This window comes from Macaca thibetana, chromosome 6 (assembly GCF_024542745.1).
Source record: "Macaca thibetana thibetana isolate TM-01 chromosome 6, ASM2454274v1, whole genome shotgun sequence".
Lineage (NCBI taxonomy): Eukaryota > Metazoa > Chordata > Mammalia > Primates > Cercopithecidae > Macaca > Macaca thibetana.
This window is the reverse complement of record NC_065583.1, coordinates 147834819-147906907: the sequence shown is the minus strand read 5'-3', so window position 1 is coordinate 147906907 and position 72089 is coordinate 147834819.

The window sequence follows — 72089 nt, the reverse complement described above, 5'->3', positions numbered from 1 at the left end:
GGAGTTCGAGATTAGTCTGGCCAATACAGTTCACCCTCTTTCAACTCCCTCTCTACTAAAAATGCAAAAACCAGCCAGGCATGGTGGCGCACACCTGTAATCCCAGCTACTCAGGAGGCTGAGGCATGAGAATTGCTTGAACCTGGGAAGCGGAGGTTTCAGTTAGCCAAGATCGTGCCACTGCACTCCAGCCTGGGCAACAGAGCAAGCCTCTGTCTCAAAAGGAAAGAAAGAGAGAAAGAGAGAAAGAGAGAAAGAGAGGGAGGGAGGGAGGGAGGGAGGGAGGGAGGAGGAGGAAGGAAGGAAGGAAGGAAGGAAGGAAGGAAGGAAGGAAGGAAGGAAGGAAGGAAGGAAGGAAGGAAGGAAGGAAGGAAAAGAGGAAAGGAGGAAGGAAAAGAGAGAGGAAGGAAAGAAGGAAAGGGAAGGAAGGAAGGAAGAAAGGAAGGCAAAAAAAGGAAGGAAGGAAGGAAGGAAGGAAGGAAGGAAGGAAGGAAGGAAGGAAGGAAGGAAGGAAGGAAGGAAGGAAGGAAAAGAAAGAAAAGCAAGAAAGGAACAAAGGAATAAAAAGTTTGTGTCCAAAAGGTAGTTTTAATACATTCTTTTATGTTAAAATATAATGAATAAATTGCTATAGTTAATTTACATTTTATATACAAATCCAAAGTTATTAATTTAATCTATTTAGTAGCCATTAGATTTTCGGTGTCTCTTACTTTAAAGCTTTCAGCAGCATATATTAGTTTCAGAACAGGGAATAGTATCTGTTTGCAAAACTATAAACCAAAAAAATTGTTAGCAATATAGAGAAAAATATTCATGAAAATAGAATAGATCACACTGGGGAAAAGAAATGGTGATAAAATTAATTAAATATAATCTTCCATAGATGCGCACTGGTTATCTCTAAAGATGAAGATTCTACACATGCACATCATTGGCATGGTGTATGTGGAGTGTAATTGATTCTGCATATTTAGGAGTATATTAAAAAGTGATATATTTCTGAACAGGAGTGTACCCGTAACCGGTGATTCTTAAGAATACCTAACATACCATTTTTTCTCTTAGGTAATCTGTATCATCTAGTACAAATATAGTGGTTGATAAACAAGGGATTATATTGTCAAATGGACTTACACCAATCACTGATCTCACCTAATTCTGAAATATACAAATGATTTGTGTATTACTTTCCTACTGCTTCAGTAATAAACTACCACAGACTCAGGAGCATAAAAAAGAACAAATGTGTTATCTTATACTCTTGCTGTGAGAAATCCAAAATGGGTTTAGCAGGGATAAAATCAAGGTGTCAGCAGAGCTGCATTCCTTCTTGAGGCTCTAGGAGAATCCTTTTTATTTTTTCCTTTTCTCCTGTATTCTTCAACTTGTGGCTGCATCATTCTGACCTCTTTTTCTATCATGATATACTTTTCTCCAACTCTGACCCTCCTGGCACTTTCTTATAAAGATCTTGTGATTCCATTGAGTTCACCTGGATATTCAGAATAATCTTAGGAACCAAAAAAAAAAAAACTGCCCATCTCAAGATATTAGAGTGGTGCAAAAGTAATTGCTGTTCTTACCATTCAAAGTAATGGTAATATCTTAAATGAAACACATCTTTAAAGCCATCTGTACTGGCTATGGGAATTCAAACATGAACATTGTTGAGGGGCCATTATTCTACTTACAACAATTTGTAACCAACTAAACAAAAAAGAATCAAGAGAGAACTGTCACTCTAAAGTTTATCTGGAGAGGTAAAAGACCCAGAAGAGCTACCACAATATTGAAAAATAAGAACAAAATTTCAGGACTGATTTCCTACTGCCAGACTTAATATAAAGCCACAGTAATCAAAAAAGTGTGATGTTGGCAAAGTAGTAGACAAATAAATAAATGAAACACAATAGATAGCCTAGAAATAGCTTCACATAAATATAGTCAACTGATCTTTAACGAAAAAAAAATTAAGGTAATACAATAGAAAAAAAAGTCTTTTCAACAACTGTTGCTGAAACATTACATAAACAGAAAATGCATCTAAAATAAATGAGATAAATGAGTGAAAACATAAACAACAAATGGTGCTGGAACTCCTGGACATCTATATGCAAGAAAGTAAGTTTAAACACAGACTTTATACCCTTCACAAAAATTGTCCCAAAATGGTTCACAAGCCTAAATGCAAAATGCAAAACTACAAACTCCTAAAAGAGAGCATAAGAGAAAATCTAGTTGATCTTGGTTATGGGGATGATTTTTTAAATACAAGACCAAAGGCATGATATCCGAGAAAAAGTAACTGATAATCTGGAGAAGGGAAGCCATAGACCGGGATAAAATATTTGCAAAACAACATGCCTGATAAAGGTTATCACCTGAAATATTTTTTTTAAAAAAAAAAAAAAAAATATATATATATATATATATATATATATAAAGCCACTCAAAGCTCAATAAGAAGAAAACACACAATCTAATTAAGGAATAGGTGAAAGATCTCAACAGACGTTTCACTAAAGAACATATGACAATGACAAATGAGAACACAAAAAGGTGCTCTGTGTCATATGCCATTAGGGAAATAAAAAATAAAACAAAAATAAAATACCTTTACCGGCCTATTATAAGAGTGAGAACACCAAGAACACCAAATGCTGGCAAAGATGTGGAACATAGGAACTCTCATTGCCGGTGTCAATGTAAAATGGTATAGCTACTTGGGAAGACAATTTATCACTTTCTTACAAAATTAAGCACACTCTTACCATTCAGTCCAGCAATCATGCTCCATAGTATTTATCCAAATGAGTTGAAAACTTACATACACACAAAAAGCTGCACACAGATGTTTATAGCGGCTTTACTCCAAACTTTCCAAAACTTAGAAGCAACTAATAAGCCTTTCTCAATCAGAGAATGGAATTAAATGTATCTATTTAGTAAAATATTATTTAGCACTGAAAAAAAACTGAGCATCAAGCCATGAAAAGACATGGAGGAACCTTAAATGGATACTACTTAGTAAAAGAAGAAAGTTCATTTCCATATGACTCCAACTATATGGCATGACAGAAAAGGTAACTATGGAGACACTAAAAATATCAGTGGTTTGAAGTCATTATGAAGAAGGGAAGGATGAATAAGGAGAACACAAAGGATTTTTAAGCAGTGAAACTATTTTGTCTGATACTATAATGGTGAATATATTCCATTGGAAATATGTCTAAACTTATAAAATGTGTAATACCAAGAGTGAACCCTAATGTAAGCTATAGACAGTGTGACAATAATGTGTCAGTGTAGGTTCATCAATTGTAACAACAAATGTACCACTCTGGTGTGAGCAATTGATAATGTGGGAGGCTATGCTTGTGTGAGAGAAGGGGTTATATTGGAAATCCCTCTACCTTCTGCTTCATTTTTTATGAACCCAAAGCTGCTCTAAAAACTAATGTCTTATACAATGAACAAACAAAAAAGATAAAGCATTGTTGCAAGATTTTAATAAATGGCTATACAGATGCTCTGTGACTTACAATGTGGTTACATCCTGATAAATCCAATATAAGTCAAAAAGTAGTATATGTTAAAAATGCAATAAATACCTTGATAAGCTATCATAAAGTTGAAAATTGTAAGTTAAAGCATTGAAAGTAGCAACCATCTAGATGTGGGAAAATAAATAAATAAGAGAACAACCCAACATCAGTCTCTGGGAAGCTTTGAAATTCTAGATGCTGTCAGTCAGTGAGTGCAAGCCTAGCTGCTTCAGCTACAAAGCCAAAATACAAAAAGCAAAGTTTGATGAAAGGAAAGCAACTTTATGCAAATGCTAGCAGATTGGAAATGTTCAAACTCATGGCTCCAAAAGATTATCTCAAATTTTGGGACTGACTGAGAGGGGTTAAAAAGGGAGACTTGGAATGGGAAACATGAGGGAGTGATGCAGGGTGCAGGTCTACATGTCTTTTTTCTGATGGTTATATTGAATAGTTCTCCACCTGCTGTCCCAGCTGGCATCATCTGGACTGTGGTTGGATTGTAGAATTTCCACTTTGAGGTAATCTCTAAGTGGGTAAGAGTTCCATAGCTGGGTCACCATGTCTGGTTTGCTTTAGGATGAGCCCCTGAAGGTTCTAACTAAACATGCCATTAGATAAATATGCATGGTGCAAGGGAGTGCCTCCTGGGAAAATGAGAGAAACAAAGAGGATGAAAGTACATTCCAAGGCTATATTCTGAGTTTAGAAAAAAAAGCTTCAAGATTAATTTTATACCTAAAATGCTTGATTACAATTCCCCAACTGACAAATTTTATTTCAGTTCAAATCTGGCTATTTTCTGGTATAAAGGGATGTAGTTGCAGAGCAATGGAACAGAATCTGTCTACCTATCATTGATTATATTCTTGAGTCCCTGGGCTTATAGAAGAGAACTGTTGAGCATCACAGTGAGTATGTAACAGCAATACAGTTCACAACAGAAGAATAAACTTATTCCCATAATCATGGCTAAAACTCCAAGTAATTTTCTTTCTGTCATCACAAGGGATCTAATCCACATTATGTGGAGAGCCGTTGACTTAAAGAAATTGTGGAATCAGACATATTACTATTTTGCTTTTGTGTGTCTTGTAGGACTGAGGATATATTTCCAGAGTTATATGGAATGTACAGACAGCATTTAGTTTTAGTTATTGTACACATTTCCCACTGTCAATTGTACCAAGAGTTTCTGTGGGGATCTGAAAATAGATTGGTGAAACAAACATATTTAGGTTATAGTAATAAAGTGGGAAAATCTTTAAAAAAATTAAAGTTACTATATAAAGTTAGGCTAAAATAAGAATAAAAAGCCCCCATTTGAAATAAAAGTTAAAAAAAAATTAACTGTCTTTCTGTAAAATTTGTAAAGCATTAACCGTATCTCTCTCCTACATATATTATAAGTTCTATAAGTTCCTGTTTTTCTTACTGTACAGCTGCAAAGTCACAAAATTAATAAGCATGAGTTACAAAACACATTTTCACAAGATATAACTAAATCTTAAAAATGTCACCTAATAATTAACTACTTTTAATCTCGCTTCTGTAAGCCTGCTTCCTGCATCACGTAATCACCATCTTAAGATACACAAAATACATTTGTTTTCTTTGTTTGCTGCTCAGACTTTCAGGATGCATGTCCGCTGAGCTAGTGTACACCTAAAATAAATCCTCCTGAACCCCAGTTGATCTCTCTGGTTCTCTGATTTTGAGCTATGAATATTTATAAAGGTGGTGCTAGCACATGTTTCTTGAACAAATATGCGTGTAACATATGTCCCATGTTCATTTTGGGGTGGAGACTCAATATTAAAGTGTATTATAATTTTACCCTATACATTAGAACGTCTGTTCAGGACACAAAGGCATGTAAGTGTGCAATTTTTGCAGAACTAGTTCATATTTGGTGATCTTTTTGTCAGGAGAAAGTTACCAAAATCAGTCTTTTGTCTAATTAAATCTGTAGTTATGGCTGTTAGAACGGGCTGGTAGTCAGACGGCCTATTTCAAGGTTAGTTCTTGTCTGGCTGCTAGAGAAAAAGAAAAACCTTGTGTGGCAATTTGAGCATAGTTTACTTTTTAAGTTTAGAAGGATGTGACTTAACGCTTGCTTAGCATGGTCTTAGAAAGTGTTTATAATGTAGTACGTTCTTATTATAAAGAGCCTGTCAGTCCTGCAACCTCTATGTTACTGTTAATGCTGGTCAGTTGTGATTAAATTCCTAAGGAGAGAGGGTATGATGAGGTATGTCTGACCCACAGCCCAACCCACAATTTTCTGTCATTTCTTGAATTCATTGTTGTTTCTTTGTGGATCCTCTTTGGCCAACAGGAGGTCCATTCAGTCTGTTGAGGGGCTTATAGTTCTGTTTTATTTTGTTTAGTTTATATTCCCCCTTTTTGGTCAAGATATGCCAGAGGCAGTATTGATAGTCAAGCTTTTATTTTAGTTTTTCCATATTGATGCTGGGGTGGTGTACTACATGCTCTGGGTCCATCACGTGGGCAGACATTTATTGACCCTTGAAACTCCTTTTAGGCAATACAACCACCAAAAACCAAAAGCCAAAAATTTAGGTTATAAAATTGATTTGTCTGTAAGTTTTATATGTTGAGTCATCAGCTATTTAAGCATATGTCTGTTTATCTTTGACTTGGAGGGTATGACTTAATTTTATTCCTTCAAATCAGCTCTTACAATATTATGCACTCTCTTTTTCCATGATAGTCTCAGGGCCTGGAGACTTAATTAAGTGGTCTTAAATCCTAGAAGTAAAACAAAGCATAAAGAACTAGCAATATTTTAAAGAAAAAGGTTAGAAGTGCTGCCTTGTTCTGAGAATGGCAGGAAAAGAAGCTCACAGGTAGCTAAACAGTTAAATTACTTAGCATCCAGGCATATAATAAATTATAGTACGTTAAATAGAGGCAAAATCATTAAATGAGTTTGTATGCCATTGTATACAGGCCTGGTCCAGTGTCAACTGCAGGTAGTTTATCTTGATAGTCATCTTCTCCCAGATCTAAGGATGAGGATTTGATGAACTGGAATTTCGTGTCAGATATTCACAGAAGTCATTGTCTTATTTAGATGAGATACATGCAACCAGGAGTCAAAGCTCCAAAACTTCGTAGTACAAAGATTAGTTAATAGCACCTTATAAGGACCTTTTTAAGGGGCTAAAGGTAGTGATACTGGAGTCCATGACCTAACTGGAAGTTGTAAAATGATTTTATAAACTTGCAGTGATGAATTTTTATAGTTTGATAAACTGCAGCAATAAGCCATAGACAACTTACAATTCAGTTTTGAAGATTTGTGTCAAAGATGTTAAAAGACTCAAAACATTTGATCAAAACAGATTTCTTATATGAATTTTCTTTATAAACATTTTTACAACTTACATAGACTATCTATGACATGCTTTGACTTTCTGTTTTGTCCTGAATTTTCTTTTCTTAAATCATTAATCATTTTGCTTAATCACATAAGATTCTTTCTCATACTAAATTGCTTTTTAAAGTTTTTAGCAAAAAATGCCTCTATAACCTTTTTTTGCACCTCTCTTTATTACTGGTTTCTTTTATTTTGTTACATAAATAACTTTTGAATTAGACAAAATTTATTTTTATTAAGAATATGTTATGTTATTTTAAAATAATTTTTTCTTTATCTAAAACACATCTTACTTTGGAAAACATTATATGCAGAATTATATATTACCTAGTTTTTTTCTGTTAATTTTTTTTTTTTTTTTTTTTTTTTTTTTTTTTTTTTTTTTTTTTTTTTGAGATGGAGGCTTGCTCTGTTGCCAGGCTGGAGTGCAGTGGTGCGATCTCAGCTCACTGCAACCTCCATCTCCTGGGTTCAAGTGATTCTCCTGACTCTGCCTCCCGAATACCTGGGACTACAGATGTGTGCCATCATGCCCAGTTAATTTTTGTACTTTTAGTAGAGACGGGGTTTCATCATATTGTCCAGTATGGTCTTGATCTCTTGACCTTGTGATCCACCCACCTCGGCCTCCCAAAGGCTGGCTGTTAGTAATTTTTAAAGTCTGTGAAGATCAGGTGTTCATTTAAGTAAGAACTTTAAACACCTAGGCATTTTGCCAATAACATAAAATTTAACTGTTTTATTAAAAATTAACAATATTAAATTAGTCTTATTTTTCAAAAAATTACACAAAGTTTATTCTCCTTTTAGCTGGATTTATTGTCTTATAAATTTGATGCCACACCTTAAACCTTATAATATCTACCATAGATAAATATAAGTCTTATTTAACCAACAAAAATGTAGCTGACAATTCGGAAGATGCTTCTATTTTTATTTTATTAATAGTTTTGAAATCACTTCTATTTATCTAAAATTGCTAAACTTATATGAACTTGAAAAAGATTTGGATTTAATTTATCAGTGTTTATTTACTTCTACATCAATTTGATAGTATTTTAGACATCACATATGACATAATACATGTACATAATGTATAAACATATCTAAATATACATACACGCAAATAAAGATCCAATAGCTTTTACCTCAGAAATTTTGCCAAATATAGCAATATAAACTCACCATTTTTAAAAATATAGCTGGATCTAAATTATTTTTCTGAACAAATTGAAACATTAACTAGGCTAAATTTTACTTTCCCTGATAGCTAATCCAGGGAAAGCTGTAGAGCAAAATTTTGGGTAAAGCAGACAATTTGATTTTTTTAAAAGCCTCTTTTATTTTCTTGAGTTTCAAATGAGTTTCCAATTTTACCTTTTAGCAAGATTTGGCTAAAATGTATAAGAAAAACAAAATCTCCATGGAGCCTTAAAATAGTGAATTTTATCTGAACACCAATAGCTGAAAAATGGCATTCAAAGAACGAAGAAAAAAAAAAAGGGAAATATGTAGAGTTTAGAAGGTTCTAGTTAACTCTATAGTTTCAGGTTAACCATTTGAGCTCTCAATTTGTCCTACTGTAATTTGCCCATCAGTTTAAAATGTGCACGAGAACAGACTATAACATATGACCATCTTGAGTCTCAGTCTAGAAAAGAGTTCACATGCTTTCTTCACCCACAGAGCTTGACAAGACATATGAAATATTCTAGAGTCCCAAAGAGAATGGCAAAATCAGGGGCCAGGAAGCTGGAAATTGTTACTTCTCTAGTGCCGAGAGGTGCAGCCTATGTTGCTGCTTTCTGACAATCATGTGAACTTGGTATTGTCTGGTAGAACCCCACTTTACAGATGGAATACAGACCATGTGAAACACTTGCAATGCAAAGAATAACAGTAATCACAGACACAAACACAAATGGTTCTAATACAGAAAGAGCATTCCAAACTGGTCCCCAAAAGGAGAGACTGAAGAAAAAGTCTTAGATCGTGTCTCAAATACAGACAGCACCACAAAATTAGCATAGGATGCTAAACCCAGATGGCACTAAGACTCAGAGAGTAGAGATGGAGGAGTCCCTAGAGTACTATAGTCAACTTACCCAGCTCTGAAGCCTGTCAACTTCCTCAGGGCCACTTTCTTGTGTTAGCAAAGTGTTGTAGGCCACTGATGGTGTTGTGGGAAGCCAGGGACCCTGAACGGAGGGAATGGCTGAAGCCATGGCAGAAGAACATAAATTTTGAAAATTTCATGGACATTTATTAGTTTCCCAAATTACTACTTTTATAATTTCTTATGCCTGCCTTTACTGCAATCTCTGAACATAAATTGTGTAGAGTTCATGGACACTTATCAGTTCCCCAATCAATACCCTTTTGATTTCCTATGCCTGTCTTTACTCTGAACTCTTAATTCATCATCTTTGTAAGCTGAGGAGGATGTATGTCACCTCAGGACCCTATGATGATTGCATTAACTGCACAAATAGTTTATAGAGCATATGTGCTTGAACAATATGAAATCTGGGCACCTTGAAAAAAGAACAGGATAGCAGCAATGTTTAGGGAACAAGGGAGATAACCTTAAACTCTGACGCCGGTAAGCTGGGCAGAACAGAGCCATATTTCTCTTCTTTCAAAAGCAAATAGGAGAAATATCGCTGAATTCTTTTTCTCAGCAAGGAACATCCCTGAGAAAGGGAATGTGCCCCTGAGGGTAGGCCTCTAAAATGGTCACTTTAGAGGTGGCTGTCTCTTATGGTCATAGACAAAAGGATGAAATAAGCCCCAGTCTCCTGTAGCGCTCCCAGGCTTATTAGGAGGAGGAAATTCCCACCTAATACATTTTGGTCAGACAGGTTGTCTGCTCTCAAACCCTGTCTCCTGACAAGATGTTATCAATGACAATGCATGCCCGAAACTTCATTAGCAATTTTAATTTTGCCCCATCCTGTGGTCCTGTGATCTCGCCCTGCCTCCATTTGCTTTGTGATATTTTATTACCTTGTGAAATATGTGATCTCTGTGATCCACACCCTCCTCGTGCGCTCCCTCCCCTTTTGAAAATAAAAACTTGCTGGTTTTATGGCTCGGGAGCATCACAGAACCTGCCGATATATGATGTCTCCCTGGACACCCAGCTCTAAAATTTCTCTCTTTTGTACTCTTTCCCTTTATTTCTCAGACCAGCCGATGCTTAGGGAAATAGAAAAGAACCCACGTTGGACATAAAGGAAATCCCTGGGACAAAAACATCCTCAGCAGCTGCTGAGAGGTCTCTGGAATCCCCAGCTACAGGGTCTACTATCCACAAGTAAATGACATTTATGAACAGCAATTACTCCACATGGTAATGTGAACAGATAAATCCTGGCACACTGCTGCCACCAATTGCTCCACTTGTTGGAAACTAGGCAGAGACAAGCAGGCTAAGCTACTCGAATCACACAGTTCCTCACATAGGGCACCAAATGTCTAAGCGAACATAAGTCTGGCCACTTGCTGCTTGACAGCAAAAATAAAAGAAGCAAAGTGAGGTGAGGAAACCAACTTTGTTCAAATGCTAGCAGTTGGGAAATGGCCAGAATTATGCTTCAAAAAGATCATTTAAAATTTTAGGGTTGGTCAAGGAGGTTTATAAAAGGAAACTTGGTATGGGAAACATATGGGAGTGGTGTATGGTGCAGATCTGAATGTTTTGTCCTGATGGCTATCCTGAATTATTATCTACCTGTAATCCTAGCTGGAATCATCTGGATTGTGGACAGGTTGTAAATTACTTACTTTGAGATAATATCTAGGTAGGGAAGAGTTCCACAGTTGGGTCTCCATGTCTGCTTGGCTTAAAATAGGCCTCAGGAGCTTCTGAACAAGCATGATATTAGGTAAGGTACAAGGGATTGTCTGATAGGAAAGGGAGAAAAATAAAAAAAAAAATGTAGTACATCTGAAGACTATATTTTGAGTTTAGAGAAAATAAGTTTTAAGATGCACTTCATAGCTAAGATACTTATTTACAGTGCAATCTCCTAAAAGTCCCATTTTGCATAGTGAGATGCATGATAAACAAGTCCTTGCATATTAGTCTTTATTTACTCTTCATTTTAGACAAGTATATGTTACATTAGAATATCCCTCCAAGTATGTTTTGAGTACATTTATAAATTTTAATCTGTAATTTTTTCATTAATTTTCATTTATAATTTTTCTTTTACCAAATAATGATTTAAAATATTTTTCTGTTAATTTTGTGAGATATATATATATCTCAATAGACAGGTATACATAATTATACTATTGTTATACATTTCTATTTCTATAATAATGTAGGTTAGTGGTGGAATGATTTTTACAAAAGCAAACAAAGTCAAGTACTGAAATCAATCTGATTTCAATACTCTAAAACTACAATAATAGGAACGGTATGGTTGGTGTTGGTGTTAATACAAAAATTAAAAATTGAGATTCCAATTTTGTGTATGCCCACACTTTCATGGCAATACAATTGTGAACAGATATTATTTTCAACAATGAATAACTAACAAAGGTGTTTAGCCAAATTAAAAGAAAGAATTAATCCCTTACAACTATTACTTTAGGTTTATACCCTTAAGCATAAAAGCTAAATGCACAAAATGACTAGAGGACATTCCTAGGAGAAAGTTCTTGACTAAAATATATGACTAAAAGTCAATGCTCTGAGATTCGGGGCTGTGGGTATTGCTACATCGCTTCATTGAGCTACCTGTTTACTACTGTAGTTATATTAGCCTTTTCCGAAAAACAAGGTGAGGAGGTAGGCAGGCATTTCAACTATTAAGTCAGTAGCACTGATAACTCAAACAGGCTTAAGAGGTAGTAGTGTGTTTCAGAAGTAATTAGATGCTTTGTAAACTTTATGACACCTCAAACTTGAAACACTAAATTCAGAGGGCAAGAAAGAAAATAAGGTAATAAGGGTGAAAACATTATTTTAATAAGAGAAGTTATCTAAACTACAAGTATATTATTTGAAGATTATATAAAGTAATACATTTTTAGCTTCTCTTTTATAAATATCAACATTTCAAAACAGGATACATAGCTTTAAACCAACGATGGATAAGAGTTTTGTGGTATTACCACAATTATTTTTTTCAAACTAATTACAGATTAAAGTGAACCAAATTTAAATTGAATAATTCATCTAATAAGAAATTAACTTGCTAAGTAACACGTGAAAACCTATTCTCTTCATAAGTAATCAAAGAAACGAAAATTAAAACTTTAGATATATCTGTCTATCATGCTGGCAAACAAAAAAATAGTAAAGAATGCCCATAAAGAGTCAGTAAAGTTTTAATTGCATAGGTTGCATAATCTATGAACCTCATTGCTATGGTTCCATTTTTAATTGATGCATAGTTCTTCTTTGTACAATTAAGCTAGCTAGTTATTTTATTGTGGTAATTACTTTTAAACAGTCAATCTTTATTTACTTTGTGGAAATTATTTTTATATACCATGATTTCCACGTCTTTGGTCTTTTGAGTTGATTTTTTGGAGGGGTTTCATATAATTGATGTTATTATTTTCCAAGTAAATAGATATGGTAAGTATAGCATAATATGTATATTTACTCAATTTTAATATGCATATTTACCCCTTTTCATATTATTGGCCTTAAATACAAATTGCTAGTCTTCCTCTTTCATGTTAGAATTATCTTTGTTTTTCTGATTATTTGTGTTCTTTTTTGTTAGGCTTATATAAATTTCTATAAACATTATTATTGAGTTTTGTTTTATATTTCAGTCCAGGAATACTTGTCTGCAATAGGGTCTCATTTTTCTTGATAGGTCAGGTACATACAGCACAGCTGAAAATTTGGCCTAATTTACTTACTTTGCTTCATATGCATTCTCTTCTGCCACTGTACCAATCTGTAGGTTCACACTATTCTATAGGCCATTGCACTTATGTAACATGCTGTGTTGTGCTTCCTCTCCTCACAATTTATTTATTTTCTCCCTATGCTATTATAGTCACTATCCCACTTTGAAGTTCAACTGAATATAAATCATTCCTAAATTCTATCTCTAGCCAGTCCTTTCTCAGAAATCTGAGATTCTCCTTGAAAACAGTTTTCTTTTGTTCATTCATATTTAAGTCATGACTTAGTCTTGACCAGTTTAATTCATAAGTGTAACCTGTATCTGCATCTCCATTGCCTCCTTGGTTGTTAAATGTATAATCACTTCATACCTCATGGCAGTATTTCTCTTTTTCCATGATACTTCAGCTGTATTCACACCTATTTGCTATATGTTGAGATCAAAGTGATCTTTCCAAAATATTTATATGATCTAACCACTCACATTGTCATAAATGCTTATAACATGCTTTACATTGCTGATAATTAAGTTAAAAATTATTATCCTTGCCAACCATGACATACTCACCTCAATAGATTACTTTATACTACACTTTACTTTCCTCTCAAGCCTGTATTATGGGCCTTTTTCAGTTTCTGCAACATCCTACTTCTCTCTCCCATGAGACTTTTCTCACTTTCTTCTCATAATTAACTTCTCACTGTATTTTATTTTTCAGTCTAATTCTAACTCATTCTTTAGAATTAATTGCTAAATTAGGGGCCCCTGATTTAATGCCATCTATGACTAGGGTAGGCCATCTAGTCAAAATTGTCCAATAACAACATATATTTCTCACTTGTAGCATTTGTGAGTAATATATTTACTCAGTCAATCCTTCATTGGTAGTCATTCACCATAGTGATTTTTTATTTTTTCTCGGAACAACAATCACATTTAACATATATTGCTTCTTATGTATATATCTATATTTATATCTGTCTATCTAATTGTATGGCCAAAACAAACGAATGAGATTGTTAATGTGAAGAGTATGTGTATTTTATATTTAATTTACATTGCAGGATTACCTGAGAAAGCTGGAACAAATTACATGGATGCAAAGTTTATGTATATGCTTTTACCTGAATCTCTGAGAAGACTAACCATTATAGCTTTGTAAAATTGCTACCAGCTTTGTAAAAATATACCAATCTGATGTGTATGTAATGACATCTCATTTCTACTGTTTTTGCATTTCTTTGACTGTTTGGCTTGCACTTACTTTTCATCTTTACTTAAATATAAAATATATTCATTGTTTATTCTATCTAAAATTATACCCCTTCAACTTCCTATAGTTGTTTACAGTTTTATTTTCTTCCTTTGAGCTTACCTATATAAAAATGCTATATATTTCTCTTATTTATCCCATTTGTTACCTCTCTTTTTCTGAGAACATAAGCTCTGAAAACAGGAGTTTCCATAGTTTTGCTTATAGATACAACCCCAGCATGAGCAGATTGCCAGGCATATAGTAGGTATTCAATAAACGTTTTTAATGAATTAAAAAATAATGAAGCCACTTTAACAACAAAAAGAATTCTCTGTATATCCAAAACGTCACTTCAAAGCATTTTGTTACTGGGGTCCCAGGAATGATGGAATCTGACCAAGGATTTACACTCAATTTATAAAATTTACGGGACATTGGCAATGCTGGAAATGTACTGGTAACATTGGCAACATCTTTATTCTTAGGTCAGGATGGAGAGAACAAAATCATAACAAATACAAATGTCTAAAGGTACTGATTGCATTAGGTCACAACTCATTTTAGGCATAAACTTTCATCTTAAATAAGGCACAAGTTCATTGATAAGCATTTTCAATATTTTCAACAAGATTAATTACTATGTCCAAAATATAGGGTCAATTGGGTTATTGGAACCTAATGTTGAGTGGACAATCAATAACTAGTCCCTCTAGGTGCCAAATTAGTCCTGGGATTGTTATCCTAAAGGATGTGCTTTCTGTGGAAACCACTGCCTACCCAAGAGCCACATAAAACAAGGCCTAGGGGATAGTAGCCCCAAGCAAAAACAAATCAACACATTTGTTTCTGGCAGCTGGAGCCTTTGTTCTACATGGTACAATGTTTACTACTTGACCTCTATTACTCTGGACTTTGCAACAAAACTTTGACCAAAGAAAACAATTTTATAAAAAGCAGATATTTCTGCATTGTATGAATATAAAACACAAGATATTCAGCCCAACTTCATTTGAAAAATTGTTCTGATTGCAAACTAAAGACTTAAGTGAGATTAATAAAGAGCTATTGAGGAAACCCCATAATCAGATAAGTAGGAATGATTTTTATTGGAATTCACTAAAATCATTTTGTTGGAGCTCACTAAATTATACATTTATTAAGGGTTGATATTTGGAATATAGTAACTAGGATTCATGTCAGAAATATTAAAAATGGTGTTCTAGTGATATAATAACTCTCACTCTTAAATGTACCCATTTTATGTAATTAAACATAAGTGTAAGTTTTATAATAAACTTAACGTGCAATCTGCTGTTACTGTTGACATTTGTGACTATAATACACTGAACCCTTGGAAACTCTCCAGTGTTGCTTTTTTTGGTCCTTGCAAATAGATGTTATTGATACTTATTAATGTAAAAATTACAGAACTTGTGATTTATGTTACAAAAATAAGTGCCAGGAAAACCATGAGACAAGGTGGATACCTTTTATAAAGAACTGATTAACGGGTCGATTTAGTTTAGTTTCATGGGGGAAAAGTGTGGCCAGCAGATAGGTGTCCTGTGGAGTGAAATTTATGATAGCAGAAAGGGAATAATGAGATCATGTCCTAAAATAGCAGTGCAAATACACACACAGACACACACACACACACAGACACACACACACATGCACAGTCACACAGGCTATATGTCTAGAAATCCAAGATTTTGTAGTTACTGTAATAGCCTCTGGCAGCAAATCATCATTCTAGTAGTTTACATACTTCCAAATGTACCTACTATAGGTAAATCCAATCCTACTCCCTTAATCCCACACTTGCTGAATCACTGCAAATAAACAATAGAGCAATACAGTGCAGGATTGAGTTATTGAGCCCCATGTTTGAGAGCACTCCCTAATTGACTATAATCCAGCAGTAGGCAATGGAGTCTTAAAGCCATACTAAAGTCTATCGGTCTAGGTCCTTCCAATTCTATTCTAGTGGATCAATCCAATTTCATTCTATAAATTATTTAGATTAAATTATCCCATTAAAGTGTCATTTCAAAGGATGGTTTCCAATTATTTGTGTCATTTTTTTAAAAAATTTATATGTCTATATGATTTGCAACACTATTTTTTTAATCTCCAAAATCAGCACATATTTTAATTCGCATATTTTGATACTTCATCCAAGTTTCTAGGTCTGGAAAAAGAAGGGGATGACTTTCATGGGGTATAAGGTTATTTCTAGCATAGAGAAAGATCTGAGGAAAATTCTACTATAAAAATTAAAGATGGCAATAGCACACTTGCAATATTTCATATTTTATGGCATTACTATTTGTGTTTGGGGCAGACTGAAAATCCATTTTTATTATGCCTTCTGAGATGGCACTTTGAATTTAAGCCTCATTTTCCGTGGCTTACAGCTTTTCCACTGAATACCTTTGGGGCTAAACTTCATTCTGGAAGTTGGAAGGAAATTTATTTCATCATTTTTGATTTAAGTAACTACAGGGAAATTATTTTTGGCGGTTCAAAAAATATACAAACAAGTTTTATATTGAATCATTCATAAGGAATTATGATTTTCAGTAAAATATTTATAATATTATTATGATTTTCTATAAAAGACATATTTAAAATTACGTATACAAACTAGGAAATGGAATATAATACATATTTACTGCATACTTTACTTCTATAATAAAATTCTGTACGATCTGCCAAATTCATTAGTTCTGAAATGTAGGTTTTTGTGGGCAAGACTGCTGTATTGAATCAAAATGAAAAATCTTATTTGCAAGAATGACTAACCACCTATTAAAGACTCAGGAGTTCAGTGTCATTTAAATGCAGTTTCAGTGGTTTATGCAAGCTGTCAAAAATTTCCATTTGCTCGTTTCAAATATGTCTAGGTAAGCCTATTTTTTAGACCCATTTATACAAAATCAAAATTTGAAAGAGTAATATAATGAAAAATTCATAGATGATAAGAATGGCTAAGACTCACATAATAGCTCATTTGGCTTAACAACTTTTGGAATTCTCAGAAGAAAAGAGGAATACTTATACTTTCCAACATAGCTATTAATTTAGCAAAAAGAATTACCTTACTGTGGCAGTTTGATAATTATTATACACTGAGTATTCATTAATTGGAGAGATTATCCCTTTAAAAAATAAGATAATTTGATCAGAAGCCTGACACCCTATTTATGTAAGCATAATATTTGTGACTTTGTCTCACACACAAACACAAACATATACATAGAATATATATGCAGAGACACATATATATATACACACACGCATATATGTTTGTGTGTGTGTATATATACACTTAATATACGTATTGTTATACATACATAATAAATGATGACTATATGGAAATGTATAGACAGACCATAGACAAGTATAGATGGATAAGTACTTGACTTTGGTTTAATTGTCTCCTGTTTCATAGTTTCCTATTTTCTCCGTCCCAGGTTCACGCCATTCTCCTGCCTCAGCCTCCCGAAAAAGGCGCCCACAACCGCGCCCGGCTAATTGCTTAATTAGATTTTAGAACGTTTCTTAAAATATCTAGTATTTAATTGTTTTTCCAATTATATTGCTAAATACCTTTATACACACATATGCAAAACTATCTCAGTTGATTTAGTCATTTTCATTTTGCATATTCTCTAAAAGTCATTTTTATTTTTAAAAAGTGAGCCTACAAAATTTTTCTTATGTTCATTTTGATTTATTATGATCCGTTATCTAGGTACCATACTAAGGGAAAAGATATATAAAGAAAATTCATAAATGAATAATAGCGTGAGATAAAAACATTTAAAACAAAGTAAATGTATCTATAAAGTGTTTTTGGAGCCATTGAAGTAGGAAAATGTGTTCATCTTAAGAAGAGAGAGGCGTTACTACTGGGTTTTAAAGAAAATATTGGGATTTATAAGGTAGTAAATGGAGGAGATTAGTTTCTATCAAGTATGTTCACTGTATAAAATGATATTTCTGATGTTTTTTATTAATGGATGTGTATCCAGAGATCATTAAATCACAGTGGAAAAGGAGAGAAAATTAATAATATTGTTCCAGATTTTTGAATTGGGTCATTTACATTTTTTAACCCAAACTTCTTTTCTTCTGATCCATGACCAGAATGCAATTACGCCACTCATGTTTCTCCTACTCAATGCATTTATAGTCAAAATTCCAATTTTACCTCAAAAAGCCTTATAACTTGTTTTCCCTTAAATATCAGTAAAGTTATATTAGAAAATATTGGATGATTAAAGACTGTATCTCCATAATTAGTCGCTCTTGCTTTTGAAAATCACATTTCAGAGTGTATTATTGTTGCCATATGTCAATTTTCAGGTCATGTTTTTGCTCACTCTGGCAATTTGTGTTCCCTGATATTCATTTATATATAGGTCTTGCTCAGTACGAATTCCTGAAAGCTTTTATGATCTGGGAAAAGTAACCAGCGCTGCTCATAGTCAGTATACAGCTATATGTTGTGCCTTATTTCAAACTATTTCAAGTGGACAAAGAGATAGACTGATAGAATTTAGGAGACTAAATGCCTGTTAGTATGTCTCTTGTTACTACAGCTGAAGCGAGAACTACAACAGCTGCACTCATTGCTTTCTAACATCTTTTTGTAGCTCTAAAAGCAAACTCTGACATGTAAAGTCTCAGCTCAAATAACTGGTAAAGAATTACGGATGGGCCTAAAAATGCCTTTGTCTTTGCTAGCTACAGAATTGACACAGTTAAAAATCAGTTCACACCACAGATTCTGTAGGTATGTAAAGGGAACAATCTGGGATTTATTAGGAATGAATGGATTCCTGAGAAACAGGTTAAAACATGTATTAGATGATCTGTTAACCTTGAACCCATAAATGAACCCTGTTTTTTTTTTTTTTAATTAGGTGAAATAGCTAATTTTTCTTTTTTTTTCTTTTTTTTTTTAATTTATTGTTATTATTATACTTTAAGTTCTAGGGTACATGTGCATAACGTGCAGGTTTGTTACATATGTATACTTGTGCCATGTTGGTGTGCTGCACCTATCAACTCGTCAGCACCCATCAACTCGTCATTTACATCAGGTATAACTCTCAATGCAATCCCTCCCCCCTCCCCCCTCCCCATGATAGGCTCCGGTGTGTGATGTTCCCCTTCCCTAGTCCAAGTGATCTCATTGTTCAGTTCCCACCTGTGAGTGAGAACATGCGGTGTTTGGTTTTCTGTTCTTGTGATAGTTTGCTAAGAATGATGGTTTCCAGCTGCATCCATGCCCTACAAAGGACACAAACTCATCCTTTTTTATGGCTGCATAGTATTCCATGGTGTATATGTGCCACATTTTCTTAATCCAGTCTGTCACTGATGGACATTTGGGTTGATTCCAAGTCTTTGCTATTGTGAATAGTGCCGCAATAAACATACGTGTGCATGTGTCTTTTATAGCAGCATGATTTATAATCCTTTGGGTATATACCCAGTAATGGGATGGCTGGGTCATATGGTACATCTAGTTCTAGATCCTTGAGGAATCGCCATACTGTTTTCCATAATAGTTGAACTAGTTTACAATCCCACCAACAGTGTAAAAGTGTTCCTATTTCTCCACATCCTCTCCAGCACCTGTTGTTTCCTGACTTTTGAATGATCGCCATTCTAACTGGTGTGAGATGGTATCTCATTGAGGTTTTGATTTGCATTTCTCTGATGGCCAGTGATGATGAGCATTTTTTCATGTGTCTGTTGGCTGTATGAATGTCTTCTTTGAGAAATGTCTGTTCATATCCTTTGCCCACTTTTTGATGGGGTTGTTTGTTTTTTTTCTTGTAAATTTGTTTGAGTTCTTTGTAGGTTCTGGATATTAGCCCTTTGTCAGATGAGTAGATTGCAAAAATTTTCTCCCGTTCTGTAGGTTGCCCGTTCACTCTGATGGTAGTTTCTTTTGCTGTGCAGAAGCTCTTTAGTTTAATTAGATCCCATTTGTCAATTTTGGCTTTTGCTGCCGTTGTGAAATAGCTAATTTTTCTTGATGAGTATATTTTCTCTCATACATAAAGTTTATCTTATTTATTGACCTGAAAGCACTTGTACCCTTGAAAAATTAGGATTTCCTAATTAAGCTCATCTAATGTATCTGTAATATGTACAATGCTCATCATTACTTTATTAAACATTCCTTCACTTTATTATTTTTCCAACATACTTAATTATTCATCTTTATTCCCAGGACCTGGTTAACTTATATTTGTGTGGTTTAAATAAAAGGTAATCCAGAATGAGATATAGGTACAAAAATGCATTTATATTCTATAACATGTATTATCTCTGAATATGGTTATTTTCATTGGGAGGAAATGATAAATAAGAATATTTTCTCTTAGGTGCCTATCATTGTAATATACCTAAAGTGTTATGCTTTTTTAAAATGTCCCTTATATGAGGTTATTAGAATGCAATGAATGTCATTTTTATTTGGAAACAAACTTTTAGGCCAATCTGAAATGTCCACAGTTATTGCTTCTTTTGTGATAGTTACTTTATTTCTGCACATGTGTTTCAAGTCAGGTCAGAGAACCTATTCATCCCATAAAAAGTAATTTCAATAATATATTTTTATTTATTTTAAGATTATTGGTGAGGTACAACATACACAAGGAAAACAGACTGGCCCTAAGTATATAACTTGATTAATATTCACAAATTGAAAACACTCACATAAGCATTATGTAGAACAAGAAAGAAAATATTAACAAACGTACAGAATAATCTCTTATTAGCACTATGATTATTAGCAATGCCTCATTTTGTACAATTAGAAAAGTAATTCTAACTTTGTCTTTTCTTCTTGACTAGTCTGTTTTGCATTAGCTTTTAAAATTAATTTTACCTTTTAAGTATATTCTCTATTGTAAGTTTTTCCTATTGCAATAATTTTTGCTCTTAGTTGGATGTTAATAATTCTATTTCTTCTAAATTTTTGCTTTGATTCTTCTGTACTTTTTATAGCTTCATGAAATATAAACCTATATCATTAATTTTTAGCATTTTCTCTTTTCCAATATTGGAAAAAATCGATATTTTTATAGGAACTGAATTGTATCCCCCTGCCCAAATTCATAAAGTCCTAATCCCAATGTACTTGGAAATGGGGTGGGACCTTTGGGTGTTAATGAGGTTTAAATAAGGTTATGAAGGTGGGCCCCTTAAAATGTGAATAGTGCCCTTATAAAAAGATACATCTGAGAACTTGCTTTCTCTCTCTCTCTCAGTCTTGTGAACGCATAGTGAAAAGATGGCTGTCTGAAAGCCAGAAAAACAGTTCTCACGGGCCAACTGAATCAACTAACACCTTGATCTTGGAGTTCTCATCCTCCAGAACTGTAAGAAATAAATTTCTGTTGCTTGACCCCTAGTCTATGATATTTTGTGATGGCAGCTTGAACTGACTAATACAAATATATACCCTCAAGTTGATAAATGTATCCTGTAAACACTGCTTTAAGTACACCTGACAAGTGTTGATATATCTTTACTGGCATTCATGTAAATTATTTTTCTAGTTGTCGTTGTGATTTATTCTGTGTCCTGGGTGTTTCTTTGAAGAATATCCCTTAATGATTGTGGAGATCTCTATATCTACCTCAACTTTGTCAATTAAACTTATTTGAAGGCATGTTATTGTATGTTTGCATATTTAAATTTTGAAATATTTCTGCCAAATTGAATTGTATAAAGCAACTGTTCATGTGATGTGAGGACTTCAGCATTAAAATTTGCTGTATCAAATATCAGTATATCTATACTAGCTTACTTTTGGTTAGAGTTTATGTAGAAAAACTTTTTCCAACCTTTCATATCCAACTATCCTTTCATGAGTTTCTCGGGTACAGCAAAAACTATGGTTTTGGTATTTTGTTCACTCTGATCATTTCAATCTTTAATTTGAATATTTATATTCTATATAATTATTTACATATTTAACTTTATATCTGATATGACACTATTTATTCTATAATTGACCAGTCATTTAACATTAAATATTATCTCTATTTTCTTTTGCTCCTTTGAATTCATCAACTCATTATTTTATTTTCTAACTGGTGATTACTTACTTAAAAAATTTTTGGTGGAATATCTAGAGTTTACAACATAAATGATTCAATAAAGAAATAGTTATATTTTATCTTATTTTGCATAATGCTAAAACTCAACTAACCAGTTGAGTTTTACTTATGCTACTTATGAACAATACTTTAGTATTATTGTTCTCATGAATTTCTACATTATTTTACATTTTTATAGAGTCAACATTCATTTTTAATGTATTTATATATTTTTATCTGGTGATGCTTTTGATTTTATACTTTAGTATTTTCTATTTCTCTCTTAGATTTTTTTTTTCTGCTAGGTTGATGTTTAACATTACTTTGGGTACAGTGATAACACTGTTCATTTTATATTCATTTGAAAAAGTCTTATTTATCTTTTATATTTGAAATATTTTTAGGTGGGAATTGGGAGTAGAATTTTTTTGTTAACATTATTTTTAGCTCTTTAAAAATGTCCTTCTCTTGCCTTCTGCTTTTCATCATTTCTGCTCAGAAGTCAGCCTTCAGGCTAACTATTGTTTCTTTGAAGATAGCAATATAACGTGTCTTTATCTTTTTTCCTTTCACTATATTTTTTGATGTTTTGCTCTGATTTTTGTTGTCAGTTGTTTTATTATGATGTTTCCAGGTGTGCTTTGCTGTATGTTTATCTTGTTTGATGCTTCCAGAATTTCTTGAATCCTTTGATTGATTTTTTTCATCAGCTATTGTCTATCAAAATTTTTTTTTACCTTACTTTCTCACTCATCTTCAACTGAATTTAAGTTGCATGTAGTCAAGCTTTTTTTAATGTCATTTAGTTTTTACATAGTTTTCATTATTTTGATTTCTTTGCTTCAGTTTGTATATTTTCTATTTTCTTGATGTCCATTTAACTAAACCTGTCTTCATGTCTAATCTATTTTTAAAACCATCCATTAAAGATGTATAGAAGCAATAAGGACTAACATTCCAGCAAGAGGAAACCTCAGAGAGATGAACTACTACTGGAGATTTATACTTTCTTAGGGGCAAATGCATTCTCACTTTGAACTAGAGGCTGAGAATTCCTGCTTGACCTTGTGCCAAAGTTGCCACAGCAGAAGAAAGCAGAGTCTATTATCAATTTGTTTTCCATTATAACCAATTCATAGAACTGTAGAACGTATCCCGTTTGACCCTTAGGCTCTTTCGCAATTAGAAACAATTTAATAATTTGTGAGAATCAATACTCCGCTTAGTTCTTGCTGGCTGGGAAAAGTGAAGTATGTTATACATATAAAAGTAAAATATCCTCAAAACATAAAAAAAAAAAATGTTAATCTCACATTACATTTATGTCTCCCTTTCTAAGGTATAAAAGTAAAATCCATGAATCATATTCTTCAAATATTCTGTTTACATAGTAGGCTGTTCTCCTGTTATTGTCAGACATGTTGAAAAAGCACAAACATAACTTTAAAAATCTCCCATATGAAAATTGCAGGGTCTCGGGAGGTGGAGCTTGCAGTGAGCGGAGATCGCGCCACTGCACTCCAGCCTGGGCGACAGAGCTATACTCAGTCTCCCAAAAAAATAAAAAAATAAAAAAATAAAATTGCAATTGTAGAAATGAATTTTGGACACATAAAGTATTGCAAGGATCAAATACTTGAAGACAGTCTCTAAACTAAGACAACCCTTAGAGATAAGTACAAGTATTGTACTTGTAAGTATATATACAAGTATATAAGTAAATACTTATAAGTATTGGTCTGCCTTAAAACAAAAACAGGAAAGCAAGTTGAATAGGACTATTTATCTATAAGGTGCCTTCACAGATGCTGTCTATGTGGCTTTGAAATGTGGTACGACTCACCTGTATCATTATGAAAGCAGTAAACCTCAAATATATTCCAGCCAAGTAATGTAGAATGGAACAAAACATAAAAATCTAATAAAATGGAGAGATATTTTTATTCAGTAACATCCATAAAGATGTTCCTTTTGGACTAAAAAAATATACGAAATATTAGTTGAATGTATTTTTAATTTCTCAGTATTTATATTGCATTATCTAATTAGATGGGTGATGTGCTGCTGCATATATAAATGTCAATTTATATGAGATAACTGAGATTATTTTTTTAGGATTTACAATTCTGGGATGCAGTAACTTCCTGATATCCTTCGGAAAAGCTATATTTTAATTAACCATTTGTTTTCCCAGATAACTCCATGCTGAGAAACAATCAGAGGTGGTTAGTCGCAACTAAAATAAGCATTCCCAGTTAATATCAAAGTTTCTACTATACAGTCTTATTTACATGTGTTTGTGAAACATTCAGTATAAATGATATGTCTATGTATATTAATTGAATGACTTAATCAATCAATAAAGGAGAGTAGGTTATTTACTATGTAGAGAATATACTAAATCCTAAAATTAGGCTGAGTTCCATAAGTTTTTAATTATATGTACAAGAAGTGTACATAATAAGATAATGCAGAAAAAAATTCAGTTCCAAAGATAACAAAAATTCTTAAAATGAGTATTAGAATATCAGGGAGAAGAAATTCTACTTTTCAATAATAAAAGGCTTTACAAAAATTCTTAAAGTGAGTATTAGATTCACAGTAGTAAAATAAGTTATAGCTAGGTAGGTTTCGTCATTAGGTTTAATGCACATGCTATATATTTGACACCAGAGTAAAAAATAACATCACTGGCTAGATTTTTTTTTTTCTTTTTTTTTGAGACAGTCTCTCTCTGTCACCCAGGCTGGAGTGCAGTGGTGCGCTCTCTCCTCACTTTAAGCTCCGCCTCCCGGGTCCACGCCATTCTCCTGCTTCAGCCTCTGGAGTAGCTGGGACTACAGGCTCCCGCCACCACGCCTGGCTAATTTTTTTCGTATTTTTAGTACAGACGTGTTTCACCGCGTTAGCCAGGATGGTCTCGATCTCCTTACCTCGTGATCTGCCCGCCTTGGCACCCCAAAGTGAGCCACCCGGCCGGTAATCTTAATTTAGATTAAGAAAGAATACAGCAAGCAGTATTTTCCTTTTTTTTTTTTTTTTTTTTTTTTTTTTTTTTTTTTTTTTTTGACAGGGTGTTGCTCTATCGACCCAGGCTAGAGTGCAGTGGTATGATCAAAGCTCGCTGCAGCCTCTGCAGCCTCGAACTCCCTGGCTCAGGCGATTCTGTCACTTCAGCCTCCTGAGTAGCCAGGACTATAGGCTGCGCCACCACACCTGGCTACTTTTATATTATTTTTTTTTTTTTTTTTTTTTTTTTTTTTTTTGCAGTGACTGGTCTCTGTACATTGCCCAGTCTGGTCTCAAACTCCTGAGCTCCAACCATCCTCCTGCCTCATTCTGATAGAAAAAGCAATAGTACACATACTCACCATGGAATAGTATGCCGCCATCAAAATGAGCAAGATAATGTCTTTTGCAGGAATATAGATGGAGATGGAGGCCGTTATCATTAGAAAGCTAATGCAGGAACAGAAACCCAGATAAGACGTGTTCTATCTTGTAAGTGGGAGTTAAATAATGAGAACACATGGACATAGAGAGGAGCAACACACTTTGGGGCCTATCAGAGAGTGGGGAATAGAAGGAGGGAGAGGATCAAGAAAAACAGCTAATGGGTACTAGGCTTCATACCCATTGTTGAAATGATCTATACAACAAGCCCTCATGACACAAGTTTACCTATGTAACACACCTGAACATATACCCTTGAACTTAAAATATGTTGAAAAGAAAAAGAAAAGGTAATGGTACATTCAGTTGCTTCAACAACAGGTAACAATGATTGCTACCTAGAAACAATCTGCATTGCTTCTATCCCCAAAATAGCTTGACCAATTCTACAGGCTAAATTCACTTACTTATGATAACTATTTTTCTACCATTCTTTTGATTCTTAAGTTTCCAATATGTGCGCGCGCACACACACACACACACATTATGAGCCTACACATGCACATGCACTTTCCAGGTCTTGTCACAGGCTCTCTTGCGATATATCCATGTATAAAAACGAAGATCTCTGACTTTTGGAATACATATTTACCTTATGTTCTTGCAAGCATATTCAGAAGTATAATTCAGAAGTAATTTTATTGCGTATAAAAGAAACAAAGCTCAAGATTAGAGGGGAGAGTCGTGGGGGGAGAGAGAGAGGAGAAAGAGAGAGAATAAGTAGGGAAAGGGGGAACTAAAGCCATTCTTCAATGTCACTAAGGTACTTCCTTTCTTCTGGTCTCTCTCCCTCTTTCTCCTTTGTACAACTTTTATCATACTTTCAGGACTGTTACCTTGTCACTATCTTGTCAGCATGGATATAGTCAGTTTACATCATCCCAATGTAATAATACTAAATACATGAGATTGGGAGATTGTTTTTTGCTACCACTTTACTATATAGCCCCAGGTTAGGATGCTAATTATGTAGATTTGAATCATCTGGCCATTTGTGTGCCAGTACTCCCAGCTGGGTAAACTTAGAACCACAATTAGGTGTTTTGCCAAATCTCCTTTTGGTCTTATAATATCCATTCTCCATAACTTCCAATCAAATAGAAGAAAATATTCTAAAATATTATTTTAAGAATTATCAAATAATTTATTATTAAAACCAAAAACAAATATTAGCTAGATATAGCCAGTCATGTTTCTATTAAGACAAAAGCCATTCATTAAGACATAAGTTATATTTTTATGTGGCAGTTTCCAGGAACTGTAAAAAATCAATGTTGGGTGTATACTGTAGCTTCTCTCCTTTTTCTCTTACGTACATCCAGATTGCTTTCTGTAATGAAGATTATGTCATCTTAGACTAGGAAGATGAAGAAAACATCTCAAAGATTAAAGAAGAGTGAGCCATGGCCCATGAGAACTTTGAAAAATTTAGACTTGAGTTCATTTCTGAAGTTTGCATGAAAGAGAAATAAGTTTATGTCTTGAAAGCTACTGTTACTTTGACTCTCATTCTCTTGCTGTTGAATATAATTTAGTTAATAGTTACTTAGTTTTTGAAACACAAAATCTTCCTTTTTCTTTAATCTTTCTCCAATCTGCAAACCAGATTTGCCAATTCTAACTTAAATATGTACCATTTTAAAAAATGCTTTCTATATCTGTCACTACTATGTCATAAACCATCATAAGATTCATATGAATTGTGAAAATTGTAGCTAAATTTTTTTCTTCTAAAATTGGACTCATAAAGTTTATGTACCACATAACACCTAAAATGCATGATTACAAACAATCCAAATGATGTCATATTCTAGTAATCAATATTCACATAGTTTCTAGCTGCAAAAAGAAACCCGTGAAGACTTTACATTATTTGGCTTTGATTATATCTACAAGCATATTCACAAATATTTTGCTTATTATACAGAATCATAAATAACACTTTTCTGTTACTTAAAAACACTACATTTCTTTCTGCCGTAGAGACCTGATTGTAATTGTTCCTTCCGTGTTAACAAAGCAAAAATTGTAAAAGACAATGTTATCCAGGCAAGAAAGACTGTATTCAAGTCTACTGTAATAGGTAGAGAAGCCAGAATTTTAGTCTGAGGACAATGCTCCTAAAACAAAGAGCTGGAAATATTTCAAGAATGAAGTGAGGGATTGCAGGCCATCTACCTTTGCTAATTGGCTTGACCTTCAGGAAAATAAACTTTCTCTCATCTTCATGACAAGACAGTTTTACCACTTAGAACTGGGAGCCTGAAGTTAGGCTGAAGTTAGACTTTTATGTTGCCACACAAACTGGGAGTGAGAGGTGTTATATTTCTTGATGTTTGTCTTTCACAGGGATAGCTCATAGTTTCTTGAAAAAGACTTTTCTGGGTTGTAACACTGAAAAGAACCTTTTAAAAAGATTTACATCTCAAAGAAGAGGAGAAATAATTTACAAGTTTTCTAAAGTAAATATTAAAATAAAACATATGAATACTAAAAGAAAAGATGAGATTAGCATGTAAATCTATAAAATGGGTAAGGCAAGTGGCTCTCCTTAATATGGGTGATCCTACAAAATCAACTGAAGGCCTGAATAGAACAAATCACTGATTCTCCCCTGTGTAAAGTAAAGGTAGAATTATTTCTCTATGACAACCTTTAGACTGGGTCATTGACTTTTTTTCCTGCCTGCAGGCTCAGAGGGAATCATTGGCTCTTCCAGGGTCTCAAACCTGCTGGCTGATGAACTGAAACGACGCAATCATTTCTCCTTTCGCTCAGACCTTTGGGCTCAGACTGGAGTTAAACCATGAGCACTCCTGGCTCTCCAGCTTGCCTCCTGACCTGCAGATTTTGGGACTTGTCAGCCTTCAGAATCCCATGAGCCACTTTTTAAAAATCATAAATCTCTCCCTACAATAAAACAGGTTAACATGTTTGCATTAAATAGACACACTTCATATCGCACAGCTTCTGTTTCTCTGTACAACCCTAATACATACGGTAAAAATTTTATTCCATTTTCATAAGAGAAAAGAAACAATGTAAAAAGCTGTTTTTTCTTAAAGACTTAAATGAGTTCATGTAAACTCTGCAACTGAATGAAAGGCTGACAATTTAATGAGGTAAAAAATTAAGCACATCCTCCATTCTAGAAAAAGTTTTTCAATTAATTATCAAAGATAGTAAAATATATCAATGAAATAATTTTAAAAGTTTATATCAGTAATCAACATAAATTGTAATAAACATAAAAAAACATAAAATAAAATTGAAAGTAAATATAATTAGTATAAAAAATTTAACACATGTGTTTTAACTTGTCAAAGAAAGAAGAAACAGCTTGATAGTTGGTGACGAGTAGTGGGTGGTGAAGAAAGGGTGTGAAATGATCATCATTTGGAAAGTGATATATCAGGTGATTAAATCAGGGATTCTTGATGATCATTTTTTTTTTCTGTGAGAGACTTTGATAAATGTAACCCACTGATGTAGAAGGCTTTGGCATATGCTTAAAAATGTTTTTCAGTCCAGGCTTAAAAAGTCATTTCAAAACACATTGAAGAAGCTCGCACACATCACAGATTGATGATGGATGTTACATCATTATTACACACAAATACACACACAAATACACACACGTACACACACATATTTTTTTATTTAGATTTTTTCAAAACCTGGCAGATAGTTGAAAATTTTTCTGTTTGATATTGTCTTACTAGAATCTGTGGTACTGAGTCAATTTGAGAATGATTTGGCTGAAATTGTAATGATATCATAGCAATTCTTAAAGCAATTGTTTAGTTGCCTACTAAGGAAAAAATTATTTATGCAAAAATGATAAAATTTTCCTTAAAGGTTTTCTTCAAAAAGCTTTCAAATACCATTATTTCAAAAAGTTACTGAATAAACAATTTGTATGTGTGGTAAATCTGTATGTATGTATAAATTTAATTTCCTAAGACTTCCCATCAAGAAAAAAACAGGACAGAGGATATCTAGGACAATGTCAAATTTTATTTCAGGAAATTGTCAAATGAGCTACTGTGTTAAGGAAGGAAATTTTTTGCAGATTTCCCTGTGGCTCAACTCTAATGATATTTTCTCATGACTTTTTGTCACCTGATTGCTATTACTTACTATATGTGGTATATTCCTCTCAAATTAATCCCGTATCTGTTTTTGAATCATCAGCATTTAAGGCTTGTCCTTGTTCACTTTTATTTCCTTTGTCTTATAATTTTCTCCATAAATCAGATTTAACTCTCACATTAAGATTCTCCATAGAAATAGATGAAATTATATCTATTTCTCTGAAAATAGATATAATAGATATATTGTAGAGCAATACATACAATTTTATATATGTATATTGTAATAATATATACAGCATATACAATAAACATATGTATACACATATGTATACCTATGTGCATGTGAAACATATACATATATATGCAGAAAGTGAGTGAGAAAGAGATTTTAAGGAATTGGCTTACATTATTATGGGTGGTGCCAGGTCTGAAATGTGCTGGGGGGACCAGCAGGCTGGAAACTCTTGCAAGAGTTCATATTGTAGTCTTGAATACAAAGGCAGTCTGGAAGCAGAATTAGTTCATATTCAGGTCTTTTCTCATAAGTCTTCAACAGATTGGATAAGACCCACTCACATTATGGGAGGTAATTTGCTTTACTCAATATCTTATTGAAATGTTAATTATATCTGAAAAGAAATGTTTTCACAGCAACAACTGAACTAGTGTTTGTCCAAAAAACTGGGTACCAGGACTCCCCCAGTTAACATATAAAATTAATCATCACTGTTCCTAAAAGCTGCAGCTTTTGTATAAAATTAATAAATTATAAATAAATATATTAATTTATACCTGTAAAATAGTGTCTGTGTGTTTGCGTATGTCTGTGTGAACACATGTATGCAAATATTTCTGATGTATCTAATAATGATTTTTCATTTCACTGTCTTGGAATATTTAATGAGTTAATACATGTTTCAGCATATCTGAAGCATGTCTTCTTTCTTTAATGTCTCTTCTTTTGTGATGGCTTCATGAAGCCCAGAAATGTTTAACACATGATAGGAAACCTTTTCTTTACACCACCTGGTTGCTTTGTCTTCTGTTATTCTGGGTCATATTGCCACTGATAATCTGGATGTACTAGAGCCATGATTCTTTTATGGCAAGAAAGGAATTCTTGCGTGCCGGGGCTGTACTTGTGGTCACTTGTGTAGTACAGAAACCCATATATGCTGGTAGAAAAAAAAAAAAAAAAAAAAAAACTTTCTCACTTTTAGGGTTCCATTCAGTTATGGCAGCATCTTGCCAAAGAATGCTTAGGTTATAAATAAATACAACTTTTGCCATATTATTTGTTGATTACACACATATGTATACAGGAATATTCCCTAAATGCAGTCATAGTGCCAAGATAGCTTGACCTAATAAATTTAAGTGTTAGCCACATTCTGAATCGAAAGTATATAAATTAAAATTTATTATTTTAAATGATGCCTGAATGGAAAATTTTTTAATTCTTGGATTTTTTTGAAAGAACTTTATCATTTTAAACAACGACTACTAGCCACAAGGAAAGAAGACAAAGTTTGAATAGCTTCTGTCCCTCTGCTTTCCCTTTTCCATTTGTAAGAAAGAACTCTGGGGTTTTCATTGTTACCTGATTGATGACAGAGCCTTCTGAGGACATTCCAAGACAGTACACAGTGCTGTGGTCTCTTTGGAAATCCGTGTAGATAACATTTCAAGGGCAATACCTCATTGGTTTTGACTGGATATTCATATAAACTTTTTAAAGAGTTGAGTGATAGACTTAACCCCTTATCTGTCAGTTCTGAATTTATATTGTTTAATCCCATGTACAAAGCCATTTTTTTCTTCCAAAAAAAAGGCGACTTGACAAAGCATCAAATTTTTTATTTTGTTCGATTTTTTTTTCTGGTTTTGAGACAGGGTCTGACTCCATCACCCAGGCTGGAATACAGTGATGCTATCACAGCTCACTTCAATCTCCACCTTCAGCACTTCTGATGATTAACCTTACCTTAGCTCACCTGAGTAGCTGGGACTACAGGTATGTGCCACCACTCCTGGCTAATTTTTGTATTTCTGTTTATTTTTCTACAGATGAGGTTTCACCACATTGCCCAGGAGGGTCTCAAAGTTCATATTTTTATACAAGTTATTTGACATTCTAAAGTCTTCACTATTCTATGAGATTTATTGTTTTTCAGGGTGAATTTAAACTACTGGGTTTTAGAATTTTTAAAACTTGTAAAATACAGTCATTTGTTCTAAGCATTACATTTTCCCCTATATTATCATCATTCTTTACTGTACCGTGTGAGTTTCCACTATATCCAATCTCAAGTATTGTGTCAGGTGTACAAAATTCCTTCTACTATACAGTATATCTAATATACCACATAACATATATACATACATGTGTTCATTCTATTATGTAGTATATACATTTCTATCTATACTTCTATCTATATATTTCACCTTAGTGAAATACACTGTAAATTATATTAAATTATTTATTTTTCTGCACTTTGAGTTAGTTCCTCAAGTGTATGACTTCCTTCAACACATCATTGTTAGTACTGATGTGTCTGTGTCATACTGCTTCACATATGAATTGACTGTATCCAATGTATTTTTATACTATTCAGAGCAATCATTTGATATTTTGATATTCTAACTTTTTTCTTTCTAATCTTAGCATAATTTAGTATAATTTCTTTTAGCATTTCTCAGCATGATTCCTTTTAACATTTCTTAGCATAATTTAGTATAATTTCTTTTAGAAAAAAAGATAAACTATAGCATATATTCTGCCATCTGTATTGCCTAAAAGAGCATTAACTTCCATGAATTTATCCTTGGCTATGTACCAAGCTGTTGGTGATTTTGGATCTCCTTTCAGTCTAATATTGATAATAAAGCTGATAACTTGGGCATTGCACAAAATCATCACTGGATTGTATCAGAATGAGTTTTAAATCAGCCAATTCATAGAGTTTCCTGGAGTGGGTTGAGGTGTATCTATAGGCAGTCTATATGAAAAATAATTTTGGCAGTGGTGGGTAGTATTTAAAGAAAAAAAATTATCTTGTCATTTATAGTGCAATAAACTGTATCTTCTATCATCAAACTTTACCCAAACAAAACAGCTTAGAAGGTTATGCCAGGACCAGGTTTTAGGAGTACATACAGTGTGTGATGTTCTCAGTACCTTGAAAATTAAGAATAATTACATTTATATTATATTAGTCAACATTTTTATGAACGGCACTTGGTACTCATGTCAAAAATTTAATACCTTTTTGTTTTACAAGAAGCATAGCTTGGAGGCAGAAAAAATACACACCCATTTGCAAGTGACTGTACGTGTGTGTGTATCTTGAAGACACAGCCCTGCTAAGTTGTAACACAGCAGAATGGCTTGCTCTGTCTCTCATGCTTTATACCCTTATTGGCCAGGCTACAGCAGGACACTCAACCACTTTTAATGACTTTCATTACTCCCTCTTATTTTCTAGGTTAATGACATATTGAAAGTGCTAATGGCATAGAATTTTCAAATAGCTCACACACTGTTCATGAAAGAGACAGTGTATTTTACTTTATAAGCACATAATTTTTCCCAGTGGATTAACTGCATCATTTTGCTGCTTTGTAATTTCTCAATTTAATTGTGGAAGTTTTTAAAAAATAAAATCTAACAAAGCACAGTTTCCCAATTGAAGATGTGATTGTGAATGTGGCCATATTCCATGTCACCCCAATGACAGCAGGAGGTGGTCATATTCCATAATGTCCCCCAAGTGATGGCAGGAGGTATTATATAAGTTGGAAAAGGGAATATGGAAAATCAGAGATGTCAATCTGCTACCACTTTGTTTTCTAAAATCCTATGATATTCCAAATCATAAAGATCCACTAATTAGAATAAACGAAGGACTAGAAAAGGTATAAAATTCTTGGCATGAATAATATTTTTCTATTTCAAGTTTCATGAGTCATCTCTCCAAGTGCAACTTATAGAAAATCATTCAATTAAATTATATTCTAAAAATTCAAAAAATTAGTTTTACTCATTTAATTATAGAATATTTACATAAACAAGAAATGATACTATTTCTGAGTATGCCTCTTTGAATCAGGTATTCTGTCCCTTATTCTCTTTTATGGTGCAAGAGACATTGATATATTCAGAGTATTTTAGATAATAAAAAATTTTTGAAGTGCAAGAAGTGGAAGAAGCAAACAATATTATATATACAGTCAAGTCTTAAGAAAGAATAAGAATTGTTCCTCAAGCAGGCCTCCTGGAAATTAACACGGTATTTATCAATTGAATTCTAATTCAAGATATAGCTCAGCTTTAGGAACCTATTATTTTGTCAGTTCTTTAGCAGCAGTTGAGTGTTAGTTACCTAGTATCTTAAATCTATTTTGTTAGAAGTTTCTTAGTTAATGCTTTCTGTGAAAGTCTTAAAGAGGTGTTCTCATCTGCATGTGGATATTCAACTTTTCCAATACTATGTTTTGAAAAGACTGTCATTTCTCTAATGTGTGATCTTGTTGCCTTTGTCAAAAATCAGTCATCTGTAAGTGAATAGCTTTATTTCTATGTTCTCTATCATGTTCCATTGCTAGAGCCTTATCTTTCACAATATGCAAAAACAAACTTAAAGTGGATTAAAGACTTACAGGTAAGACCTGAAATGATAAAACTACTTGAAGGACAATGCTTTATAAAATTTGTCTAAACAAGAATTTTCTCTTTCTTTCTTTCTTTCTTTCTTTCTTTCTTTCTTTTTTTCTTTCTTTCTTTCTTTCTTTTTCTTTCTTTCTTTTCCTTTCCCTTTTTTCTTTCTCTTTCTTTCTCCTTCCTTCCTTCTTTCTTTCTTTCATTTAATTTTATTTTTTCTAGATGGACTCTTGCTCTGTCACCCAGGTTGAATTGCAGTGGTGCAATCTAGGCTCACCGCAACCTTCACCTCCCGGAGTCAAGCAATTCTCCTGCCTCAGCCTCCCAAGTAGCTGGGATTACAGGCATGCATCACTACTGCCCAGATAATTTTTGTATTTTTAGTAGAGATGGGGTTTTACCATATTGACCAGGCTGGTCTTGAACTCCTGATCTCAAATGATCCACCCGACTCGGCCTCCTAACGTGCTGGGATTACAGGCATGAGCCACCACACCCAGCCAAGAAAATTTTTTAATAAGACCTCAAAAGCACAGGCAAATAAAAACAAAAATAGACAAATGAGATTACATTAAACTAAAAAGCTTTTGCACAGCAAAGTAAACAACAAAGTGAAGAAACGACCTACAATGCCCGGCCAAGAAATTTTTTTAATAAGACCTCAAAAGCACAGGCAAATAAAAACCAAAATAGTCAAATGGAATTACGTTAAACTAAAATGCTTCTGTACAGCAAAGTAAACAGCAAAGTGAAGAGATGACCTACAGAATGGCAAAAATATTTGCAGCCTATTTATCTGACAAGGAGTAAACATCCAGAATTTATAGGGAACTCAAATAACTCAATAGCAAAAGAACAAATAATCTTATTAAAAATAGACAAAAGTAACATCTTAAGCAACGTTTCTCATGAGAAGATATACAAATGTCCAAGAGGTATATAAAAAAATGCTTAAAATTACTAATCATTCAAGAAATGAAAATCAAAATGAAAATCTGATATCTCACTTTAATTTGAATGGCTACTATCAGAAACACACACACAAAATCTAATGTTGGTGTAAATGTGGAGAAATAAATGCTTACATACTTTAAGAATGTAAATTAGTACAATGATACTGAAAAATAACATGGAGGTACCTCGAAGTGTTAAAAATAGAGCTACCCTATTACTCAACAATCCCACTATTGTGTGTATATCCAAGGAAATCAAAGCAGTATGTCAATGAGATGTCTCTACACTGACATGTTTATTGAGACACTACTAACAGTAACTGAGATATGGAATCAGCCTAAATGTGCATCAACAGACTAATGGATAAAGAAAATGTGGTATATATACAAAATGGAATACAATTCAATTATGAAAACAATTCTACCATATAAAAACAAGGATCCTTTTAAGTGGAAAATACAGAGACAATGTGGCTATGCAAACTATTCACTCTACAAAAAATTAATAACCAGAAGATGCAAGGAATTCAAACAACTCAACAGTAAAAAAAAGTAAATAATTCGATTAAAAATGGGCAAATAAGCTAAATGGAGCTCTCTCAAAAAAGGACAAACAAATGGTCAACATGTATATTAAAACATGTTCAACATCACTAATTATTAGAGACATACAAATCAAACACAACGAGATATTATCTCATTCCTGCTAGAATGGCAATTATTAGAAAGACAAAAATACATGCTGGAAAGAATGTGGAAGGAAGGGAATTATACACAGTCTGTGAGAATAGCAAATTAGTATAGCCATTATACAAAACAGGGTGGAGCTTTCTAAAAAAAATTATGTGATAGTTTCTTAAAACAGAACTACCACACGAGTCAGCAACCAACTATTGAATATATATTCAAAAGAAGGAAAATTAATATGTTGAAGAGTTATCTGCATTCCCATGTTTATTTCACCTCTATTTACAAGAGTCACAATATGGAATCAACCTAAGTGTTCATAATCTGACAAATTAATAAAGAAAATGTGGAATAAATACAAAATGGAATACTATTCAGCCACAGAAAGCATGAAATCCTGCCATTTGCAGCAACGCAGTTGAACCTAGAGAACATTAAATGAAATAAGCTGGATACAGAGAGACAAACAATGCATTATTTATTTATATGTGACATTTAAAGAAATTGATCTCATTAAAATAGAAAGAGAATAGTGGTTACCAGGGGCTAGGGAGAATAAAGGTGTGTGTTAGGAACAGATTGGTCAACAGGCATAAAGTTACAGTTAGATGAGAGAAATATGTTCTGGTGTTCTATTGCACAGTAGGGATATTATGGTTACTAATATTGTATTGTATATTTTTAGTTGGAAAAGAGGATTTCAATGGTCTCACGACAGATAAATGATGAGTGTATAAGATGATGGATATGCCAAACACTGCAATTTGATTATGACACAATGCATGCATGTATTGAAACATCACAGTGTACTCCATTACTATGTATAAACATCATGGATCAATTAAAAATAAATAAATACATGCATACATATTTTAAAGTGTTCTCAGAAGGGGGACTGAAAGAAGCAGGAAGGGCAGGAAAATGGCTAAGGAAAGATGTTATCTATACTGGAAACTAGCTTCATGCTTGTGCCACATGTTCCCATAGAGTTCAATCTACACACAAAGATGATCCAACCTTAAAGCCAGGAATTAGACTCTTGTACCCTTCTTCCCTGTCAGTTACTGGCCTTGTACCTCTGCAACACAGTGTCATTTTCCTCTAAGGAGGCTAGAGAAGGTGATTTTCCAAAGGAGGATATGGTGTGGGGCCAGACAGCCAACATTTGTGGCAGCTGGGGAGTGGGTGCAATATCCTGGGGAAATTGATACAATTAGCTTCCAAAGTCCCTATTCCAGACAAGTTGGCTAGTTTAGGAAGTGTTTCCTTGATAGGCTATATCATTGGCCATGGCCAATCTCCTTTGGGCCAGGGGTTCACCTTTGATGTCTAGTAGATTTATGAAATTAACATGTCCCAAAGAGAATTTTGATTCCAATCCTGTAAATATGCCCTTTTTCCCCAACTCTTTCTCATCTCAGTTAATTACATATTCTCTTGGGAGATGCACATGGCAAACACCTAGAAATCATACTTTTCACCCCTTAATCCCCATATTCAATCTGTCAGCTAAACCTTGCTTAATTGTGTTCATGCTTTTGTTTTGTTTTTACTGTTCCTAATGCTCCCTCCCACCACAGTATCTAATATGTTTGAAGGTAATAATCTTGCCTATTTGTATATCTCACTATAATCAAAGGTAAATATGTTTGCCACTCAATTAATCTGTTTAATTAACAAATACAGGTCCAGAAACCTCAAAGATTAAAATCTATATTTTGTTGTATTTTATAGTGATGCCCAAAAACCTCTATTTATATGATCAATCTTAAGTGAATAGCTGCAGAAATGAAGTGTTGCTTCATATTCCCTTTACCTTCTTTATACCAGGTTTTGTATCATCACAAAAAAGAGTGCAATATTTTCTCTAATGTTTAATGCTGTGATCATTCAATTATATAGGTTCTGAAAGCATTCTTTAATTCTAACTCAGTTTTCTTCATTAATCAGGGTGCAATTTTCAACTTAAGACATCCCACAGGACTGGAAGAGATAAGCAGAGAATAATTCATTAATTATCATAATATTATGCTTTAAAAACAGAAAATGAATGTTTCTATGAAAAGTACATTAACAATACAATTTAATCTTTGCATCTGGTCTCTAAGCAAGAAACATGATTCACACAGGGATACTTTTTTTTTTTTTTGGAAAACACATTCCAATCCTCATCCCAGGATGCCATTCTTCATCTTAATGTTGGTGTGTTTGATACATTAACACATAGAATGTGGAGCTTAAATTTCCTGCTGATCTGTTATTATGTCACTTAGTCTTCTCAGGAGATACCTGTCTTATAAATATAGGCAAGAAAGACAAATGACAACTCCACAGATAGATGCATGTTTGCTGTGTTTTTAACCCAAGACATATACTAGACATACTGACACTAAAAGAGAAGCATGAAGTATACCTCCTTCCAACTAGGAGCACAAAGAAAACACAAAATTAACAAATGAAAAATATCTTTGAACATTCATGTTATAATTATGAACTTACAAAGATCAAATTACCTTTTGAAATATTTTCTACAAAGCCATAGTGTTTAAAAAACCATAAATGAAATTCAGTTGCTTGAGCAGCAGGAAATTGAATTTTAGACAGAAACTGTCAGACTGATATCTATCTTTCCAACAAGGATATCGATCATTGTTTCTTCCCTCCCTTCAGTACTACTTTCCACACTTTCAGCTGTCTATGCTGAAATAGCCGAATTGAGTTGCTTCTGCCTTACTTGTGTTTTATTTTTCAATTTTTAGTAAGCCTCTGGAGGGATAGAAAAAACAAATAATGCTGTTTATAATAAAAAAAAAACTTTGGATAGTTAAACGTAAAAGTACTATAACAGAGTGTAAATTTCGCTGCTCCTTAAATGAGAGATATTTAAAAACAGTCATAAAATATGCATATTTATTATAACTATTTGGTTATATATTTTCTTTTATAGAAGTCAATGTACGTTCTGCCGTGGATTAATTTTCTAAAGCTAGAAATCTTTGTAAAAGAAGGCTGTACTCTAGAGTTTGTTGTCTAATGTTATGGTGTTTGAAAGTCTTTTATAATTAAATATATTTCTCTAAGCTGGTATGCACGCCTCTTACAATAGTCTAGGCCTCTTGCTTACTTTTACAATCAACTTACTTCTTGATACTAGAATTATTGAATATCATCAAACAGTTTTAAATATAATATAATACCTTGATTTTACCATACTATAGACCCAAACTAATTCATATTCCTTAATTATTAACTTGATTATATATGACTGAACTTTCCAAAGTGGATTGTGTTTAAATTTTAATTCTTTTCTTTATACGTAAATTATGATGTTTTTAAAAATGCTTCTTATAAAAACTAGTTCTTGTAAAACTTTTAACTAATTATTGGCTCTTGAGAGGTATTTTTAAATTAATGCAAATAAAATGTAATGTGAATTTCAATAACATGCATGGCATTATAAATACCATGTAATATTTAAGTTGGAAATAAAGAGATTTGAACACCAAAATATGGTTTATTGCATTTATAAATTTAATATTTTATATTTGATTTAATAATAATAATTTTGGATGCACTATATGTGTAAACTGATGTGAACTATACATATACACAATTTTGCATGTAATTGTACAGTGTTCAGTGATTCCTTTGGTTCAGCTATTTACCAACTATGGATCAATCATTTTTAAAATAGCATTTTCTCTAATAAATTTCCTAAAGAATATATTTGTATTATTTCTATTGTTTAAAATATAAAAATGCTTTACCGAACTCAATGATGAGAAGTTGAGAACAGATACCATGTCATTTTAATATTTATTGAGGGTTAACTTTAGTATATTAACTGTATTCTTCAATTACAGCTGTAGAAATTCTTTCTCGGTTAGTTTCTAAAAGATAAGGTGGATGGTGAAATTACAATTTTAAAACAATGTCTATAACTATATTTTGATTGGGTTATACCAAACATGTTTTTCTCTCTGAAATTAAATCATCATTTTCTATATAATTAGTAATAATTTCGAAAGTCTTCCTATTTTCAGTCAGCCATTTAATTAAACTCAATGTTTATTATCACATTCTATTCTAGTCTCTGAAACTTACAAGACCCTGAGGATGATTTTCAAAAGTATAAATTTACTTTACTGTTAAAAATGCAAAGTTTATAAACACAATAGGGTCTGATATTAGTAATAGGCAGTAGGTAGAAGTGTAATACAGTCTATAAGTCAAAAAAAAAAAAAAAAAAAAAAAAACCCACTTCTATTGCTACGTCAACCTTAGCAGTTTATTCTTCCAGAACAAGCGTCATTCTGATAACAGGAGTTAACATTAAATCTTCTAACTTAGTTTACATGTTTTAAAGAAATTTAAGTTTAGGTTTCCAGAGTAATCTTATGTTTCAGACACTGCTCATTGCTTAAAAATCAAAGACATATTCCATTTTCTTCCTTAAACATATCGAACTTCTGGAATAAAGTTGTGGCAATGTTCTTAAGAAATCTGGATTCCTCTATCAGCTCCAAAGGTAAAGAGAAATAGTCTAATCTAATCATAGGCCAATGTGATTTAAATGGAAGCCTACTCCACTCATAGGTGGATTTTAAAAAGTTGGTCTCATAGAAGTAGAAAGAAGAATAGTGATTACCAGAGCATGGGGAAGGTAGGGGAATGAAGAAATGGTGAACGATTGTTCAGTGAGTACAAAGCTACAGTAGGGTAGAAATAGTAAGTTTATTGGACTTATTACTGGATAATAGTATGATCAGAGTTAACAATAATGAATTGTATCTTTCAGAGCATATCGAAGAGAGATTTTGAATATTCTCATCACAAAGAAAAGATAAGATTAAGGGAATTAATATGCTAATTACCCTTATTTGATCATAACAATGTATACAAGCACATGCAAATATTACATTGCACTCCATGAATACATACAATTATGTGTGAATCATAATTACATGTATTTATGGAGTAAATGTAATATTTGCATACATATAAAATGCAAAAATATAAATGCATATTATTAAATATGGAGAGAGAGAACATTTAAAGGTATGAAAATATGTAAAATCAGTTGTCTAAAATATGTAAAATCAGTTGTCTAAATGCTTGCCTACCCTGATTGTAATTGTAAAAGTAACACACTTTTATAATTTTTATAAGCATAGACCTATTCATTAATTTCAAGTAGATTACAGATGTCTTTTATCAAAATAAAAACTGCAAATTCAAAATGCAGTTAATATTTTTGTAGGTTTAAGATAATTTTGAAACAACTTTCTAACTTGACCGTTAGTATTATCGGATAGTTCTGGGAAGCTTAACTAGAATGAAAGGAATCTGGCTCTGGCAAAGGAGAATAAGATCATACAGAAATATTTTGAGAGCATAAAGTTGAATTTCTGTATATAGGAAAAATGCTCAAAGTCCTTTCGTTTGTAAATATTGTCAATCTAAACCAAAAACACGTGTGTGTGTGTACGTGTGTGTGTGTACGTGTGTGTGTGTGTGTGGTGAGACAGAGAATCACTCTGTTGCCCAGGCTGTAATACAGTAACACAATCATAGAACACTGCAGCCTCAATCTTATCTCAAGCAATTCTCTCACCTCAGCCCTACTGAGTATCTGGGACCACAGGCATGTGCCACCATTTTTTAACTTTATTTTATTTTATTAACTAATTTTTAAACTTTATTTTATTATTTGTTAAGACAAGGGTCTCCCTATGTTGCCTAGGCTTTTTTTTTCTTCTATTTATGCCAAAGCCCATCACGCTAAAAAAAAAAAAAAAAAAAAAAAAAAAAATAGAACCATTGGTTATAAAATTGAACATGTGGTTTGTCTCTTAAGATAAAATCAGTATAGTTAAGTATTCCAACTTGCTGATCAAGAAAGCTTAAATATCTATTAGGATTGCTGTGTCAAATGGTATTTCTGGTTCTAGGTCTTTGAGGAATCTCCACATTGTCTTCCACAATGGTTGAAGTAAAGGTACATATACACCATGGAATACAATGCAGCCATAAAAAGGAATGAGATTATTCCTGTTGCTAGGAATTGGATGGAGCTAGCAACCTCAGCAAACTAACACAGGAACAGAAAACCAAACACCGCATGTTCTATGTATAAGTGGGAACTGAACAATGAGATCACATTAACACCGGGAGAGAAACAACACACAGCGAGGCCTGTCAGGGGTGGAGGGAGGGAGAGCATCAGGATAAACAGCTAATGCACACAGGGCTTAATACTTAAGTGATGGGTTGATAGGTGCAGCAAACCACCATGGCACACATTTACATGTATAACCAACCTGCACGTCCTGCACATGTATCCTGAAACTTAAAATATAATAAGTAAAAATTATTAAAAATGCTGAAATAAAATAACATAATATTGAAAAGGTCTGTCAACTATTAGACAAGTAATAACCAGGTAGTAACTTGTACAAATATAATCACACTACTTTGAAAGTTGAGAAAACTTGTCTAAGAAGTTGCCCAAGATTGGAACCCAGAGTTTTCTTAGGAAAAAAGTTGTGTGTTTTCCAGGATACTTGTGTCTGAGGGTACAAATGCTTATGTTCTGGAGATTCATTACAATGGTTCTAGGATTTATTAAATAAAATGTTACCTAAAGTATTCATTATATTTTTAGTAAACAAATATAGATAAACAGGATAGATCTGTTGATGCTTGAATTAATTGACTATAGAGTGTTTTTGTACTATATTCCGATTAAATATTAAAAATTACCTATACGAAGTAAGTTTTAAATTATTAACTTATGTCACGCAATTAGAAAAATTTAGGTTTTTTTGAGTACATTTCTTATATTTGTAAATAAAATGTTTCCAGAAAACAGAAAACTGCTCTTTCTGAATTTAATAGTGTGTGGCAAGTAGTGGGGAAAACAAGCACCTAATTCATCCAGAAGTGGTACTAGTTATGAATGTGCATTCTTATCTGTAGAGATCTAACATTTCTAGTTCCACACAGTGGAAATAATTTTCTGTCCCATTAAGAAGAGTTTACTTCCAATGATGGTTTTCAAAGTAGTTTCAAGATCTATATTTTTATATACATTAATAACTAGATAACTGTGGGATCCATACTCATAAACAAACACTGGACACCAAGTTAAAAAAAGGAAAAAAGACAGAAAAGCCCTGAGCAATGGCTGTTTCTAAAAAAAAAAAAAAAGTGAAATAAAGTTATTTCACAAATATTAAAGTGTAAAATGACAAAAAACTGCTGTTGAATACTTCTGTAGTAGTGAATTTATAAAATAAATTTCATTTGCAAAAATAATACTTATTTTTCAGTAAGGGTAAATAGTTCTTATTCATGATCACACCTGCAGCTTCCTCCCCACCTCAGGCCGGGCTGGGCCTGGCGGGCTCCACAGCATTCCCACTCCAACTTCTCGATCCCAGACTTGCTGCTGCTGCCACCACTAACGCCAACACGACCACCGCTGCTGTCGCCCTCAATGCACCGGCCCACCCTACAAGCCTCCTACCACCTGGCCCCCGTCGACAATCTCCTACCATTCCAGTCGAGCTGCAGTCTCTGTCGCTGCCACCAATTGCAGCGAGGCGAGCCACAGAACCACACCATCTGCAGGCTCCTGCCTCCAGCATGCAACAGGTGACTCCTCTATCTTCTGGCTCGAAACATCTGGGTGGTCAAAGCCAGACATGCCTAGAACAGGACGCAGGGAGTGGGAGTGTTAGAGGCTCACCTTGTCATGCTGGCCACTGGGTGGCAGGGGCTGGTTTCAGCGAAGGCACAACTGGGGTGGGTGTTACTGCCTTTGCTGAAACCGGCCCCTGGTTAGGTACAGCTGGCCAGGAACTGCTGGTCCTACCCTGGCTGCACTCCTCGGTGAACAGGAGAAGGAAAAACTCAGACCCAGCCAGCCCTCTCCAACCAAGTGCCAGTTCCTGTTTCTGATGCCTCCACCCACAGGGCCCTGTTTCCCCATGGTGCCCGCTACTCCATACCCGGGAGACCCAGGTTGTCTCTGCAACACAGTGAGACGGTGCAGACCTGGGAATCATGGTGGGTGTTGGGGCCTTATGTGCTCAGGATTCCCTGGGAAACATTGCGTGCCTGCCACGCTCTAATACGAGCAGAAGGAGGTTGCCCTCTAGAATCTAGAGTCCGGGAAGAGGAGGACGGCCCCTTCCTCGGAGGCCACAGCTATGGCTGCCACCTCTGTAGACCGCTGCTAGCAGCAGCAGTGCAGTGCAACCCCCAATAGCGCTCCCCTGCCCCATGCTACAGGGCACGTAAACCTGATAGTGTCCCCAAATCACCTCACTGCCCCCATCTGTGCAGCCAGGGATAGTGCCCCTAACCAGCTGGGGGTAGTGATAGCCCAGATAGCGCTCCCAACCTGCCCCCCTGTCATAACAGTGCAGGAGCTGATAGCGCCCCTAACCCTCTTCCCAGCTGGTGGTGCGGCCCCAGTAGCACATGCAACCACCCCCACCACCAGGCAGTATAGCCAACCCCGCCGTCCCACGCCCCCAACACCCCCACCCGCAATGTGACCTTGATAGGTCCCTATCCAGGGTACTGCATCCCTGGAGAGCTCACCTACCCTGCCACCTTTCTACCATGCTGGCCAAGCTGCAATCTCTGTCACCTCCACCAACCACAGTGAAGCGAGCCTAGGTGCCACAGGCTCAAGCCTCCAGCTTGCGCTTCTCGTTCTCTATGCTGGGCTCCTAGCTTCAATTCTGATTGGATGAGAGCAAGTCTTAGGAAAACCAATCAGAGCATGAAAATAAAGTCCAATCAGGATAGGCCTAGAGGTTTTCTCTCATCCAATCAGAACATGTAGTCCAGGAACCTCATTTGCATAACCTCAGTATATAAAGCATGCAGAGGGGGCATCCCACCATTTCAGGCTTTTACGTGGCTGCGTTCCCAGCTGCTCTGTGCAAGGCTTAGAGGACCGGAAGAAGGAGTCGTCACTTGCCACGGCTGGAGGCTGGAGCTGTGGGAGCGGCACCACAGCTCGCCTCGCTGTGGTGGGTGCTGGTGACAGAGACGGCAGCTCAGCTGGAGCAGTAGGAACGGGTAAGTAGTTTTGGGGTAACTAAGAGAGTGGTTAGCAGCAAAGGGAAAAAGAGGATGGCGTTCAGGAGAAGGCATTGCAAAAAGATGGTGGGGAAAAGATGGTTGGAAAAAAAGTCTTTGGGTAGATATTGGGGGAAAAGAGAGTGGGAAGTGGGAGGAGGAAAGAGAGGGGGGTGAGGAGGAACGGGCAAGTAGGAAGGAGAGAAAGTTTGCAAAAAGACTGTGGGGAGAAACACAGTGAGGAGAACAGAAAGACAGTGGGGAAAGTAAGGATGATGTGTAAAAAGATTTTGGGTAGACGGAGGGGGAAAAGAGGGTGGCATGTGGGAGGAGGAAAGAGAGGGTGCAGAGAGAGAGGGGGAAGAGACAGAAGGTGGTGAGCAGGAGAAGGAAGACTCTGTGAAAAGATGGTAGGGACAATTTTTTTTTTCGATCGATGGAGGAAAAAGAGGATGGTGATCAGGAGAAGAAAAAAGGGTGGCGAATAGGAGGAAGAGAAAGTTTTGCAAAAGACAGTTGGGAGAAAAAACAGTGGGGGAGAAGTTTTTCGGTAGATGGAGGGCGGAAAGAGGGTGGCAAGCTGAAGGGTGGAAGGAGTATTGGGAAAACGACGATGAAAAAATAGTTTTGGGGTAGATGGAAGGCTACAGGAAGGTGGCATGTAGGAGAAGGGGCAGGAGTGGGGAAAAGAGGGTGGTCAGCAGAAGAAGCGATTGCAAAGAGATGGTGAGGGGGGAAAGACAGTGAGGAAGAAAGTTTTTGGTAGATGGAGTGGAAAAAGAGGGTGGTGAGCAGGAGGGACAAAAGAGGATGGCAAGCCGGAGGGAGACCATGAGGAAAAGACAGTGGGCAGAGAAAAGTTTTTCGGTATATGGAGGGGGACAAGAGGGTGGCAAGCGGGAGAAGGAAAAAGAGGGTGGCGAGTGGGAGGGAGGCAGGGTTTTGCCAAAAGACAGTGGGCACAAAAGACAGATGGTGGGGAAAGAAAAGACAGAGACGGTGGGTAAAAAGCGGGTCGATGCAGTGGGAAAAGAGGGTGGCAAGTGGGAGGAGAAAAGAGGGTGGTGAGAGGGAGCGGGGAAAGAGGGTTAGGAAAAAGACGATGGGGAAAATAGTTTTGGGGTAGATGGGGAGGGCAAAAGGAGGATGGTAAGGATTAAGGAAAGAAGAGGGCGAGTGGGAAGAGGAGGAAGGCTTTGTGAAATTTTTGGGGTGTAGATGGAGGAAGAAGGAGTGGCGAGCAGGAGTGGGGAAGAAGGCTTTGAAAAGATAGTGGGGAGACGTTTTGCATAGATGGAGAATGGAAAGAGGGTGGCAAGAAGGAGGAGGGGAAAGACGATGGGGAAAACAGTTTTTGGGTAGATGGAGGTTGGAAAAAGAGGGTGGTGAGCAGCAGGAGTGGGGAGAAGGCGTTGGGAAAAGACGAGGGGAAAGTTTTTGGAGAGATGGAGGAACAAAAGAGGGGAATGAGAGCAGAAGGGAGAAAAAGAGGGTGTCCAGTGAGTGGGGGAAAACAGTGGGGAAAAGTTTTGGGGTAGATGGATGATGAAAAGAGTGGTGAGCGGGAGAGTAGAGAAGGCTTTGCGAAATGACAGTGGGGAAAAATAGTGGGAAAAAAGCTTTGGGGTAGATGGAGGAAGAAAAAGGGTGACGAGAGGGAGGGGGTCAAAGGTGGTTGGGAAAAGAAGGTGGCGGACAAAGTTTTTGGGTAGCTCTTTTTTTCTGATTTCTTAAATCAGGTTATTTGTATTTTTGCTTTGAGTAGTTTGAGTACTTTATATATTTTGTATTGCATTAACCCCTTGCCTGATGCATAGTTTGCAAATACTTTCTTCCATTCTGTGGATTGTTTCTTCATTCTACTGATTGCTTCCACTACTTTGCAAAAGCTTTTAAGGGTAATGCAATTGTATTTTGTCTTTTTTTGCTTTTTGTTGCTTGTGCTTTTGACGTACATATTTGGAAATCCCTTGTGCTAGCCAGTTTCACAAAGCATTTTCCTATGTTTTCTTCTCTAGTAGTTTCATAGTTTCAGGTCCTACATTTAAATCTTTATTTTGAGTAAATTTTTTGTGTATGGTAAGATAACAGCCTAGATGGATTCTTGTACATGTGTGTTTTGGGTTTTCCTAGCAGAGTTTATTGAAGAGATTGTCCTTCCCCAATGTGTGTTTTTGGTGCTTTTGTTAAGAGTTGACTGTGAAAGCTTGAATTTATTTCTGAGTTCTCTATTCTGCTTCATTTGTCTATGTCGGTCTGTCACTCGTCTTTCTCTCTGTCTCTCTCTCGTCTCTTCCCTAATTTATTTATTTATTTATTTTTGCCACTACCGTGTTGTTTTGGTTACTAGATTTGTGGTATATTTTGAAATCAGGTAGTATGATGCCTCCAGTTTTTTTCTTTTTATTCAAGATTCTTTTGTCTATCTGAAGTATTTTGCATTTCCATGTGAATTTTAGGATTTTTTTTTTTGAGACGGAGTCTTGTTCTGTCGCCCAGGCTGGAGTCCTCTGGCGTGATCTTGGCTCACTGAAAACTCTGCCTCCTGGGTTCAAGCGATTCTCCTGCCTCAGCCTCCTGAGTAGCTGGGATTACAGGCGTGCACCACCATGCCCAGCTAATTTTTGTGTATATAGTAGAGAAGGGGTTGCACCATGTTGTTCAGGCTGGTGTCAAATTCCTGACCTTGTGATCCAAGTGGTTTGGCCTCCCAAAGTGCTGGGATTACAAACGTGAGCCACCGTGCCCGGCCGTTTTTTGTTTTGTTTTGTTTTGTTTTTTGTTTTCTATTTCTATGAAGAATATCTTTCCTAATTTAACGTGGATTCCATGTTACATAGGGTGATCACATAGGGTGATATAGATATTTTAACAATAATCTTCTAGTGCTTGGACATGGGATATCTTTACATTTACTTGTGTCTGCTTTAATATCTTTCATATATGTTTTATAGTTTTAATTGTGAGATCTTTCACCTTTTTGGTTAAGTTTATCTCTAGGTATCATTTTTGGGGGCATTGGGTAACTACTGCAATGAAATAGCTTTCTTGATTTCTTTCTTAAGTGTTTCACTATTGGTACATGGGTGTGCTACTCATTTTTATATATGGATATTGTATCTTGCAACTTTATGAAATGTTTATTATTTCTAGTAGGTTTTATTGTGGAATTTTTAGGGTTCGCCATATATATATGATCGTGTCACCTGCAAACAGTGACAATTTGACTTCCTTTTATTTCCAATTTGGATGCCTTTTGTTTCATTCTCCTAAGTCCTCTAGCTAGGACTTCAAGTACTGTGATGAATAAAAGTGGTAAAAGTAGCCATACTTGTTCCAGATCTTAGATGAGGAGCTTTTAACTTTTCCCCATTGATTATGATGTTAGTTGTGGGTTTGTCATATATGGACTTCATTGTGCTGAGATGAGTTCTACTGTTGAGGCCCTCTCATGCATTTTTCAGTTCATCCATTGCATTTTTCAGCTTTGAGGTTTCTGTGGCCTTTTTAAATTACTTCCATCTCTTTGTTAAATTTCTTGGATAAATTTCTGAATTACTTCTCTATATTTGAATTTCATTGAGTATCCTCAAAACAGCCATTTTTACTTCCCTGTCTGGAGAGTCTCACATCTTTTTTTTTTTTTTTTTTTTTTTTTTTTTTAAGATGGTGTCTTATTTCATCACCTATGCTGGAGTGCAGTGGCACAATCTTGGCTCACTGCAACCTCCACCTCCCAGGTTCAAGAAATTATCCTGTCTCAGCCTCCCAAGTAGCTGGGACTACAGGCACCTGCCACCACACCCAGCTAATTTTTGTCTTTTTAGTAAAGACGGGGTTTCACCTTGTTGGTCAGGCTGGTCTCGAACTTCTGACCTCAGGTAATCCACCCGCTTCGGCCTCCCAAATTCCTGGGATTACAGGTGTGAGCCACTACACCCAGCTGAGTCTCACATCTTGAGCTCTCCTGGGTTAGTCACTGGTGACTTATTTATTGTTTGGTGAGGTTGTATTTCCTTGAATGTTCTTAATGCTTTTGAGCATATGTTCAAGCTTGGGAGTTGAATAAGTGGGTATTTATTTCAGTCTTTGCAGTCTGTTCTTGTTGTACTTGTCCTTCTTCAGTCTTCCAGAAATTCCAAGAAATTCAAGACTTGAGTTCCCCAAGCCTGTGGTCACTGCAGCTGTTTCAGCACCAGAGGGCACCTTAAGCTCAGGTTCACTGTGACTTCTGCAGACTGAGGTCCCTGGTGGCCGTGACAGACTTAGAGAAGATATTCAGGGGGGCTCCCTGGGTTCCCAGGCAAAGTTCTTTATTTACGTGCCTCCTCTTCTCCTTGCAAGGAATCTGGGCACCAAGCTTTGTGGATCTGGGAGAAGTGTGATTTGGGCACTCTCATGGCCACTGCAGCTGGCGTCACACACCCAAAGCCCACAGCCTCCCAGAACAGAGCAGCACTGGGGCTTGTCTGAGTCCTGTGACCAGTATATTGCCTCACTGCTGCTGACTTACTTAGGTTTCTAAGCCAGGTTAGTCTGCTGGTGATGAAGCTGGTGAGGGTTTGGGTCCATCCTGCCTGGGATCAGGGCCACAGTGTTCTGCCTGATACTGTGTCCACTGTGATAGGGCTTGATATACTGGGTTCTCCTCTTTCTTGCATAGGGAAGGAATTCTCTCTGCACTGCACTGCCTGGAGTTGGGATTGGGGTAACACAGGCAACCCTGTGGCCACTGCAGCTGATGTCATATACGAAGCCCACAGCCTACCTGACCAGCACATCGTTGGTTACTGGAGCTCACCCAAGGACCAAAGTGACTCTGGCCTGCCTGTCACTGACATTTATTTGGGGCCTGAGGCCACTTGAATCAGCTGGTAGTGAAGCAAGTCAGGACTCAGGTTTGTCCCACCAGGGCAGTGGATTCCCTTTTAGGCCAGGTCATATCCAAATGCTCTCTCTGTGCGCACTGGCCTGGAATCAAAGGCCATGGGATTCTGCCCAGTGCTGTGCTTTACTATAGCAGAGCTGGCACTGGGCTCCCAGGCAAAGTCCCACGGACCCTTCCTTGTCCCTTTTGCTAGAGGTGGACACATTCTCTGCACTGCACTGCCTGGGGTTGAGGGAGGCGCAGTGCAGGTACTGCAAGACTGTCTTTTCACCCTCTTTAATGTGTCTTCTCTTGTTTATAAGCTAAAACCACGTTCTGTGATCTGTCACCTGATTTCCTTAGCTCTTGTGAAGGTATTCTCTGGCTTGGATTGTTGGACGGTGGTTGAATTTAATGTTCCTGCAGAGACACAATCACTGAGATTCTATGTTCCATCTCCCTCCACCTCTTCTCATTTATTTGTTTCTTCTTCAATTTATTTCAACAATATTTCGGAGGTTTCAGAGTATGAGTTTTGAACTCCTCTTGTTAATTTCTAAATGTATTACTTGTTTTGTTGCTATTATAAATGGGATTGTTTCTTTAATATTTTAAGGCAGTTCATTGACAGTATGTAGAAATAAAATGAATTTTTAGTATTGTGTTTATATCTGGAAACCATGCCAAATTTATTTTGAATACTGTTTTACTGAATTTCTTAGAATTACATATGTATAAGAGATCATGTCATCTGTAAACGTAAATAATTTTATTTTATTTTCAGCCAGTATGTTTTCAATTTTCTATTCTTTACTAACTACACCTCACTAGAATCCACACTATAATGTTGAGTAGAATTTGCAAGAGTGGACATTCTTATAACTAATCTTACCTGGAAAGGATCCACCCTTTCATTGCTGAGTGTGATGATAGCTGTGGGTTTCATAGATAACTACCACTAGTTTCAGGAAGTTATCTTACTGTCCATAACTGGAGTGTTTTCATGATGAAAATATCTACTATTTTCTCAAATGCTTTCCATCTGTTGAGATGCTCATATATTTTGGTCTTTTACTATATCACTATGGTGTTTGCATTCATTGATTTTTCAAATATTAAATCAATGGTGCATTCCTGGGGTCAATCACATCTGCACACAGTGCATAATGTATTTTATATGTTGGTGGATTCAACTTGGCAGTATTTTGTTGAAGATTTTTGATTTTATAAAACAAAGATACTGGTCTATATTGTTTTGTGATTCAGTTTTGGTATCAGAGTAATCCTGTTTGTAAAATGAATTGGGAAGTGTTCTCTCCCCCTTTTATTTTCTGCAAGAGTTGGTGAACAATTGATATTAATTTCTCAGAGTGTTTGATTCATCTGGGAAGCTAGCCGAGATGAGATTTTTATTGTAAGGTTTTAAAATTACAACCCAATCTTTTAACCTTCCCTATCTATTTATATTTTTTATTTCTCCTTTAGACTGTTTTAGTTTCTGTCATTCTAGGACTTCATCCATTCTATCTAGGCTATCTTACTTTTTCGGCATAAGATTTTCATTGCATTCTCTTTTAAATCATTTTTATTTTGTAATAGTGGCAGTGATATGTTCTCTTCTCTTGCCGATTTTAGTAATTTGAGTCTCTTCTCTTTTTTTCTTGCTTAGCTTAAGTAAACATTTGCCAATTTTTTTTAATCTTTTCAAACATTTAATTGTGGTTTATTGATTTTCTCTGTTTTGTATTCCCTTTCTGTTTTCCTAACTCTATCCCTCCCCTCCTTTATTTTCCTTTTTTTTTTTTTTTTTTTTTTGAGACAGAGTCTGACTCTGTCACCAGGCTGGAGTGCAGTGGTGTGATCTTGGCTCACTGTGACCTCTGACTCCCTGGTTCAAGCGATTCTCCTGCCTCAGTCTCCCTAGTAGCTGGGATTACAGGCACACACCACCAGGCCCAGATAATTCTTGTATTTCTAGTAAAGGCAGGGTTTCACCGTGTTGGTGAGGCTGGTCTCAAACTCCTGACCTCAAGCAATCTGCCCGCCTTGGCCTCCCAAAGTGGTGGGATTACAGGTGTGAGCCACCCTGCCGGGCTGGCTTAACTCTTGTGAACGTTTGTCTTTAGGAACATTGTATTTGGTTAATTAAAATTTAAGATTTTGGAGCATCAACTGTTCTCTTATATGAAAATAAAAGCATGAATTGTGAAATAATGGGTTCCCCAATTTTTTTGTGGGTGAACAAAACAACTATCCGTGTACCTCAGAACAGGGCAGATAGTATCGTTATGGCTATCTTTTAAGAAAAATCCAACAGCCTAGATAGAGGGAAATGTGTAAAAAATATTTTCAACATCAATCTCAATTCGAAACTCACTTCAAAACTTAGTGAATGGAAGTTCAGTGAAAATTACATTAATGAGATGACAAATGGAATTAATTTTTTGATTTATCCTTTTTGCCTGATTTATTATATCTTTTAACTTAACATATATAATGCTTTCAATGCTACCGCATTGAAATAACTGCACAGAGCATATTATTATCGATTTTATCATTTGAAATTGGTTTGATGAAAAGAGTCAAACTCCGTAAAATATTTTAAGAGATTTATTCTAAGCCAAATATGAGTGACCATGGCTCATGACACAGCCCTCAGGAGGTCCTGAGAACATGTGCTCAAGGAGGTTGGGGTGCAGCTTGGTGTTACAGGTTTTAAGGTGGTGTGAGACAATGAAACATCCATCAAATACATTTAAGGAATACATTGGTTCATTTCAGAAAGGTGGGACAAGTTGAAGGTGGGTAGTCTTCCAGGCTATAGGTAAATTTAAACATTTTCTGGTTGAAAACTGGTTGAGTTTTTGTCTGAGGACCTGGGATCAATAGAAAGAATATGTTTAGATAAAAATTGCGGAGGTCAAGATTCTTTTGAAGTCTCATAGCAGCTGCCCTTAGAAACAAGGGATGAGAAATGTTTCAGACACTCTGTTAATCTGTTCAGAACTGGAGGACCCTGGAGGGAAAAGATCTGGCTATGTTAATAGGGATGCTTTAGAGATGTGAATTTTCCCCCACGGAGGATGGCTTGCAGGACAACTTCAAAATGTGACCAAAAAAACATGTTTTGGGGGTGAAATATTTTTATTTTCTTCCTTGTCTTGTAATGTTATACCAGAGTCAGGTTGGAAAATAAGCCAAGATATATAGGGTGAAATAAAACCTATCTGATGAAAATTTATGGTTTGTAGGGCGTGACTCCCTAGACCCCTTAGACGGGAATTTGGCCAAGATAAAAAAAATCCGAGTTTTGGCCTCATTAGGAATAGAAAGACTGGATTACCTTGGCTACTTTGTATATCTAACCTTTTTTTTTAGTAACCTGGACCATGGATCACAAAGCAATTTTTGATTTAACATAAAGTCAATTAAAATCAAGACAATCTTCCATTTGATTGAAGTAATTTGGTAGCAGAATCAAAGTCAGAGTAGCTTTGCGTACTAAGTAAGAAATATGAATTGCTGTCAATAGTATTTTATGTCTTTTCAATATTTCTGATGGCTGTTACCAATCCATAGTTTGCAAACATGTGTATCTATGAGGCCTTCATGATGAAATTTGACCCATTCAGTTTCTCCTCTCTTCTATATTGTGCAATTATTATCTATTCCACTGAGGCAGAAAATAAATCTGAAAGACCACAGGGTAGTGCATATGGGACAAATAAGCAGGCAGGTAAACAAACATACTTACAATGGAAAGACCAGGTGCTTAATTGCCTCAAGTGGTTTTTCTATTTTATTTCAAAATAAATGTACAAGAAAGTGTGTGTCTGTGTTTGCAAAGAAATATGTTATAAATGGATATTTAAATTTTAATTTCTAAATGTAAATTAACAGAGCAAAGGAAATTGTTCATGTTTATTCTAACTTTAATCATGCTATTCTTTCTGTGCTCTAAGTCTATTTAAAATTATTCATTTATCAACTTTTTTTTTTTAGTAACAAGTACTAGCCCAGCTTTTGGGAGAGATACATCTGTGAACAAAACAGATGAGATCCATGTCTGCAGAGAGATTTTATTATATAGTAGTAGGTGGGGCCAGGCATGGTGGCTCACGCCTGTAATCTCAGCACTTTGGGAGGCTGAGGCCGGCAGTTCACTTAAGGTTTGGAGTTTGAGAACAGCCTGGCCAACATGGTGAAACCTCACCTCTAATAAAAACACAAAATTAGCCAGGCGTCGTGGCGCATGCCTGTAATCCCAGTTACTTGGGAGGTTGAGGCAGGAGAATCACTTGAACTCCAGAGGCAGAAGTTGTAGTGAGCCTGGATGGTGCCACTGCACTCCTGTCTGGGCAACAGAGCCAGACTCTGTCTCAAAAAAACAAACAAACAAAAAAAACAGTATGTGGGATAAATAAAGGCAAGCAAATGTGGTAAGTAATTAAGTTATGTGTACATTAAAAATTGACAAAGATTTTTAAAAAAGCAAAAGTAAGGGGCTGCAGGAAATTGGGAGGGGGAGGGATTGGTTTTTGTTAGCTGGGTTGTTCAGGATAGAATTAAGACGTTGACAAAGATTCAAAAATATGAGGGTATTAACTAAGGAGATATTTCGAAAAACAGGCAGATGGAGTATCTGGTGCAGAAGCACTGAGAGAAACATACCTGGCCACGTCACACAACAGCAAGTGGGCCAAGGTTGTTGGCAAAGGTGGGCAAAATCAATATTAGAAGAAAATGAGGTTAAGTGGTAAACAGAAAGCAGAATATGGGGTATTTACAGATAAATGAAAGAACTTTGACTTTTATGAAATTAAATGGCAAGTCTTTATAAGGTACTAAGCAGAGAATACTATTAACGGAATACAATACTAATCTAGGGGAAATGGCATGATGTTGGAAAGGGGTGGAGCATTGGGGAGGATGAGAATTGTTAAGTTTCTGGATAAATTGTGAAGGAAGTATTTCTGGAGATTAAAGTGTGAGGTGGCAGAGAAAAATTTCGAGTTTTTGTCCTGAGCAACTGGGAAGATGGATTTGCCAGAAATTCAACAGGGAATAAATAGATGGTAATTGAGATCATGAGACCACAGTCCTGAGGACATGAGATGACATAGGAGTGACTGTAGAAGGGAAAAGTAGATCAACATTTCACCTTGGACCTTTCTAACATTAAAAACATTAAAGAGAAGCAAAGACGCCTGCAAAGGAGACAAAAAAGGACAAGGCAGTGACATAGGAGGAAAACCAAAATATGCTGCTGTCCTAAAAGCCAAGGAAAGTGTTTTAGGAAGGAAGGTATGTCGCCAAAATCAGCAAATAGGTCACCTAAGAGGAGACTGAGAAATCAGTAAATTTAGCAGTTGGAAGTTATTAGTGAGGCAGGAGGGAAAACCATTTGTTGGATATAAAAGACAGGAGTAGAGTCAACAAATACGATCTTTTCTTTTTAGCAGTTTGGTACAAAGAAATAGGAGGGTAGCTAGAAAGGAAAGTTGATCAAGATTGTGTGTGTGTGTGTGTGTGTGTGTGTGTGTGTGTGTGTGTGTATGTATTTAATATGGGACAAATAAAAGCATGTTTTTATGCTAACAAACTTGGTCTCATACAGAGCCAAATGTTGATAGTGAATCTGTGGGTATATTTGGTAATGGAATTTTTCTTCTAACTCCAGCAGTATCCTAGGTGAAGTAGCAAATACCATTTGTTAAGAAAAGGAAGAGGAGGTTCAGAAGATTGATAAGGGAGAAGTTGTGAAATAGACATCCCGGTGCACGGTGGAGTATTTGTGTTGAGGAAAGTCAGTAGGACTGACTGGTAGCCTTAAGAGCCCACTTGAGGTCTGTGGTCCTCTGTTTAATGTGGGACCAGCCATAAATGCAAAGTAGAATGTGTCTGCATTCAGCCTTAACTGCTGCATAGATACGGGCATGGAACAGGCTTGTATTTAACTAGGGTTGAAGTTTTGCGCAGTAAATTTAAGGACATAAACAAGGGGTGAGTGTCAAGACAGTAATCATACTGACTGACAATGGTATTTAATCTGGTAAAGAAGAGGAATGAGGATATCAGTGAGGTTGGGGATGCAGAAAGGAGGTAGGAAAGATGAACAGCGAGGATCAGCACCCTATGACTTGCAGATGTGTTCAGCCTATCATCCGATTTAGTGAATAATGTGTAATTGAAACACAGTTATGCTCTTTTGTTTAAGCACTGTGTGTAATTATTCTTACTCTACAATGGCAAAGAGTTACCTAAAGAGACTGAAATGTTTACCTTCAGTTACCTAAAGAGACGGAAATGTTTGCTACTTGGACCCAGGGCCCACATTATGACTTTTGTGGACCCCAGGATTTTTAAATTTCTTAGCCTCTTTCTCTCTCTCTCCATAATGATATATAGATATACAGATACAGCTGTATATCTACAGAAATATATATATATATGTCTACATAGATAGATGCTTCTTAGATCTCTCTGCTCTCTGTCTCCATAGAATAGCTCTCTAAGTAAAATATATTATTTATGTTTATGTATTTATAATATCTATCTGTGTTTCTGAGACCCTCTGCTTACTGGGCTTCATGGATAAGTCTAGTCATTTACAGAAAACGTTTGCCAACCCCAACGCCTAGATGTTCAATTATATACATATAGATGTATATAAATATATGTGTATATAATTGGAACCAGGGTTCTAGAGAAAATAAGCAGGAAATATAGAAACCGATAGAGGAGCATGAATGAAATAAAATTTTTAATGATTAAAAGAATGATTTTCTTCCTACCCAGTGGAAGGCCTGGGTTAATGAAGGTTGCTATCACAATAAATTAAATTTCGGCTGAGTGCTTACAGAAGACAGGAATGTGGAATGGAAAACATGCATGGATTATTTTGTTCCAAATGTCAAGGACAATTTAAGTAAAGGAACAGAGGTGGGAGAAGGCACAGTATGTGAAATGAATGAAAATAAGGTTTGCCCAGGTATAATATAAGGTGTAGGCAGGAATGTTTTAGAATCCAGCTTGTGGTAGTTACATGAGTGAGCAGAAGATAATGCTGCAAAGATTTGCTCTTGACCTTAGTGAAGGCATACAGCACCCACCTGCATATATTTTAGGAAATAATGAACTCATATTCATGATGATAATGATATTTTATTTTGTAGAGTGCTTCTAAATATGTAATATTTGGAAATACAGACTTCTAGTTGACTATCACCCTTAGAGCAATCTTGTATTATACAAAAGTCAGCATATGTTTTTAAATTCACTTGCATACTCATTTAATTAGTTCTCCTAACATTTACTGAGCATCTTCTATGCACCGTACCCCATTTTATGCTCTGGAAATAAGAACATGAATGAGACACCTCTCTTATTTAATAGATTAAGAAGAAAAACAATCTTTGATGAGAGACAAACATACAAACAATTATCTGTGTTCTGTGAGCCTAATATATTTTGTTGAATACATGGATAAACATATAAGCTAAAATTTTAATTTTCACCATTTTAAATTGACATTCTGTAATTCAAACCACACTATATACATAATATCCCAAAATTCCCACGTGATCCCAGTAAATAATGGGAAGATTGTGAAATAGGTAGCACAACCTATCTGCAGGAATAATAATTTCTTATTTTAACTGTGCACATAGTCATAGCCTTCCTCTCAATTTTCTTATAAAATGCTTAAAAGAGGGGCTTAATTGTTTTGAGTATTATTAATTATTACTTCTGAAGAGGATGATAATATCTTGCAGAAGACAAGACTTAATAAGCTTAAAATTTCATTGAATTTAGCAGATGGCTTTGCTACTGATACATTGAAAGGCACGTTTAAATGACAATATTTCACATTTTATTCCTGAGATCAGCAGCTCAAGCCACTGCTCTGCCTATGGAGTAGCCATTGTTTTATCCCTTTACTTTCTTACAAACTTGTTTTCACTTTACTCTATGAACCAACCCCGAGTTCTTTCTTGCACAAGATCCAAGAACCCTCTCTCGAGGTCTGGATCAGGACCCCTTTCCGGTAACAGTGCTAAAAACAACACAAATCCTTGAGAACATAAACACGTTGAAAATCTTTATTATATGCCTGTCATGTTATATTTGTTACACACATCTTATCATTTTATGCTCAAAACTCCATAAAAACAGGCCTTTTTATTATCACAATTTTAAAGATGAGAAAAACCCCAAGTTTACAAAGCTCAAGTACAGTCCAAAATCACACTAAGACTAAATGACAAAGAATTAAACACAGACTTGCTGAAGTTCAAAATACACTGTAATAAGGAAAATAGAACACAATATCCATTTTAAGTATACTCAAAGAAAACTACGTGATAAACTATTATCTAATAGTTACGTCTACTTTGCTGTTTTTGAAAGGTGCACCTTATCACTTTTATTCACCTGGTGCTTTTGATAAATATCAGAATTTCTCCATCTTGGACATAGTGACATTAAGGATTATATTTATTTTTAAACTTTAAGAAATACTTCATAAACATTTTAGAAAGCGTCAAACATTGCTTTGTGAAACTTATAAGAAACTTATATATAAACAATATTTCCCCCAAATGCATATATTTATATATGCATAAAACCTTGAATATATGTATATATTGAATGTATATATATTCTATATATAGAGAGAGAAAATCTTGTATCTCTGTGTCTGTGTGTGTCTGTGTGTATGTGTGTGTATATATATGTATATATAGGGTTTTTAGGAACAGCAGCTTAGAGGGAGCCATGGCATGCAAGTTTTTTAAAATTTGGCATTTTCTTTTTCTACTTTTGCTTTTAGATTCCCTATGTAAGCTACATAAGAAATAAGTAGCAGATAATTGTTTTTTATCTTTTTAATAAAAATTTTGTTCTGTTTATTGCCAATATGCCATTACATACATTTTACTATATAGTATATATGCAAGGACCACAAGTAAAGTATATTAATAACACATTAAAAAGTAAAGATGCCAAACGAGATTACAAGAGTGATATCATTTTGAACAGAGGTCTCAGAACTGTGTCATCAGTGGTGTCCTAGTAAACATTGTAATTGGTAACTTGGATGGGCATATAGAGAACAAGCTCTTACATTCATTAAATTTGTGGGTCACTGGAATCTTGAAGGGTTAGTGAATGCATTGCAGAATAATTATAATACAGAAATGATCTTTACAACGTGTAATATGGGCTGAATTGAACAAATTAGATGTAGTAGAGAGGCACACATGGAAGATACCATACTTGGATCCAAATTACAAATGCTGTAAGTACTGAATTAGCATCAGCATGGGACAAAAATGTTTAAGTGATTTACACGACAGTAAATTCAATGTGAGCTAGCCTGTGATGTGGCTTTCAAAGACCCTAATCAGGCAAGCTCAGAAAAAAATAAAGTGAACTCAATTGAGTGTGTATTATTTCTGTTCAGATAATACATGGGGGTATTATTGTTAATTCTGACTACTGTATTTTCAACATGATAAGAAATTCCTGAGGTATTCTATTTAGGACAGTCTTCATTAAATAATTGAAATATCTTACAAAGAACATTTAAAGGACTGTTACATTCTTCCTTTGAGGAAGAATAATTTTCTTTGAGGACAGAAGGGAAAGCGTGAATGTATTAATTAGGCGGGCTGCATGAGGTAGGGAGATGACGTTTACCAAACTAAAAAAAAAAATAAATATTTAGAAAAGAAAATGCATTTGATGTTCAGAGTTTGAAGGATTTGAAAAAGGACCAGTGGGTGAAAATGACCAAAATGACCAAGGAACCTATTTGGCACATATTTGTTTGCTTAACACCTACGATGCCTTATATACCACAGCTATTCCACCAGGGCCTGAGTATACATGTAGTGTACATATGAAGACATTGTCCTGGCCAGGAGAGACCACACAGTTCAGTGTCTCAAAATAAGAACCCTTTGTTTTTAGAAAAAAACCATTTAAATATTAATTCTAATGTTGACATTTTATGACTGTTACTTATAATTTCATCTTTTCTTAGCAATCATCATTTGTACAATTCTCACAACATATGTAAACATGAGGGAATACTCCTTGATGAGTACAGACCCCTCATCTGATGACTTGCATTGTAAGCAAACAAAAATAAATTTCCTAACTGACCTACAGAGCAACTGAAGACACTGCTATACTTGAGATACCAGGCATATTTCTTTGAGAACCCAGATATTTCCTTGTACAGCAGAGGTTTTACAAAAAGTACTCAGGCTTCAGTGAAAAGATTTGAGTATGCAGTGTGACTCAGCCACAATGTGAACACACAGATGCTACTTAGTAGAAAGAGAAAAACCTCACCTCTCAATGTGTTTGATAGAAATCTTTCCGACCAAGAGACTAGCTTTCACATATACCCTCATGATCTGATTCTTGTTAAAGAAAAATATCACACCGGACCGTAAGTTCACATGAGTTCCTTTTGTTGCCAGCAGTAGGGAAGAGGGCACTGACCAAGTATGGGGACCCTGCTTCATGGAGACAAAAGGCTGGAGAGTTGTTAAGAGCTGGGAAGGGAGCAGGAAGAGATCTTAGGCCTCTTTGTTTGCTGGTTCACCTGAGCCAGTGGAAAGTGGAAAGTAACCTTTCTTCTACCTTTATGACAGAGCCAGTTTTACAACTTGGAGCAATATGTCCACAGAAGTTCAACTCTTACCCTCCCACAAACACTGAGAGATAAGGACAGTGCTGTCTTCCTTGACAGTGACATTTCAAAGGGATGCTACCCAAGTGCTTGAGGAAGATATTACTGTGGTATAAGACTGTTCAAAAGCCTTTGAAAAAATCTGAATCTCAAAGGGGCAGATAAACTTGGCAATGACAAATTTCTAAAGTAAATGCTCTAAGAAAAGGCAGGTCAGGGGACTTCATGCAGAAAGAAGCCTGTCTAAAGTTTAGTCAAGTAGAGGAGCATTTTAAGGCTGTCTTGGTCGTCCTGTAAGACCAGAGAGCCTTCCTATCCTAAGTGGACTGACTCAGTAAGTGTTAGACTCTCTCTGGAAAATAAGGCCTCACAAAGGCCAAGATCTTTCTCAAAGTGAAAGTTTGCTTAGTTTTCCTTGTGGATTTGAACAACATATTTTATTACTGCTGATTCTTATGATTCTAAGACAAAGTGTACACATTAAAGTGGATATAACCATTTTTCAAGAGAGGTTAGAACAGAACATTAGGGAGAATGTTCATCTTTCAATTTCTGGAGAAAGATTCTGAAGAAAAATAGTGTGAAAGTTAAATTTTCATTGAATAAAGTGAGATTCTTTTTGCTTTGTTTTGGTTTTGTCTTTTAAAGAAAGCACTGGGCATGGTGGCTCACACCTATAATCCCAGCACTTTGGGAGGCCAAGGCAGACAGATCACGAGGTCAGGAGATAGAGACCATCCGGGCTAACACAGTCAAACCCCATCTCTACTAAAAATACAAAAAATTAGCCAGGCCTGGTGGCAGGCACCTGTAGTCCCAGCTACTCGGGAGGCTGAGGCAGGAGAACGGCATGAACCCGGGAGGCAGAGCTTGCAGTGAGCCGAGATGGCGCCACTGCACTCCAGCCTGGGCGACAGAGCGAAATAAATAAATAAATAAATAAATAAATAAATAGAAAAAAAAAGCAAGGGTTTAGATAAGGCAGTTTTTACTGTAAGTGGTGGAGTAATAAGTAGGATAAGACATAAATGGAGTCTGTCACAGGGGCAATGAAAACGTCATTCTGAACCTTGGAATGGAGAGAAACCTGGAGAACTAAGCACAGACTTAGGACCTTACAAGGAGATGTAATTCTGCCCAAACCCTCAGCCAACAACCTGGAAGAGAGAGGTGAGATATCTGTAACACCAGATGGTTTCAGGAAGAATCATAAACCAAAACATGTCAATTACCCTATTTAGAATTCTGGCTGGATTCTACATCAAAGCATAGTTTGGGAGCTTGGGTGGCCATACTTATGTATAAATGGTGGCATGACATGGTTAAGCTGTGAAAGTCCCCAGTGTATAAACTCCTATTGCTGCCTGCAGGTGACAAAATGAAAATGCAGGTATCTCCATGCAATTCAACTGTATAATTGTCTAAGCGTTAAAAGGTGCTAGAAGGGAAGATTCCTGGGGTCAAAGTGAGCAGGGTACAGAGTGTGTGGAACTTCAATGAGGAAACTTATCAAGGACTGTAATTACCCCCAGTAGTTGCCAGAATAAGACCAAAGGCCAGTTAGAGTCAGTTCCTGCCTGGATAGCAGTAGATATGGAGAGCCCTGCTGGAGATTGGGTTTCCTGGGAAACTGTTGCTGAGATTCAGAGTTCCATGTGGAAAGTTCATTAAGGAGTATTCTGAGGAGCATCATCAATGAGGACAGCAGCACTGGGCAGAAGGAGATACTGAGCAGAGTGCTGAAACTCAGGCAGTCCCTCAGAAATGTACTCTCTGAACCAGCACATCAGTTTTTGTACGCGGGCTGCTTCATGACTTGATAGGTGGTAGTGTTTTTTTTTTTTTTTTTGTTTGTTTTTTTTCCATGAAGGGAAATACCTATAATAGGGTTTGATATGGTTTGGCCTTGTTCCCACCCAAATCTCATCCTGAATTCCCACATGTTGTGGGAGGGAGCCTGTTGGAGGTAATTGAATCATGGAGGCAGGTCTTTCCTGTGCTGTTCTTGCGACAGGGAATAAATCTCACAAGATATGATGCTAATCATAAGGGGAAGTTTTCCATCGCAGGCTCTCTTCACTTGTCTGTCACCATGTGAGACACGCCTTTCGCCTTCCAGCATGACTGTGAGGCTTGCCCGGCCACATGGAACTGTGAGTTCTCCATTAAATCACTTTCCTTTGTAAATTGCCCAGTCTCGGGTATGTCTTTATCAGCAGCATGAAAATGGATTAACACAAGGTTCATTCTTCAACCTTCAGCATACACCATCCATGGAAGCTGGAGGAATAAGTGTCTTGGTCCTGAGGAGAGATTCATAGAATCCCCAAGGCCATATCAGGTGGAACAACTCAGCAGAGGCCTTCTAGTCGATAACCTATTATACAAGATTTCCCCCGGAAGCAGAAACCTCTAATAAAGCAAGACCAACTACCTGGTAGCCACTATCAGTCAGGATCACTTTAAATGAACTTGAGTTATTTTGGGCTATGCAGATAGTGAGAACTAGAACTAAAAGGCTCCAAAAGACCAGGTTGTAGTTCCATTTTCATATAGTCCTTTTTCCTCTCCATTCTGTTGAGGGTAAAGCTTTATTTTTACACACCCATGTAGAGTGTGTGTGTGTGTGTAACTTTTTGTTCATCTTTAACTTCAGGTTCCAACACGATGAGTGTCTCAGCTTAATGGCAGGGGTGGGGGTGCTCTCGTCTTAGTGTCCTAACTTTAGGCAAGTCTAGGATCCTTAGCTCTTTCTCTCATGCTACAGAAAGTCTTGAAATCTCAGCACACATTCCCTAGAACAGCAAATGATCTCAGGAGAATGCTCTTCTTTTTTCTTAATTTGACTTTTTAAGTTATTATTTTAGAATCAGAGGGTACATGCATAGCTTTGTTACATAGGTGTATTGCTTAATGCTAGGGTTTGGGCTTCTGCTCCCATTTTGGAGTCTCTGGTGTCCATAGTTTGCATCTTTATGTCCTTGTGCTCCCATTGTTAAGCTCCCACTTGTTAATGAGAACATGCAGTTTTTGACTTTCTGTTTCTGGGGCACTTCACTTAGGATAATGACCTTAAGTCCTATTCATGTTGCTGCAAAACACATGATTTTTAAATCCTTTTTTTGGTCTTAGTAGTATTCCATGGTGTACATACAAATGTGATATATATATATATATATATCATATCATTTATACATATATATCATATCATATATATATATCACATTTTCTTTATACAGTCCTTCATTGCTGGAAACTCAGGTTGATCTCACGACTTTTCTATTGTGAATGTGCTGTAATAAACATACAAGTGTAGGTGCCTTTTGAGAAAACAGTTTATTTTGGGGAGGTAGATACTCAGTAGTAGGATTGTTGGATCAAACAGTAGGTGTATTTTTATTTCTTGAGAAATCACCATGCTGTTTTCCACAGGAGCTGAACTAATTTACATTCCCACCAATAGTGTGTAAGTGTTCCCCTTTCTCCCACTCCTTGCCAGCTGGTTATTTTTTGACTTTAATAGTACCCATACTGACTGGTGTGAGATGGTATCCCATTGTGGTTTTAATTTGCATTTTTCTGATGATTACTGATATTGAGCATTTTTTTAATGTTTGTTGGCCACTTGTATGTCTTCTTTTGAGAAATATCTGTTCATATCCTTTGCTCACTCTTTAATGGATCTATTTTTTTCTCTATGATTTAAGTTCCTTATAGATTCTGGATATTAGTTCTTTGTTGGGTCCATAGCAGGCAACTATTTTCTTTCATTGTGCAGGTTGTCAGTTTGCTCTGTTGATCGTGTCTACACTGTGTGGAAGCTCTTTAGTTTTTTGTTTTATTAATTCCCATTTGTTGATATTTGTTTCTGTTGCATTTATCTCTGAGGTCTTAATCGCACATTTTTGTCTAGGCCAATATCAATAAAAGTTTTTCCTAGGCTTTCTTTTAGAATTTTTATAACTTAAAGTCTTCCATTTCAGTCTTTAATCCATCTTGAGTTAATTTTTGCATATGATGAGACATTGTGGGTCCATTTTATTCTTCTACATATGTCTAGCCAGTTTTCCCAATACCATTTATTGAATAGTGTTTCCTTTCCCCATTGTTTATTTTTGTTCACTTTGTCAAAGGTCAGTTGGCTGTAGGTATGTGCCTTTATTTCTGGGTTCTCTATTCTGTCCCATTGATCTATGTGTCTGTATTTGTACTCGTACCGTGGTGTTTCGGTTACTATAACTTTGTAGTATAAAGTTAGGTTATGTGATGCCAGCAGATTTACTTTTTTTTTTGCCTGGCATTGCTTTGGCTACTTGGACTCCTTTTTGGCTCTCTCTGAGTTGTAGAATTGGTTTTACTAATTATGTGAAAAATAATTTGGTAATTTGATAGGAATTGTGTTCAATCTCTAGATTGCTTTAGGCAATATGGTCATTGTAACAATATTGATTTTTCTAATCCATGAACATGGAATGTTTTTGCATTTGTTTGTGCTATTCATAATTTGTTTCAGCAGTGTTTCGTAGTTATTCTTGTAGAAATCTTTCACCTCCTGGGTTAAACATATTCCTAGGTTTTTGTTTGTTTTGTTTTTTGCTATTGTAAATAGGATTGCTGTCTTGATTGGGTCTTAGTCTGAATGCTGTTGATGTATAGAAATGCTACTGATTTTTGTACATTGATTTTATATCCTGAAACTTCACTGAAGATTTTAACTATTTCTAGGAGTCTTTGGAATGAATCTTTAGGATTTTCTAGATATAAATAGAATTATATTGTCAGTGAAAAAATATAATTTGACTTCCTCTTATCCTATTTGTATACACTTTCTTTCTCTTGCCTGATTTCTCTGGCTAGGCCTTCCAGTATTAGGTTGAGTAGGAGTGGTGAGAGTGGGAACCCTTGTCTTATTTTAGTTGTTAGAGGAAATGCTTCCAGCTCTTTCCCTTTCAGTGTGATGTTGGCTATGGGTTTGTCACAAATAGGTATTATTTTGAAGTATTTTTCTTTGATGCCTAGTTTGTTTAGGGTTTTAAATCATGAATGGATGTCGGATTTTTTGAATAATTTTTCTGCATGTATTGAAATGATTACATGGTTTTAGTTTTTAGTTGTGCTTAGGTGGTGAATACGTTTATTGATTTTTTTTTTTTATGTCGAACCATCCTTACACTGCAAGCCAATATTTCTGATGAACATAGGTGAAGAAATTCTCAATTTAACTTATTTTTGATTTATAGATTCTTACTCTATTGTCAATTCAAAACATTAAATAATATTTTTCAAAATATCTTCCAGCTTTTTTGTCTTCATTCAGAGAGCTAATCCAGGTTCCTAATAAATGTTACAAACATCAAGTCAACACTTTAATGAAATTACATTAAGACAAAAACTAAGCTATTAAAATTACAACATTCTGGAAAAAGTCTAATTTTTCTTAGAAAATGTAAAATATTCCTTTGAAATACTCTGTGTACTAAAATTGTATGTCTATATATGCATATATATGGAAAACAAACATTTGGAAAAAATTCCATGACTTATTTACCTTATTTATTCACACTCTACCCAGTGTTTACACAGAGCTAATGCCAAATTATAGTTATAGTATAACTTTTATAAATATTACCTTTAAAAATAAAAACAGGACAGAGCACAGTTGCTAACACCTGTAATTCTAGCACTTTGAGAGGCGCAGGCAGGTCAATCTCTTGAGCCCAGGAGTTCAAGGCCAACCTGGGCAACATGTGAGACCACATCTCTACAAAAAACTATAAAAGTTAGCCAGATATGGTGGCACATTCCTATAGTCCCAGCTACTCCAAAGGGTAAGGTGGGAAAATCATCTGGCCCCAGGAGGTCGAGGGTACAGTAAGCCATGTTGTTGCTACTGCATATCACCCTGGGTGACAGAGTGAGACCCTGTCTCAAAAAAAATAAAAAAGAAAAGAAAAGAAAAGAATAACAGTTTCTTACTCTAACTCTAGTGCTTTTATATTATTATTAAGGACAGCTGTATACTGTATATGGCTCTCTTATGCCTCCTTCCAAATCATCTTACAGTTTTATGCTTAAGACAATTAAAATGTATTGAGGGTTTTTTTCTGGTGATGAACCAGTATAACTAATTTTAAATCAAAATATTTTTACAATCCCCTTTTTGCAAACAGGACTTCTAGTAAAATAAAACAAAAACAAAAACTTTCTTATTAAGTGTACAAATATTATTTTCTTGCTTAATCATGTTGATAGAGAAAATTATAAATAATGATTAGAGGAACCCATGTTTATTGAGAAGTGGCCCCAGCAAGTCTAAGAACTTCCCTTTTGTAAATGTATTGACTTATCACATCAAGCCTTTGAAATAGGCACTGGAACACTGAGCAGTAGACAAGAGCATCTGTTCTGAATCCAGATATTTTAATTCAAATGTTCCTCAATGTCCTTCTGCCTGTGTGAATTCAGGCGAGTTAATTAAGTTACTGGCAACTATCAAATATAAGCAGTAAATCTAAATCTCATGTGATTGTACTTAGGAGGACATGAATTGGTTTCTAACTCTTTCAATGCCTGAATGATGTCTGACCCATAGTAAGCTCTTAAGAATACTAAAGATGATGAAATTGAGGCACTGAAGCTTACTTAGGTTTCTTATGTAGCAAAGATACTAAGTCTTACAGAGAAGATGTGGTACACTAAACAGAAGATATGTAGAGAATTTAATTAAATAGAAGCAAGTCATGTAAGTGTAGGCAGAGTTTAAGAAAACCATACAAGAATAAAGCAATATCCCATAGCGTATAACAACACATGACCCACAGGCATGGAGGATAAATAGTGGAAACGCAGTACTGTTCTCTCACTCTTGCTCTATGATTACTTATTCTCGAGGAAGCCAACTCAGTTTGTACATTATCACTTTGTAGAGGTTTCTCCTGTCTTCTCTTTCAAATATGCTCTCCCTACACATTCTACTATAATTTTAATGTAGCATGGATTTTACAAGTTTTTGTTATTGTTGGTAGGACATTTGTCTTATGTTTATTGCTGTATCCCCAGAGATTAGAGCAGATTCATACACAAAATACAAACGAAATAATTTGTAAGAACAAGTCATCAGTGATGAACCTAGATTTCTCCACTGTAGTTTTTCATGTGGATAGACTCACTTATATAAGGGTATTCTGAAATAATTGAGGTAGGAAAAGTTAGTATGATACAACACAAACACTGACCATTATATGTTAATGGCTAATATACCAAATGGGATGTTTATTTTCTGTATTCAGAATTCTAAGAAAGCAAACAATTAAATGAAATACTTAATTGCATCATTTAATAAACAGCTATATTGCAAGTGAAATTACCACATTATTTATACTACAATATTTCACATCCAAGTTGTGTGAAGCAGGCAGTTTTCTAGATCTTTTAAAGAAATACACTTATACTGGATAAATAGCATCTTCAGAAAAGATGATGTTACTCAGCTGAAACAACTCTGCCCTAATAAATTTAGTGGTACCTCATTCTTTCAGAATTGTTTGATTTTCTTTTTGTTGGCAAGTGCTAATCTTATTTGAACAGGTGGAAGGAGTAATAAAAGACAAAGTGAATGTGTCTTATGGAAAATATTTTGTACACATTATCTAAACTTACCAGGATTGTTAGTGCTAATTTATAGCATCCATCATATGTAAGGAATGTCTGTCTTAAATTTTCTTTGTAAAATAAACTGTCGGACTTTTCCTTCTTGGTAGTTTACCAAATTTTGAAAAAGAAGTGGTGATTTTTATTACTTTATTTATTTCCCTTAATGACTAGCACCATATTATATTAAATTAGATGTAATATAAGTAATATTCCTATCACCTTATTTTAAGAGTAAGGAACATAAAGGACTGTTTTAGTTGTCCAGCAAACTGAGAGTTTCCCCTGTATCTGCAGTTTTCAGAAAAATACTGTAATGGTGACTCACTTGAAGAGCAATTGATAAGAAAAGGATATGTGTATGAGCATTTGTAGCACTAGAACACTAGATTTTCCAGTAAATACCACTGAGTATAAGTCAGAATGGAAACAGGTATGTGTGTGACAGGGTTTGGCTGTGTCCCCACCGAAATCTCATCTTGAATTGTAGCTCATACAATTCCCACATGTCGTGGGAGGGGCCCAGTGGAAGATAACTGAATCATGGGGTCAGTTTCCCCAATACTGTTCTCATGGTAGTGAATAAGTCTCACCAGATCTGATGATTTTGTAAAGGGGCATTTCCTTACACAAGCTTTCTCTTGCCTGCTGCCATGTAAGATGTGACTTTTCTCCTCCATTGTCTTCTGCCTTGAAGGTGAGGCCCCCCCCCCAGCCACATAGAACTGTGAGTTCATTAAACCTCTTTTTCTTTATAAATTACCCAGTCTCGGGTATGTCTTATTACAGTGTAAGAGCAGGCTAATGCAGTGTGTATCTGTATGCGTTTGTATGTGTATGTATATCTATCTACTCAGCATAAATACTTTGATTTAACGTTTTATATATACAAATAAATTAGTACCTATTAGTGAAAAGAATGCAAGTTAACTGAGAATGAAAATTATTTCATAGGGGTTTCTATTCACAGAGATTAATAGTGTGTTCTAAAATTTAGAATTTCCTACTTCAAGTCCAATACAATTTTATTAAACCTTGCCACTTTCTCTAATGTTTGTTCCACAGAAAGATGGGTTAAATTAAACATATGCAGCATTAATCATTTATGCAGTTCCAATTGACACATTTGAAAACCCGCCTCAAGAGATCTGGTTTGTTTTCTAGCCTTGCCACATGAAGATGGCTTGCAAACATCCAAATAGAGTGAACATAATAAAACAAGAGCCTGGCTACTGCATATGGAAATCCATAATTGTCTTTGTGTGAAAGTCAAGATAAGTGCAGTGGGCTTCCTAGGAGCCACAAGTCTTTTGCTCAAGAAGTCCCTAGTATCTTTGACAAACTTAGAGAGGTCTAATGCTTTCATCCAAACTTCTTTTTTCCTCTCCTTCCACTGGGTTAGAATTGTATCATACTCTGAAGACTCACCCACACTTTTCTTCCAACCTCTTCATTTGCTCTCATAGGTGTTTCTTCTAATACATTTTGGCAGATTTTTGAAATTCTTCCTCAGCAATTGCTTCTTGCAGGATCTGAAGTAATCCATTTTAGGACAATGTTTTTCCTATTTAAGGAGAAATGGACTTGATTCGCCATTAACAGGTAAGATATTACCAGAAAGTTTGGCGTTTTCAATTCGAATATTTAATTCAACAAACTTAAAACATGGCAAGAAATCAAAAGCCTGAGATTTTTTATTCAATCTTTTTAACTTGCTTGTACCACAGAAACTTGCGGTTGCTTGATATGTGTGGTGGTTAATAATGAGTGTCAACTTGATAGGATTGAAGAATGCAAATTATTGTTCCTGGATGTATCTGTGAGGGTGTCACCAAAGGAGGCTAACATTTGAGTCAGTGGACTAGGGGAGGCAGAACCACCCTCTATCTGGCATAAAGCGGGTAGAAGAAGCTGGAAGAACCAGACTTGCTGAGTCTTCCAGCCTTCATCTTTCTCACCTGCTGGATGCTTCCTGCCCTTGAATATTGGACTCCAAGTTCTTCAGCTTTTGGACTCTGGGACATGCACCAGTGGTTTCCCTGCAGCCACAGACTGAAGGCTGCACTATTGGCTTCCCTACTTTTGAGGTTTTGGGACTCAGACTGGCTTCCTTCCTCTTCAGCTTGCAGATGGCCTATTGTGGGACTTCACCTTGTGACTGTGAGTCATACTCCTTAACAAACTCTCTTTTGCGTATACGCCTTTCCTATTAGTCCTGTTCCTCTAGAGTACCCTAATACAGTATGTTTTTATATTCCTAATAGAAAATAGAAGATAACTATAGCTTATGAAATTCCAAGTTTGGGGACATCATCTCTGGCAATCATTTTCTGTATAGAAAATAAAGCTCATAGTCAGGTTTGCTGGAAGAACAGTGACCTAGTATAATTCTGAAACTTGACTATGAATAAACTTTATGTATTCGTTTCTTATTGCTGCTGTAACAAATTACCACATATTTAGTGGCTTAAGAAAACAGGCTGGACATAGTGGCTCACGCTTGTAATCCCAGCACTTTAGGGGGTTAAGGCAGGAGAATCACTGGAGTCTATAAGTTTTAGACCAGCCTTGGGAAACATAGTGAGACCCTGACTCTAGAAAATATTAAAAATAAGCCAGCTGCAGCAGGCAGCTGATGTCAGGGTATCACTTGAATGCAGGCGGTTGAAGCTGTAGCGAGCTGTGATTGTGCTGCTGTGCTCCAGCCTGGACAACCGAGTGAGACTCTGTCTCAGGGAAAAATCAATCCACATATTTATTACCTCCCTGTTGTTGAGGTCAGAAGTACAACATCAGTCTTGTTGGGCTACAATCAAGGTGCGTGCATCGTTGATTCTTTCTGTAATCTCTGCCCGGGGAATGTGTTCCCTTGCCTTTTCCACCTTCTGGAGGCTGCTTGCATTCTTGGGCTAGAGACCCCTTCCTCTCCTCACTCCACTCAGATTATCCAGGATACTCACCATCCCAAGATCCTCAATTTCATCACGTAGGCAAAGTCCTTTTGCTATGTAAAGTAATATATTAACCAGTTCTGGTTCAACCTTCCTAAAAAACAGAAAGAGAAACATGGGATAATAGAAACAATTGCCCAGACATAAGAAGCAGTTTATAAGTAACTGTTGTTCTGATTCAGAAATCTGGAACTCTCCTGTAAAATCTGTTAATGAGGCTGAGACCATACAAGAAAAAGGGAGCTGCCCTTGATCTTTGAAAAAGAATTTTTTATGAAGTGAAAGGGCAAGTAAAAGCTGAGGAAAAAAATTAGCAAGCTCAAAATTAATCTAGACATAATATATTTATATTCATACTATCCTCAATTTGTTCCAATGACTATGTTATAAAATCTTTGTTTATTTTTTCTGTCTAATAAGAGGAAAAAATTTGGTAGCAAGCATGCCTTCTTTTATAGTCAAAAGTGAGAGTCCCTGAAGAATTTACTTTTTCCAGATTATATATGACAAGCATGAATTCATAATGTTTTTCTCATCTATTTACTTTAATAAAAATATCTCAGTGTGATGTTCAAGGAAAGGCTGCAAATCTTATATAAAGATACTTCTTTTTAACTAATATCATAAACCTAAAATAAATTTAGATAATTAATTGCCTTGAAAATTGTAATAATGAATAAAATAGAATCTATGCTTGAAGAAGAGGAGCCAAGAGTTGTTCATGATGATTTTTCTGTTGTCGCTGTTATGTTTAGTCTGTTAATA